General features: G+C 41.3%; 2 protein-coding genes across 2 annotated transcripts; one reads left to right on the forward strand and one right to left on the reverse strand.

The window, feature by feature from the left end:
* The first annotated feature begins 12,991 nt into the window (after window positions 1-12,991).
* Window positions 12,992-15,665, forward strand: LOC146622725 (uncharacterized). Its single transcript, XM_085364906.1, has 4 exons — window positions 12,992-13,206; window positions 14,011-14,205; window positions 14,294-14,370; window positions 14,627-15,665. Exons 1-4 carry the CDS (start codon window positions 13,177-13,179, stop codon window positions 15,663-15,665), a joined length of 1,341 nt encoding a protein of 446 aa, XP_085221032.1. The 5' UTR covers window positions 12,992-13,176.
* Window positions 15,666-16,142: 477 nt separating this feature from the next.
* LOC146622726 (uncharacterized) lies at window positions 16,143-18,390 on the reverse strand. Its single transcript, XM_085365362.1, has 3 exons — window positions 17,705-18,390; window positions 17,252-17,387; window positions 16,143-16,969 (listed from the first exon to the last, which is right to left on the reverse strand). Exons 1-3 carry the CDS (start codon window positions 18,298-18,300, stop codon window positions 16,217-16,219), a joined length of 1,485 nt encoding a protein of 494 aa, XP_085221488.1. The 5' UTR covers window positions 18,301-18,390; the 3' UTR covers window positions 16,143-16,216.
* Between the last annotated feature and the right edge of the window lie 53,699 nt (window positions 18,391-72,089).

A 72,089-nucleotide genomic window follows, 5' to 3' on the forward strand; every position in this document is an offset into this window, starting at 1 on the left:
TTAAAAGCTTAAACTAACTCAATAAAACTCACGTAGTTGAATGTGGGACCACTGAACAGCAGTCATAAAAAGAAGGTCTTTAAATAAACCAATAAAATGTATATTCAGATCTTAGGGAGAAGTACAGAAAAAAATCAAGAGTAATGATGCAGAAAACTCCCCCTTTGTCTGGCATATTATTACATATCGCATTATTGATTTTTACTGAAGCATCAAGTAGTGTTTTCGTCTCACAACCGTGTCTAACTGCTTTATATACTGTTAATATAGTCAAGCAATCCCAAAACTACAAGTTAGGTCATGAGTTAAATCGGAGACAGCCTGCGATGATTAATGTGGAGCAAAAAGGGCTTCCTGCTCTAATCTGTATTCATTTTTCTAAGACCTGCAAATTAAACAGCAAGAATTCAACACATTAAACGATTTCCCTTTGGGTGCATGAGTTTTCTGTGCATCCCAAAAGAGTTGCAAATTGTTCTTGAAGTTTTACACCGTGACAATGCTGCTTTTACTATATGTTATTAATGATAGGGTGGGGCACAAAATAGGACTGTGTTAGAGTTTCAGGATATTAATAAGAAAAGAAAGTTGAATGAAACCAGCACTTGGGTCCAAATAGAAAAACCTAATAAATGCAGTGAAGGAAAAAAACTATATTGGAGAAGAAGCATAAAGTCATTGAAAATGCCTTTTTCAGAGTTTCAAGGAACTTTGGTGCAGAAAGTTATGCGACTTATAAGAAAGGCAATGGGCATGGATACTAAAATAAAAATAGTGCTTCCATTTATGAATAGATGGACTTTGGAGGTGGCAGATGATCAAAGCAGCCAGATGATCAGACTGTAGATGGCTGAGAGAGCAGGGGTCGCAGGGTTATGTTTGTCTTTGGACACTGTGCACACTCTTGACTGGGTGCTCACTTGTTTCCCTCCCAGAAAACTTTGGAAACTTGGGAGTAGTTTCTGACTTTCGTCCCTCCTTCCTTCTTCCCTTCCCTGTTTCCTTTCCCTCTACCACTCAATCTGGGAGTCATGCTAATGACCCCGCTGTCTGCCCTGGCAGTTTCTCATAACACAACTTATCAGCACAGAGCAGGAGTATGGGTATTTTTAAACTCTCTTGCACACACACACACGCACTTACATGCATATACTTTCTTACTATTCAGTAGACTCGTTGGGAACCTGCGCTGAGGTCCAGATTGAAAATGTGATGTGTGCTAATGCATTCAGAACAGAGGTGAGGTTGGTCCTTTCCTTTTCTGTAAGCCAGCAGTGGGAACACCAGCCCCAATATGGTAAGCTAGAAAGGCGAGCACATTACAGTGGCTGAGTAATGAGAACCATGGAGCTCCAGTCATTCCCACATTCACACACACACACACACACACACACACACACACACAGAGGCTGGTCTGTGGGAGTGTGTGAAGCAGTATAAGACTCCAGCAGAGTAGTACCAGTGCTATCCTCTCCTGATGGTGATGCTGTGTGAAGTGCAGAGCTGTTCGACACAGACTCCAGCTGCTGCTGCCCTGTATTCAAATGGCACCACAAGACATCGGCACGCTGTCTCTTGGTTCTTATTAGACTCAGCCTCTCACTCTTTTTGTCTCTTGTCTTTTTTTTTTGTTTTTTCTTCTCCCAAACCTCTCAACTTATGTACACCCGCGGCATCCCACTTTTGCTTTGCTTCCCCCCCTCTCTCTCCGCCTCCCCTTTTCTTTACTTCTTTCCTCTTCTTGTCATGTGTTCTGTGCTCTTGTGACTGTTAGGCATCAATTTGTGGCACATCAAAAGATGTGGAGGGGGAAAAGAGGATGCATGGGGAGAGAAGTTTATAAGTATTCTTAATTTATTTGCTGAGTGCCTTCAAAGGAACAGCGCTTTATTTATGTCAATTGCTGTTTTGTTTTGTTTTTTGTTGCTTTTTTTATTCCACAGTCATGCAACTTTTACTTGTAAAAATCGAAGTGGGATCAGTCAGGGTGTGTACATGTGCTAAAAATACACATTGTGCATGCAGTACATGTCAGTGTGTGCATTTGTATTTGTGAGGGGGTGTTCTGTGACAGCAAACATTTTCACGAAGTGTAATAGAGAGGTGAGACACTGGAGTTTGCAGCATGCTGGTTTTCCACTTTATCACGTGCACTCAGGTCCACACAAAGTACAAACAATGAGTCAGCCTTATATAAAGTATATGAGGGATGTATGTGTGCAGGATTATGGTGCACTGTTGGTTATCTAAAGTTTGGAAATAATGTTTAAACAACACATTTACACATTTCGAAACCTTGAAAATGTATTCACAAGTTATATATAGTCACACCGACATATTCTTGCTTACTGTAACATGTTGAAAACTACTTTTAGGGAATTTTATCTTTAAAAAATGACAATATTGCTATGTAAGATGCCTACTGAAGGGGAATTGTTTTATATATATATTTCACACATGGTGTCAATAGGATCTATATGCTTAAAGGATGAACAAATTTATATAACTGAAAGAAGCAAGATGAAGGAAATTCAAACATGAAAAGTAACAACAAAAAATAATTCATAATTCAAGTTTCCAAGAGGTAATTATTATTATAATTAAATAATCAATTTCATCACTTAAAGCATTAGAAATAATGAAAAAAATACAGGCCCATCAGACTAATGCCTGGTAAGTATAAATACTTAATTTTTTGCTTAAAAAATAAATAAATAAAATGCTCTATAGCGCAATAAAAAAGGTAACTTACACATAATGTATCGCTCAATATTGGAATACGATTATTAATGTCACATTTGAATGCCAAACCACTCTGCATTTAATTATTTGTTATTATTCATTTCCGTCTCTTTTCTACAGGTCACCCCCAACTGGTCTGGCAGATGACCGCCTGTCCCTGAGCCTGGTTCTGCCAGGGTTTTCTTCCTGCTAAAATGGAGTTTTTCCTTCCTGCGGTTTTCTCTGTTTTCTTTATATTATTGTAGGGTCTTTACCTTACAATATAAAGTGCCTTGAGGCTATATGAATTAAATTCAATTGAAACTGGACAACAACAAACATGAAGGGCACATAGAAAAAAGGAGTGTAGAGAGTGGAGTGACGGCATACTGGATGCAGGTGGTCTTATGTAGCAATAGTGAGTTTAAAGACTTACCTGTTCTTCACCTGTTTCTCACTTGAACCGGAAAACAGACGTGATGAATTCGAAGTTACCGGTAGCTGAAAAATGAAGTTGACCTCTGGTGAGTGCGCATGCTCGACGGCTGCCTGAGCTAACTTTACTAAAATGTTAGCACAATAAGCTAGTTTAAAAAGTCCTCGGCAGAAAGCCTGAACTTCTTGTATTAAAAATGGAACTTGCACAATATATAAGGACAATCTCCTCATCAAAAAACACTAAGGCTCTCAAGACTGTTAACATCTGTAACCGATTGAAACTGCTAACAAGGGGCCTGTTCTTCGTACCTCGCTAAGTGAGTTAGCTGGATGAGATTGTTGACGATTTCGCGTGATCCTGGATCGTTCGGTTCCCCGAAGCCCATCCGGGACTTGCTGTCATAGCAACAGAGCCGTAAGCGTAAACCTGCTGGGGAGCAGGTTTACTTTATGTAAACAGGATTAGATCGCGGCCACGCAGGTATGTCCGCGTCATTCATACGAAAGCAACAGCGATATTCCACCACTGTTTCACCATAAATAAATAACATCAATGTAACTAAAGATAATGCAGCACTTGATCCTTTTATTGATTTCATACAGATACATACAGGTCATTCCCTAAAAAAGGGAAATGTACTATTAACATTCTATTACATGTATGTGATTATTACAGATGTAATTCATATTTCAGAGTAGTAATTGTAAATTACTTCGTGTAATCAAGATGGGAGACCACGGCTATAAAAGCGAAGGTGGATTTGGGAAGTCTGTCGCAGTCATATCCTGTCCGTTTACGCGAGCAACCCATTGCGGAAGGTGCAAGATTGATAAGGAGAGTCCTCAGAATTCAGCGTATATTGCGGGACAGACAGGATCCTTTAGCTCAGCGCGACAGTGTGCTCATAGAGAGATATCGATTTTCCCGTGAGGGTATTATTTACCTAACCAACTTGTTGACGAGGGGGTGCAGGACCACCACCTGTCTTTTTTTTTGCTCTGCCCTTTTCTTGGTTGCTGTTATGAACAAACAAACAGAGTATTCCAGGGTCTCTTTCCAAGAGACGACAAGCAATATAAGTGATAAATATTACCATTCTGTAGAATATTCTTATATTTCACTTTTACTTGTTCCCATGTTCTAGTGGGTCCTGTTGTGGCTCTAATGTGAAAGGGGATATAATATAACATATTATAATATAATATAATGTAATATAATATTGGATAATATGGTGTGATATGATAAATCTACCCTACCGCCTACTGGTGTTGGCCAGAGGGGCCGATGGCGCAATATGGCAGCCTGGCTTCTGTCAGTCTGCCCCAGGGCAGCTGTGGCTACAACCGTAGCTGCCTCCACCAGTGTGTGAATGTGAGAGTGAATGAATAGTGGCATTGTAAAGCGCTTTGGGTGCCTTGAAAAGCGCTATATAAATCCACTCCATTATTATTGTTATTATTGAATTACTTACGAGTTTGATTTGTCAGCAACTTTCTGCCAGCCCTCTCTCCTTGCTTTTGCAGCCTTTGCAGTGTTCCCTTGCGTTTTAATTAAACTCTGAAACCCCTGAAATCCCTCACTCAAGAGTTCTTGCTCTGCTGCCGAAAAATACCGAGCGCGCTCCTTCGACATTTTCGCCGACCAATCAAAGGGTTGCCGATCAATGTTTCTACTATCGATGCGTAGCCCCTGTTGGGCCACCCAGTGATCTCACATTACTTCATCCAGCTATACTAATCGTCAACAACAGGTGTGTTCGGGGAACCGGAATAGCGAGCTCAGAGTTAGCGCGATGATTTGGTCTTGGATGTTTCATTTGATCTTGGATGTAGTAAGCGACGTACGAAGCACAGGGCCTTGATTTTGGCTCTTGCAAACTTTTGTTTATTTATGTTCCCCTTAATTTATTTTATTTTTTGTACTCACTTTTGTCTCACTGTCCTTGTCACTCTTTCTGTTCCTCATTGTACTACCACAATGTTATCTTTTATGTGATCCCTGTTTTACTTGACTGTATGTCTATAATGTGATAAATAAAGTTTAAAAAAAAAAAAAAGCTAGTTTAATATCAGTGTGTGTAAGCTAGCAAACCAACAGTCAGACTACGATGTAAATAAATGAGAACCACAGACCGGAGTAAAGTTTAGCTCTGAGGGTGGAGAGTGGACTCTGGCTCCAACCAGCAATACTGACGGGATTACTGTGTATTTCACAGGTGGATGCTGTCATCACCAGTATTGAAAGACGAACAAGGCTAAATTCAACTTTAAATAGACTACATGGTGCGTTTTGGTAAGTACTCTGTAGTGACGTTCAACTAATTCCCGTTAGTACACTGTTTGTTGGGTTAATTGTTAGTTTTTTTGATATAATTGTAGGAAATAAACTGATAATTAATCCAACAATGATTACAGTAACTACAGGATAGTTAAATAAAACACTGATTGGGTAGTTCGGATGCTATTAATTGTATCTTTTTGTCAAAGAGATACATCTAACAGTAACTTACTAACTAATATGGCTGATTCAGGCTAGCTGCTTTGGTCTAGTTGACCAAAAGATGTCTTATTTCCTATTTTTTAATTTCCTATCACAGTAAAATGCAAAACAATTTCTGCAATCTAAAAGAGACAGAAGTTACCAAAGAAAATTTCCCCCAATCTTTTCTGAACTCACTGAAAAACCAAACTGGACTAAAACAGCAGAAAACAAGCAAAACAAAAATAAATTTTGTTTTGAATTTGATAATATCTTCTAGTAGAGCTGTGCCAGCTGTGAAATTTTAGATCAGTACCCATGTTTAAAATAATAATTTGCCCAGTAGCAGAAAGTCTTGAAGGATTTCCTCAATTCTTTCATATTTGGAAATTCGATCCACAAACCTGTTGGAACTTAACACAAAACAGCATACAGGGGAATATTGGACAGTATTGACTTACTTTGATTTTTTTAATGTGCTATCCCATTTTTTTGCGCTATCATGCAAGATCACTGCTTGAATGTTGGCATTTTCAGTGGCGTTCAAAATGTCTTTAATTTGGTTAATTTAGTATCTGCTGTCACTTGGCGTGCCTTGCATAGTGGCTGAGTGGAGTTTGCAGTGAGAGGACACCTGAACTGTTTATTATTTCTGAGGCAAAAATAAGATGGAAAACCTTCAGTCAGCACTCAGTCCATCTGAGCCAGACTCATTTTAAAAGACAAGCAGCTCTTCCACTGAAGGATCCAGGGTCACCAGTATATGCTAATAGGAAATCTCTGTGGACTTGCAGTTTCTCATCACATAACCCATCTGCACAACACAGTGGCTGTGTATTTTAGACTCTGCTGCAGCCTGCCTTCCTCTCTTCCTCCCTGTCTTTCTCTCTCCCCTCTTCTGTCTTACTGTCTTTTCTCAGACTCGCATATATGTGGTGGGTTGAGCACAAGCAAGAGCACCTAAACTCACACACACAAAGTGCGCACTCACGCACACACACATACACACGCGCACACAGCAGGAGTGGGGCCTGCAGCTCCTGGGTGTTTTGTGGGTTGGATTCACACCGATGCTTTCTCTGACTGCACTATTGTTATTTAAATGTGGGAGGGCGATCAGCAGCAAGCATTAATGGCATCCTCAGCACTGCGGATTCTGCACAAGACACACACACTTGCACGCACAAAAGCGTACGCACATAGACATGCACACGTGCACGTGCGAGACTCACACTTTCACGCAAACCTTGTGGATGCACCTTGAGGGCCATATGAATAACAAATACCTCTGCCATCTGCAATACCACAGAGTATTCCCGACCATTTCGGCACATTAGTCAGCAGTCCTTTGACTTAGGCTCTCCACGCACTACTTGGTGTATTAGCAGCAATCTCCCTCGCCACGATACGCTGCGTTTAAGAAAGTGCAGTTTGAAGAGAAGTTTGTTTTCTAAGCTTAAACTTTATGTCGCTGCCGATCTGACCTTGTCCTCTCGAGTTTGATGTAATGGGAGGTGCTTGAGTCATTTGCTGCGGCGATGTTTTGTTCTGTCAAGGCCAATTTGAGCCCGGCTCGAATACCTGTGGTGATGGTATCGTTTTAAACTGGTGAAGACCTCCCCCACCTCCCCGACACTGCCAGACCAAATGGGATTAGACAGGCACCCCTGGCCATTAACACTTGATCCTTACCTGATTTCTTTCTCCCTAGGAAACCACGGCTGAAATAGTCAGACATGTTGCCTTTCGATTCCACATGATAAAAGATGTTAGTTCAGAACTGTGGCAAGTGAGTCCAGTGGTGTTATAATGCAGCAAAATGAATTTGGAAGAAAGTTTTGTCGTCTTCCAAGTTCATAATGTAGTAGAAATTATATGCAGTGGAGTATTTTTTTTTTTAAGTTGCAACACAATATTTGAATTTGAGGCTTAGCTCAGTACTGTCATTGTTGGTGGTTGTGATTGTTTGACAGAATTTGGCAGTTGCATATATTTTCATGGGCTGAAATTCACCTAGATTTTGGTTATTTTGGTACCCTAACAATTTATTTTCAATGATGTGTAGACACAGATTACTGAGATATACATCAAACTTACCTGCAAGGTCAAAATAGACATAATTGATGCTTTTGTATAGTCCATTTTTGCAGGATATTTCTAGTTTTCGGATGAGTGCATATTATAGGTATTAGACACCAGATTCCCTAACAGACTTGTCACATCCATAGATACTCATTTGGAGATGGTCTTGGAATATTTGTGAATTTCAGTCAAAGCATATATGGCTACAGGTCTGCGAATCCTGCTAAACACCCAAGCTGTCATAATGTTATGTCTGTAGACACTAAGGTTTTGTTTAGATGGCCAACATTTAGGTACACTTAGTAAATTTCACTTATTATTTAAATTGCTCTTTTAAGTATTCTATCAGGAAATTATTGAACAGCTCTCCAAGTTTATCATGTGCAGAGTTTAAGTTGTTAGTGTCCAAACTGTGCGGTATTAAAAACTGCAGCGGCATCTCTACACTTTTGCTCAGCCGCTGCAAAGTTTGTGATATGGGGCTAATAATGTTGTAGCCTGTAGTTATTTACTAAGATAATATCTTTCCCACCTGCACTGAGCAAAATTCTCTTGTTTTGCTCTTTTTTTCCAGCTAAAATTTGAATATGATTTTAGATGCTTCAAGCCTCGCTGAAAGATGTTGATATCACTTAAATGCTGATGTGTTTAGCACTTTTCTAATATCAGTTTTAGGTCAGCTACATCAATAGATTTTTTTTTTGATAGATTACTTTTCATTTTGCCTCTCAGGAATTTGTGTAATTGTTTATGTAATCAATGTTAACGTCAAGATAATGTGAATTTGGTTTATCACAGAACAAATTTTCTCATTTCTGTGTAATTAAATAAGCAGTTATTTAATAATTATTGCTTACAGTATTGGGTTAACTAACTACTTTTGTCTAAAAGAAAGCATAAGAATTAGTAATTACATCTAGTTATTATTAAAAAAAATACTAGAAGGCATTTTTTGTGACAGGAGAGCTGATTTGGAGAGCTGGCAAGCGTTTCTGAGTTTATGAGCACAAGAATCTCCTCGGTTCCTTGGAAGTTTGCGTTTCATCGATGTTGATGTTTAAATGCAAGCGTTTTTGAGGAACATTCACGAATATGTGTTTGTGTGTGTGTGTGTGTGTGTGTGTGTGTGTGTGTGTGTGTGTGTGTGTGTGTGTGTGTGTGTGTGTGTGTGTGCGTGTAAGAGTGCATCTGTGTGAGTCCGAGTGTGTGTTGCAGAGTGTTGTCAGAAGTGATCCTATTTTCATTACTCACTGGCTCAAAGGAGGAGGTGAGGCCCTGGCTTGCAGCAGTGATAAATGCATTACCCCAATAAACCCTGTCTCCACTGAGGTGCTGAATGCTGACACGCACACACACAAAAACACAGACACGAGGGAGGTGGTTGGGGAGGAGGTGGTGACAGAGAGAGAGTAAGAAGGATGTATAGATGGAAGGAGTGAAGAGACAATCAGATAAGGAGAGAAAGACAGTGACAGCTAAGAGGAGATGAGAAAGAGAAGATGGAGGAAGAGAAAGGGAAAAAAAAACAACAGAGGTTGGGATACAGGGGAAAAGTGAAAGGGAAAAGTGACAGGTGCCCAGGAAAACGGAGTGACAGCAGAGAGAGGAGACGGAGGAAAGGATGGAGGCAGACACTAAAGAGAAAGAATGAGAGAGAGTGGAGGGGCAGGTGGAGGGAGTGGTGGGTGCAGAGAAGCAGAAGGTTAGGGGTAGAGGGGTGCTAATGGCTGTATGCAGAGCAGGACTGGAGGGCACGCGGGGGCTTGTGGGAGCAGAGGAGCAGCAGGGTTGGTGGATGGTTTCAGTAGGTATAGATAGGAAGGGAGGTGAAGGATCAGTGGTGTCCAGCTGGCCTCTTCCTCTGCCCCTCATTAGAGTAGCACAGGTCTGTTGAGAATAGTAATCCAGGAGGAGATGAGGTCCATATTCTGTGTGGAGTGTTCATTTCCCCACATGTAGCTTTAAGTTGATTAAATTACCCGTATTCCTGCCTGATCTAACCTACATTAAGAGAAGTTCTCACATATGCACACTCCCATTTTTGGATTCAAACCCAAAAAGCTGAGTTTATTTATCAACGTGCCATCAAATTGAAATATTCTAAATGTCTTCATGTAATATTGATTTCATCCACACACAGCCCGGCGCATTTGGTATCATTAAAATGTGGGCGTCTGCACTAGAAGTGTGGTATTGAACAAAGTTTGGATGCGCAGCACAACTTTGTAGTGATTGACATAAACCTTCAGTACGCCAAAATGTGTGTGTTGTTGATATCATGCATGTTTTTGCTTTTTATTTTGGTGTAGAAACACAGATGTACATGATGTTTAATGTCTTAGGCAGATACACTATATGCGTGTTTATGCATCAGTGTCTGTGGCCAAAAAATGCTTGTGTGGGCATATTATAGGATGAATGTGCGTGCAAAGGCTGTATGGTTAAAAAGTGTGTGTTTAGTAAGAATGCATCTTAGTGTATTTATTTGTAAAGGCAGTTGTTTATGTGTGTGCAGCATATGTGTGTGCATATATGGAATGAGAATATAAAGAATCTGGCCTTGTGTGTATGCAGTGTTTTCATGAATATTTGTGAATGACTGTGGGTGTGTGTGCTCAAACTCCTAATCACCAACTTCCTCCCTCTCTCTCTCTCTTCTTTGCCTCCCAGCCCACCGCCTCTGGTAATGAGGTGAGGGTAGGAGCAGATCAGAACCCTTAGCGAAGTGGACTGGCCCCGTCCTCAGTCGCAGCTACATGCGGGTCAGGCCTCCCTCATTAGCCGCCATCACTGTGACATCACAGGTGAAAGCGGCGGTGTGCAAATTGAAAACACCAAGTTCACCAAATCAAATCAGAACCTGAACAAAGACCTGCCGAGTCTGAGCTTTAAAAAAAGGGGGGGGGGAAAGAGAAAATAGAAGAAAGTGTTAAGCAGGTCTTTTAAAAAAAAAAATTTATTTTATTTTTAATGAATTAGAGGAGGAGCTGGATATTGTGTGTTGAAGTAGTGGGAGGGTGTCTGAGAGGGGTGAGAGGGGAGAATACAATTAAAAGAGAGCAGAGAGTCAGGGGGACTGACCTGGTGATGGGAGAGGAGAAGGGGCAGTTCTGAGTGCACGTGAACCACATAATGAAAGGTTGAACTTTTTGTGGCCAGGCTGGCATACCAAATCAACTCACCCTGGGAGTGTTGAGGGGGACAAGAGGGGAAAGAGTCCGTAGTGCGGCGTGAGAGAGGGAGGAAGGAGAAATGGAAAGATCAAGTGACCTAAATGAAAGAAGCAAAGGCGAAGGAGAGGCACAGACTTTAACGAGGGACAAGGGAGGTAGAGAGGGACTGAGCATGGGAGGGACAGAGGGATGCAGATCAACTAGCTGAATGAGTAGCGAGGAGGAGGCTGGAGAAGGAAAGGAGGGAGAGACGGAGAGAGTGAGAGGCCCCCGCTATGTGGCTGCCATGGGGGCCTGAGTGACAGAAATTAATAATTAGTGACAATGATTGACAGCACTCCCTCCATCTGCGGCTCTCTGCCGCCTCGCAACGCCTGCCTCCGCCAGCGACCGCGGGCACAATGAGCTCCAGAGGGATTGTGGGAGACGCACTTGATTGACAACTGCCTCCTGGAGAGACGAGGGAAGTGGAGTGGTGGGCTGAGGCAGAGGAGAGAGAAAGGAAGGCGTGAAAGAGAGGAGGGTCGGTGTAGGAGAGGGAGCGATGGAGGGAGAGGTGGGTGAAAGGGGCAAAGAGGGGACAGAACAAGAGAGGGGGGTTGGGAATTTAGGAAGATGGTCAGAGATTGAGGGAAGAAATGCTGCCATCAGCTCCTCTTCTATTATCATCCCCACTTTCTCCATCACACCTAGGGTTGCTCATATTGCCATTCCCTCCTCCACCCTGACACTAGCAGCCTTATGCAAAAGTGACAAATTTACCACAGAAGGGAGGAAATGGATAAATAAAGAGGAGAAAATGAGAAAGCGGGGTTGAGGCCTCGGGTTTCCGTGGTGAGAGGGAATAGCCTGTAAATAGTCATCAGCGGGGAATTTGTCACTCTCTCTGCTTCTGTCCTGTCTCTCTTTTCCTCGCGCCATCCTTCTCCACCCTTCCATCACTCCTGCTAGCCATCCCTACTTTCTTTCTCTTTGCTGTCAGCTGTGACACCACGAAGTGTCTCGGGTTTGCTATGCGCCTTTTCTTTCTCTGGAGGTGGAAATGCATCCGTGTAGGCATGAAACCTTGTATGACGATGTGCAAACCTCATGACATGAAGTCAAACAAATGTCATTTCTCCAACACATTTTTTCCTCTCCTTTTTCTTTTATCTTTGTTCCTTATCCGCCCCCGTCACATTTTTCTTCTCTCCCTGCCCTGTTTTTTTCCTCATTCATTTCATTCCCTTTTGATACCCTTTTTCATCTACTTCCCTCTGGTGTACCCTTCTCTTCATCCTTTTTCCTTCCATGCCAGACCCATTTCAGCCTGCCATGACATGGCCTGAGCTAATGTGCTCCAGTACGGCTTAATCGCTGCACAGGTCTCCAAGGCTTACTGCTACACACTGTAACAAAGTACACTACTTACCTCAGGGCCACACAGAGAATAGGCTTGTACAGAACACAGCGAGATCCAGTGGGAATCAGTTTCACATCACAACACATTATTGATTTTTTTTCTTCTCTCCCCCCAAAACAGACACGTTTTTCATTGTTGCTGTAACCTAGCTTCCTATCTCTCTGTCCCTTGCAGAGATGGGGAGGGAGCTTAGGATTAAGGTCATGCCCTAGAGGTAAATGCTGTAATGGGTCTTTTTTCCCAGTTTTACTGGTTAACACTTTTTCTACTGAGAATGAACCCATCACTGGTTAGTTTGCACTTTTTTTTTTTTTTGCTATGTCATGTTGTAACAGCTTATACAGCTTTCTCCCAAGACTTCTGCAGCACTGCAAAGAACTAAGTTGGAAAATAATATTTAAAAAATGATTTTAGTTTTCTTTTTTTGTGCAGCTAGAGAGACAGAAGAGAACTTAGAAAGAACTCAGAAATCATTAGTTGTGAGGTTGATAAAAACTTTATTATTTTTTGTTGTTGACATTTTACTGTTCAGGTTGACCTGACTGTGAAGAAGGAGATAGGTGTCTGCTCTTTGGGGAGCTTTCTTAGTACATAACTGTCTCAGTTTTTGGCTTTAATGTGTGTTTGTGGGTTAAGAAATGTTTCCTCCTATCCCTCGTTATAGAAAAAGCAGCCAAGTGCTCTCATTTAATGGACTACTTGCACTAACACTTCCGCGTTCTATGTAGTCCTGCTCCAGTGCTTCCGGTGCGGTTAAACCATGGCGACGTTCTACACTCGATGCCTACAAGAGCTCCCAAAATTGAACATCACCGATGTTCATCGGATTTGCAGAGTGACGACTACCCCCGCCAGCAAATTAGATAAAGGATTTAAGTTATATGCTGCATCTTATATACACAACTACGAAGGTAAGAAAACGTAAATTAACCGACAAAGAAACGCTAGCTAACGTCAAATGCAAACACTACGTTACTCCGCTATGTCCTTCATTTGATGTCAGTTCTCTACATTACATGTTTTCTTAAACGGTGTTTTATGTCGTCCTAAACTATAGTTGAGGTTTTCTTAACTAATGTCACTTTTGTTGTTAGACACTGTTATATTAGCGTTAGGTAGTTGGCTAACTATGGAGGTAGTTAACTACCTAATGCTACTCTTGCTAAGTGTAAAATATATATGTTTAAGACATGCTGAAATGAGTAATACAGAAATAATGCTAATGGTACTTGTATCTTTATTCAGTGTCCAATAAAGACAGGTTGTCAGGGGAGGTCGGTGTGAGAGCCCTGTGCTACAGGTCGATGAGGAAGAGTGAGGCACCACACAGACTAAGTGTAGGCAGGAAGCTGTGTAAAGTTGTTAATCTCCGTTCTGTGGGGTTCAGTTCATTTAAGCATTAGTTAAGTTCATTCCTAAAGGCCCATCAACTTGAATGTTTTCCTTGTCTCCCTGCTTTATCACTCCTAATTTGACTAGTCAGATAGTTAAATCAACGTGTGTTTGGGTGATCAGAAACATTTGACAACAAGTTAATACTGCAAATATACACAATCTAAGTTATTACAGTTATCAAGCGTGGTTAAGTTGTTTTAATAGGGAGAGAAGGAAACACTAAGCATTCAGGAGGGTACGTAACCATAACACTGAACTATGTTCCTGTTCAGCTCTTCCATGAAGATGTTACATTTTTAATTTTCGTTCTTTCTTCTTAGATTAAGCTTCTGGATTCATCGCCGGTGATACTGACACATAGCCAGTGCTCCTGTGTGGCAGGCGCTGTTATGTGCAATCACACAGTGGCACTGCTCTTCCAAACAGCACACTACTCACAACTCAGAGTGCCGGTTGTCCCCCCTGTGCATAGCTGCACGGAATCTGAACAGCAATGGCACAAGCCACGGACAGTGGTAATTTAAATGAGGTTAAAGTTTTTGAATTAGTCCATGTTTACATATGAACAGCAACACCATCCATAGTAAATGTGTCTTCTGTTAGGGTGTGAGGCCAGGACCCATCAACTCCATGATCTTCACTAAGCCAGTACCAAATAGGATGGCCCAGACTGGAGTACGGTAATTACATTTGTAAAATTTGGTTTCATGTGTTACAAATGTATGTTGCTATTTTTTTCATACATACATGTGTCAGAATAGGTATTAATTTACATACAACATTACACTTTCTGAAGACGGCTAACTCAGTCATGTACATATACATCCCAGTCTCTAACTTATGCACCACTGTTTTACACCTTTTAGTTTTTAGTTTAGTTGTTGTTCAGTATAATAACCTTCTCCCTTACATTATTGTCATTGATGTTTTCTTTAGGAGTGGCTTCTACAGAGGCATGGTGGGTCCGTTACCAGATCCCTGCTTGTTCAGAATAACGGAGGCATATGCAAAATTTAATACTGAGGACAGGCCACTTGTGACCACAATGAACATGAGACCTGACAAGCCCCTTGTGGAAAGTGCCTTTGGGCTGGTGCAGGAGGGCAGTGTTCTGTCATATCAGCAGCCGGTTTTGACAACCCGGTACATCACACTACACCGCGATGCACCACCAACACCGCACTTGCCTCTGGAGGGGTATGACATCTTGCCATCAGATTGTGTGTTTGTGTGCTCAGAAGAAGAGCTTCTGCATCTGAAAAGCTTGTCTGTAACTCTGGAAATGGCTCACAAAATAGAGGAAGCTACACGTGAGCAAAGCTCTTCGTCTGAGTGGCATCAGCTCCGCAGGCCCAGAGTGACTGCCTCTAGGTTTCGGGAGGTGTGTCACGTCAGAGGCCAGAGCTCGGCCGAGTCACTAGCAGAGCGTATATTGAAGGGAACAAGGCAGACAGCAGACATGAGGAGAGGAACTGAGATGGAGCCTGCAATAGCAGCAGAGTATAGTAGGCTAATGAATGTTAACTACTCACCCTGTGGTCTGGTCATTCACCCCATTGCCCCCTGGCTTGCTGCATCTCCTGATGGTGTTGTTTTTGACCCCAATGAATACCCCCAGTTTGGCTTCGTCGAATTCAAATGTCCCAATGTACAAAACTTTATTGACTGCAAATATGTGCAGATGGAATGTGGTACCCCTAAACTAAAAAAGAGCCACGCATATTACTGGCAAGTGCAAGGACAACTGCTCATCAGTGGGATGCAGTGGTGTGACTTTGTTGTGTGGGCACAAGAGGACTACCTAGTGCAAAGAATATACATGGATATAGATGTGCACAATGCAATCAGAGAAAAGGCAGACTATTTCTTTTTTTTACATATATATGCCAAGATACCTGTGTTTGAAAAAATGAACAGTGAAAACATAGCAAAAAGAAAAACAGATCCTTCAGGCTGGCTGGAACAAAATAACTGATGTTTTATTTTCAATATATTTCATGAATTCTTTTGTTGTTACATGTTACTTTTATGTGACATCAATAAACTGTTATTTAAGCAATGGCATCAATTTAATTTTTAAAAACACACATTAAAACGTTGAATTTGTGCAGAACTTATTTACATGGTAAGTATTTAAAACTCCATGCCTAGCATACTGATATACATTTAGACAATAACTGAACTGTAGAAAATGACAAATGGTATTTTTGATGTTACAAAAGTTCAATGTCACTTATGGTTTTAAAACGATTTAGTGATTTACTTTATAATTTTGATAAATAGTTTTGTTGAATCTGAATAGTAATAATAGTAGTATAATTAAACAGTATTATTAACATTAAACATTTGCAATGAATTTGAATTATCAATAACTGAAACTCAACTATCGGCACTCAAGTACCAGTTCTGTAATCAAGTATTGTCAGCCGAGAAGGAAGAAATTCAACTGTAGTGGCCTCAGCTGCAGGTCATTTTCCATAAGTTACTTGTACTGGCACTGGTGTCTTGGGAAAAATCCATCTTGTCTCACTTAACCCATTTTTTAACTAATGCTGTGTTCTGGTAATTTGACAGCATACATGCCACTGCAAACAGTTGGTTGATATTATAAACATGTGACATGGTAATGATGCTATCAAAAAGTTTGTTCTGTTTGATCCTCCTAATGACTCGCTCCACATGTACCCTGAGTCTGGCTATGGCCTGCGTCTCCTTAACCTGGTATGCTGGCATCTGCTTCTGCTTAGATAGAAAAGGTGGGCAGTACACTTTGCATTTACAACAATCAGTGATTAGGAAGCCCTTATCTACCATCACTGCCATGTCTTCAGTCAACTTCTCAGCAATGCCTGATTGTTTGAATAGTTCCTTGTCACTAACCGAACCAGCATACAGATTAGAGATGAATGTCACTGGACCATGTGGAGCTATGCCAACCAGGGCTTTCATCGTACAGTGGGATTTGTACGAAGAGTACATTTCACTTTGGAGAAGTGGTGAGGATGGTGTCTGACACCTCAGCTCTGTACAGTCAAGGATCATCTGGGTGTCTGAGAAATCTTTGAATTCCTCAGGGAGGTAAGCTTGCACTTCTTCACGTGTAAGCCAGATGCACTGAGACCCCAGTGCAGTGGCAAGAAAATTTGTCCATGTTGCAATAATGCGGCTCACTGTGGACTGGTGTATGTTAAATCGGTGTGCCAGGTCCCTCTCCTTCAAACCAACTGACAGGAAAACCAGGAAAAGAAAAAACTCATCAATTGGCTGTAGCAGCTGCCTCTGGAAGGTGAAAACAAAAGGGAAAATGTTACTCCTTAAGCTATGAACTAGTAAAATTATTCTTTTCTTGGCTAAATGTTTTGTAATGGTTAGGCATACCATACTGTACCATGGGGTAAACAATGAGGTGCTGTAGTGCACAGGTGTATGTATGTAAAGGATACTGAGTCTAGCATACATACACCTGTGTATGTATGCTACTGTACATAAAGTAATGTTATTGTACATAAATACAATAACATTACACCTCTAGTTCTAACTACCAACAAACCCATAACCTACTGTTGATGTGCGTGCAGGTGTCAACACTTCTTCGTTCCGATTGGCAGCTGACTTGGCTCTTGAAACCCGGATCATTTTATAGATGCAAGGCTCAATCAAAACCCAGAATGCCATCAAATGATCATAGCTTGGAAATCTATTCACGAGAGAGACATACATCGTGTCAATCATTAATTAACATTACACACTGACATAAAAATAATGTGATCTGTGACAAATATGCTAATGGCATTGCTGTATAAAATAGTCTGATTAAGAGTATTTGGTGTTGTATTTTACCTGTAGCATTAGGATATTGTTTAAATACTAAAGCATCTACATAAAACATACAATCAGCAGAGAAAAAGTAAATTTCTATTTTGTTTTCATTAAGACTGGAAAAACTTTCTAAATTTAACTGATGGTGACCTTGGTATATTTTAAACAGTTAGCTTGAATAGAACTTAGATGTACCTGGTATAGAATCGGATGTCAGTGTCGGAGCCAGCAAAACGCTGTAACCCAAATTCTCGCTGGACACGTAACTCCTGTATTTCCTTCCTCAGAGTCTCCACGTCTTCGGACAGGTCTTCTACAGCTGATGCAGATATGTCCAATGCAGATGGCTCAGGGACTGAGCAGTAGTCATGATCTCTTGTAAGACTGTGCTCTTCTTGATCGTCAGGAGGAACTAGTTCAGGGCGTCGCTCCGTTCTCTCCCAAACACTACGCCGCGGTGGTTCAACTTTATAGCCATTCCACTCAAAAAGTGTTGGTACAGCACCTTTAATAAGCCGCCTTCGACCATCGAGGGTTGTTGGCTCTATGAGTTGATCACTGGCAAAGTGTCTGCAGCAGACCCTGGTGTGAGAGGTAATCGTGAAATGATCCCGGCGTATATTTACCAGCCATTGTCTTCTCAAGTCGGAATGGGTCGGAAAGGCATGAAAACTTAGTATGCCGTTAAATTTGGCTGAAGCTGAACAAAGTGGGACACAGCAATGCTCGGAGTATTTCTTCTCCTGTTTTTGAAAATGTTCTGTTTTAAATACTTTCCTTTTTATACTCATTCTGAAGCGACATTAGCATAGCTACCGATAGATAAGCAAACGTACCGGAAACGCACAAGCGGTACTATTTGGAAACGGAAATACGTCACATGCCCTAGTGCAAGTAGTCTATTGGTTTTTGTTGAAACATTTGTTGAAAGCAAGTAAATGTCCTTGAACGGCCCGCATCATTTCTTCTTCTCTGTCCATGGCCCAACTGATGCTTGTAACTTTGCAGCAACCCTGTACTCTTTGTACACACACACACACACACACACACTAAACAGACGGCAAAGAGCACGTGGAGTTGACAGCTGGTAACTGCAGGGCCCAGCAGGTGCAGAGTGTGTGTATGTGTGTGAGTGTGTGGTTGGCCCCAGAGGGCCCCTGACTCATGGCCAGAGAGGCAGGCAGAGGTGTGTGTGTGTGTGTATATAATGTGTGTATACATGGTTATAAGGGGGGCCTGGCTGACTGACTAGCCTGGAGTTGACTTCACTTCAGCTCCAGTGATTGATTGCAATAGGCCTGGACATGAGGCGATGTATTGCCCGTGGATACTACCTTTGACTACCTTCATTACATCAATAGCCCTCTCTCGCTCCTATTTCCTGTTTTGTTGTTGTTATTTGTGTGTTCTTATGGCCTTTTACTGAACTTTGAAGAGCTCACTTTATTATGATAATCGGCACCGGACTGCGAACTTTGTGGAGAGACTCACTTGATGAAATGGATCATCACTTGGATGCAGGAAAAGTTTGACTTGAATGCAGTGAACGTCGAAACTTTCCGTGCACACACCGGAAACTCTTTATCTGTATATCTTCTTTCCTTTACCAGAACCAGCTTGGTCTTGGTCAGTATGCCATTTGATGGAGTGCTCTTTGCCAGCCCGCCCGCCTCTGGCTATGGTGCCATCTTGAAAAGCGCCGCGGCACACACACCTGGCCTGCCGGCTGCGTCTTTGGTCTGCCTCACCTTTTGTCAGCACCATGTTAATGAAGGCCCTGTCAGTGTCCACTGCTCGCACACCGGGGTGCCTTTTAATGAGTTCGCTATTTGATCACTATAGACACCCGGCATGAACCATGTTCCCTTTTTTTTTTTTTCCTTTTCTTTTTTTTTTTCAGATCCCTCATGGTTGCTTCTGCTTCAGTCTTGTATGCATGTTCACAAATTTTGTGTTTGTGTGTGTGTGTGTGTGTGTGTGTGTGTGGGGGGGGGGGGTTAAAGGGAAAGGAGACAAGGAGGTCAGCTGATTGGGACTAGTTTATAATAAAAGGGGAGGGTGGTTGTCTTTTAAAAGAAGGGGGGAAAAGAAAAGAAAATTATTATTTTTATTCCCCCCTCTCTCTATACCCAAGTGAGTCGTGGCTCTCTCTTTTCAGGGGTAGATGAAAGCAGCTGGGCGCAGGGCTTCCAACAAAAAGTGCCAAGCGATCACAAACAAACCTTCAGATGAATCACATCAAAGGCGCTGCCCCAATTGTTAGCCCTCTCATATCTGCGGAAAATTGGCTCATTAAGGGCAAAAAATGACATTGTTTACATTAGCCGGGGCCCTGATTAGTGCTAGCCATGTTTGTTGTGTTGCTCTGCTGTCCGCTTACCAACAGACCACTTCAGCCGCTCTGCACAATCGCTCCTTTGAAGGCTTTCTTTCTGTGGAAAAAAAAAAGGAGATAGAAAGAGTGAGGACAACAACAACAACAACAACAACAAAAAGAAATGGAAAAACAGAGTGGAAAAATACACCAACATACACACACAAACACATACAACTGCGTTTGTGAACCCACACAAATGGACATGATAGCTTTTTCTCTCTCTCTGCCTCTCTGCTCTCCTCTGCTTATTGGCTTTTCTCTCTTTAGGACTAATTAGGTTGCTTGTGGAAATAAAGGTGATAGGAGAGGACAGTTGGGCCAATGATGAGTCTGTTTGTGCTGTAATTGCACTGATAAAGAGGCTAGTGTTGTTGGCGGCAAAGAAAAGAAAAGAAAGAGCTTGACAATGAAACGCCCGGGGCTCTTCTTTGTGGCGACGGCTGCGTATCTGTGAAAAGAACACCTTTTGTGGAGCAAAGCTTTTGTAAACTGGGATGATTTCTAATCTGTGGAAAGTGCTATGTGTTTTAGACAGGCATGTGTGTGTTTGATCTCATAGATCTAAGGTGTAAGGGTCCTTATACCTTCTCATCTACTACTTGAACTTGTTTTTTCGCTCATCTGCCCTTTTAAAAAAAACAAAACAAAACAAAGCTAAACAAACAAAAAGCATCTAGACACTGTGGAATCATTCAGCGCTACAAAAGAGATGAAATTAGACTGTTTTAATTTCTAATCACCTCTGCACAGACCCTGTCTTGTTGCATGCTATGCCATGTTATATATGCACAGAGAAAGCTGGACTGTGTTTGTATATTCTTTTTTATGGCGTGCTTGAACAGATGCCAAGATTCATAAAAAAAACCACGGCTAAGACTTTGTATAAAGGTCATGGCCTATAATGCATTATGAACACACTCATAAGATATTATAATGGAATTATGGGGCTGGATATAAACTGAACTAGCATGCCCAGAAAGCTTAAATATGAAATGAGCGTTTCAACTGCTCCAATCCACTGCTGGCATGTTTTACAGAACCACAGTGTGGTTGTTAGGCTGTTATAAATTGTTAATAACAAGCTGAAATGAAGGCTGTCTGTATGTATGTTTAATATGCCAGGTATCTTAATACACAGGCTGACAGCAGCAGTGGCCTTGCTCAGCATTTATTGCAGCTATTACAAATCATAAGAAATGCAAAGAAACAGTAAGACTGGGAATGAAGACAAGATAAATACAGAATAATATTTATAGCCGCAGAGTTGAGAGTACCACAGCCACCTGACCGCTGCTATCTCAGTATCTAACAGGTAGGTTTGCTTGCTATTGTCATCCTTGAACGTGGCACCTGTTTGGTGTCTTTAGTCAGGCGCAGGATAGTTTGTTGGGCAAACAAAAACGAGTGACAAGCTCACTGCTGTGTATTTTCCACGGGTTTCTGTGATCTCTACAAACACTTTTCTCTTTCCATGAGAAGGTTTGCACACAAATTGTGAACTATGCTCCTCTTTTTTCTTTTTCTTTTTTTGGTTGAGTGTAACTAATCAAAGCAAGTGTCAGTGATCGTTACCATGGTAACATCAGTCTTAAGCTTTACGTAGCCTGGGGGTAAGTTGTCAATATTTATTTGGTGCTAAATTAAGACAGGTCTAGCCCTACAGGCCTGTCTAAAGTATCCTTGTGAAACCATCAAACCGTCCATTCTCTTCCACTTATCCAATTCAGGGTCACCAGGGGGATGGACTCTGGTATTTGACACTAGGTATTTGACACATGGAGGTAAAAAGCATTGGGAATGCTGAACGTATAAAACCTTGTGCCTATTATATTAGCTATTATGAGACCTTTCATCTCATTTTACTTGAGTAAATACAGATGCTGGAGTTTTAGTTTTTTTTTTACGAAGCCCTCACATATTTGGCCCTTACACCCAAGGAGGAAGAGAACAACCAATAGTTGGAATGAGGTTCAAAGCTTTTTGTATTCCTGCTAAAAAAGCAACTTAATTGACACCTCAGTTCGAAGGTACGGACAGACAGTTCTCCAAGATGCTTGGAAGACACGGGTGATAAAGAAAAGAAAGACCTGCATGTGGTCTTTCTAGACCTAGCCAGTGCATTTGGGTCAGTGCTACATGAAGTACTGTGACTGCATATGATTTCTCAAGCGTTCCAGAGAGCATAGCTGCCTAAGCCTTGAGAGGATGTCACTGAGGAGGCAGATGAAAGGCAGAAACTGTGATACGTAACCATAGCCTTTATATTGTGCTATGCTCTCATGGATTTTAACATCTGGTCTTATTAATCAGTCGAATTCAGAACTTATGAAGAAAAAGGTAGAACAGGTCATCCAGTAATCAAAGGGTTGGCGTTTCAATCCCTGTATGGCTAAGCCTCCAGTCTGCATGCCTAAGAAGCTTTGGGATGCTGAACCCCAAGTTGGTCTTCTATGCATTTATATGAATGTGCGTGAATTTTAGATAGAAAGCAGTTAGGCGTCGAAAAAGTGCTTGTATAGGTGAATGTTGTAGAAAAGTACTATTTATCAATCAGGCTGTTTACTACTTTTGCCAATTTCTCCAAGCTTTTCCTCCTGTCTCTGTATCAGTTGCCCTCAAACAGTGATGAGGGACAAGTTTGTCCTATTTTTGATTGTCAGGAACATCAGGAGAATGCAAAATTTGTGGGAGAATAGTCACAATGTGTCTGAAGCATTTTTTTCCCAGCTGAAGTCGTACATGTGGATTTACTTCTTTGTATGTTGCCAGGTTCAAATTCATTCAGTCTTTCTTTTAACACAGACCATGAAACGTCTGCGTATTGTTTCCTATTAAAGTACTTATAATGTATTATACACAAAACATTCATAAAAAAACTGTTATCATGGATGCACTCCCCCCACCCACAAAACAAAACATGATTTTCATGCGCAAGAATTCTGTGATCATCTCTATCGTTTGAGTCCGAGACTTTTTTGGCAAACTACTTCCAACAAGTTCCCGCAGTGACACATTTGACCTATTAAAATTCAGGGGAGGACATTTCATTTATCTTAGCTTGGTCTGGCAGCAGTGAGAGAACAAGACCGTGCATGACTAGGGTTGCCAACCGTCCCTTAAAAAACGGAATCGTCCCGTATTTAGAAACAAAAGTACACGTCCCGTATTGAGCTAATAAGGGACGCACTTTGTCCCGTAATACAGTGAGAATCAAAAGTAGTCTATAAATGTTTATGGAATTAACACTTTGTTTGAAAACATAATTCCCAGCCCCTCTCCTGCTTTGTGACCAATGAGCTGACACCACACTTATGACAATTCGAGTATAACAATTCAGATTACCGCTCATCTCATTGGTCGAGGAAAGGTCGCTTACAGAGAAAATACCGGAAGACAACAGATGACCACAACAAGAAGCATGGCCAACAGGGGAACAAACGCCGACTCTGCGGTGCAAGTCTCGGATGACAGTACACCTAAAGCTGGGCAGACACTGTGCGATTTTTTCAGTCGCGTTATTCAGCTCCTGCTCAAACTGCACGATTGACTCGCAGGGGTTAGAAGTTGGTAGGTCACGATGCAGGTCTCACACTATACCGCCCGATGCTCTGATGCGACCTGAGTGCGCACACTGTGCCTCCATAAAATGAAGGTTATAACAGAAAATCTGTCGCTCTCCCTCTCTGTCTTTCACTCACACAGACACGCACACCACCACCATCAACTTTGCTAAATTGCTAATGAAAAACATTGATCAGGCAGCTGTGACTGAGCAGCAGTGTCGATCCAACTATTTTCACGGTTGTTGTGGTCGTGATCATTTTGTGATGCCACATCGAAAAGGCTCGGATGAGCTTTCCAAAGTTCTCCAAGTTGTGCCTCCGTCGCTTGTGTCCAGATCACACGCTGCACTGCCGTGCTGCTCCATCTTTTACACCAACGTTTACGTGTTTGCGCGTGAGCAGTGAGCCCCTGTGGTGACACCCTCACGAGCGATTGATGATCGGGAGCTGGTCGTGAGGTGTTAATCACTTCTGGTTACCCCACGTATACTACACGACGCACGATGAAGGCCAAAATCGGTCCGATCACTCAAAAATCGTCTCAAAATGGGCCTAAAACCGCACAGTGTGAGCCCAGCGTTAGAGCAGCAATGTTTGTTCCCCTCAGAGAAAGGGAAGAATGGGAAAAGGAAAACACCTGGCTGGAAAAAGTTAATATGGGCATGTGCAATGAATATCAGCGCTATGTGGCCAGAAGTGTGATAATATAACTTATTTTGTGTAATAAACAACTGCAAGGATAGATGATTACAACAAATTGATGACTAATACATAAAAGTAATACATAGATGAATAATGATGATGAGTTAAGATGCGTAATCATGGGAACAAGCGGGTTTACAAACAGGAGCAGCTGATTAGCATTAGAAAAGCTGAAATAATACCTCAACTGAAGCCAATTGTACTAAATGCACTAAATGTGCACTGTTACAAGAATATTTTTCTTTCTATTGTTTTCTATTATTTTAAGTTAAGCAGGACAGAGTTCTTTTAAAGAAAGATTTACTTATATTCTCAAAAGTTAAGCATGACAGGCTTCTGTTTAAGAAAGAGACCTGTTTTACTGTGTTAATGTTGTCATTTTGAGCTAAAAATAAATGGCTAAATGATCATTTGTTTCACATGTGTTTATATCACAAAGAATACACATCTACTTAAATCAAATTCAAGTCAAATGGTTAAAAAAATAATTTCACACACAAAAAAAGAGCTAGAAAATTCACCACACTGGGAAGGGTGAAGACAACTGGGTCGCCCGGCCCTGGCCACGAGGTGTCCCTTATTTATTTTTCAGGGAGTTGGCAACCCTATGCATGACAAAAAAAAGATGGAAAAAACTTTGGGAGTAAAACTTCAAGTTATGGGTGAGCAGGTCAAGCTGCACTGCTAACGACAGCCACCGACCCCGAGCTCGCCCTGCGTTACCCTTCACCTTCCTCTGCTCCCCAGCCCAACTCACCTTTGCCCTGGGAGAGAAATGGAGTCTGAGATAGAAGAGGAGGGAGGATTGAGGGAAGGATGGAGAAGAGATCCCCCTCAACATAATGATAACCGCAGAGATCTGGCCACCGTCCCCCACCAGCCCCTGGACACTCAGCCCCGCGGCCCCCAGGTCAGCTCAGCACATTATACTCGCTCTCTCCTCCTGAACTCTCTGACTCTACATTTACATACCCACCACTTTTTTTCCCTCTTACTTTTTCTCTTTTTTTTCTAGTTTGCTATATTTCACCTCCTTTTTTTTCACTACACCTCATTTTCTTTTCAGTTTCTCCCTGAACTCCTCCCTTTCTCCTCTTTGTCTTTTGCATTTCATCTGTGCAGACCATGCGCTGTGCGTGTATGTGTGTGAGTGTGTAATAATTACCATTTAGAATACTAGTAGATCTCTGAGGGAGGGAGCACAAGTTTGCCAACGCTCAGGCATGGTGGGAGCTGTTTGGTTTGTGTTTAGGTGCCCTTGGTGTGCTCTGCAGAGGAATCAGAATTTCCTTGACTTTTGACCGTTGTTCTCCCCAGGGGGGCGGCGGGTGGGATAAAAGGGCACAGACTGACTTCCATTTGCCGTTTAAAGACCCATATGGAAAATATAAATTGGTAGCAGCAGGAAAGACTGAAACCATTGGCATTCCGGGCATCCAGCATTTGAATTCATGAGGTTGTGTTATGTCTCTGCCCACTTCTCGATTGGAATATTTAAGAACGCGTCACACGGGGAATGATGGATAGAGATGTCGGCAGTGCTTGCTTCTGTCATTGTTTTTTGTCCGAACCTCTTTCTGAATATTTACTCTGTTTCTTGGTAATATCTGATGCATAAACAGAATAAATGTTGACAGCTACGATGAGTTGATTTAGGATCAACAGAGTGCTTTCTATATTTACAAATTGCTGAAGCCTGGGGAAAAGCTTGTACATCCAAAATCTTGTTTGTTTTTATACATTTATTGGTGACATCCGGGAGATGTGCTCATCAAGACAAACTTACATAATGTTCATCATTAAGGAAACATAACTAGTGGAAATAAGTCGGCAGCAAACTATTTCCACAACAAGACATCTTGATCTTTTCTACAGTGTTTACTTGTTTTCAAAAAAGTGTAATCCTTCTAGTTTTTAACCCTTAACAACCTATGAATGACCTGCTCTCTGTTCATTTTTTACGAGCTGACGGTCTGGCGGCAGTGAGTGTTGACGTCAGCCTTTTTTTTGTTTTTTGTTTTTGTTTTCTAATCTGCATTGTTTTCATTTAAACTGATGTCAGCATTGTTAATTTGGAAAATCTAATGTAGTATATTAAACTGTTTGTGTCATTGTGCAGTCGTATAATGTTGTATTGGAAAACATAATGCTTTAAAGGGCTCAAAAAAGACCCAGTAACTAGTATGTTGTTTTCAAGCTTGGAGATGATCCAATGGAAACGAATGCTTTTTACTAATTCGTGTAACCCTGACCTTGTACCTTGAAACATTGCGTATATATATATGTATGTATGTATTTTTTTTATCTTTACCCATATGACTTGAGCTGAATTTGCCGAAGCTGCTATAAGTTTCAAAAATACCGGCAGCCACCAATGCTGCATATATCCTGTCTGTGCAGTTTGCAAAGTGCTGATGTTGTGTTCGTAGGATCTTGTATTTTTGTGCAATAAAAACAAAAGTAATGTCCATATCGCCGCTTAAAGACAAACAACAAGCTTAATGATAAAGAAAGAAAAAAGCATTGATATATTTTTTCTCTGTTCTATCTGCCTGTTTTGTAAATAATTCTTGAACTGTTATAATATAAGTAAAAAAATATAATTGTAATTTGATTACTGAATGTAGTATTTAGTTATTTAGGATTTAGTATAGCTAGTGTAGTTCAATTATTGTGTTACTAAAAATAGTAATGTGATCACAGTAACTCATTTTACCCAACACTTACAGTGGACAGTAAATTAAAAAAAAAACCAGAATAATAATTGTAATAATTTGTCTGTCTAAAAAAAAATTGATGTATTATTTCATTTATAGGTTTTTCAGCTATTTCTTTTGCGAAAGAACTCAAGATTTTTAAATATTTTTTTCCACTTAGATGGCCACACTATGTCGAAATAACCCGTAACTAGTTGATTAAAAAAAGCAACACTTCCATGCAACACATTTACGGATGCCATGAGGCAGTGTCATGTTGACACTGTAATAGATTTCGTGTCTTACATTGCTCCTCCTGCTTCACAGAACCACGCTTGACTAGCACAAGGTGGTGGCTGAATGGAGTAAGGATTGGTAGATGGATGAGCAGAGTGTAGTATATACTGTGTGTGTGTTTGTGCTAAGCAGGGGTCGTAGACTGACTGTTTGGCTTACTGGAGGAAGAAGTTCTGTGTGGTTCGTGGGACCACAGACCAACTGACCTTGTGGATCATAACTGCCACCAGGGGTCACAGCCAGCCAGCTAGAGAGAGAGAGCGAACAAAGCTTGATGATGCCCCATTTTCTCCATCTCACCCTCCTTATGTCACTATCAGTTTAAATGGAGCATTATGCAAAATGAAGATGATTTTGGCTTCAGGGGGTGTGATGGGGAGAATTGCGGGTTAATGTAGGGGAGAAAAGAAAAAAAGATGGGGATTTTGTAAGGTGGGGAAAAAAGGGTGGAAGCAATAGTATGAGGTTCTGGGGTTTGGTGGGAGGTGCTGGTGGGGGATAAGGGGTATAAGAGGGTTAATATAAGTGACAAGTGAGTGTTTCATTCTATCTAAACCACCCTCCTAGACAGGTAACTCACTTAGAGAATTTGCTGAATGAGGCAGTCAGGCTATTGGGAAAGATCGTCACTCCAGTGTCTGTCTCAATATCTGCCAGAGGCGACACAGGACCCCGGGGTCCAGCCTTCCCATATAAAAGCCCACCTGAGAGCCAGCACAATAAAGGCCACTCAGCCAGATGCAATATACCACAAAGAGAATTTCCTGAAAAACTTGATTTAAGCTGGAAAGAAATTGAAAGTTATTTGCAAATAGTGATTTCCTAAAATCATATACCCCAGGTTGACTTAGGAGAGTCATTCATATAAGATTGACTGTTATCTACAAACTAAATGGATTTAGTTTCACCTGACTCAAAAGAAAAAGTTATTGGAAAACATTTAGCTGGGTCTCTCGTCTCTTCCTGTGCACTGTTGAGGGAGACTGCAGCGCAGCATATACCCTCAGAGGACTTTCCATTTCCATTGCATACACTGTTTTGAAAGGGACCAAATCTCAGACTTCCCTTTAAGTTTATTCTACCTGCCATGAGTCCAAAATGCGATTACCTGAAATTGTTGTAATTGTATCTCGGTCATGTGTTCAGCAACAGTGAATTCCCGACTTCTTTAATATTGACCGTGTGTCTCTGTTGATTGTGTGAAATGTATGCAGCTGAGCTATTTTGTCAAATGCAGCAGTAAAGTAATTAGTCTGACTCGTTGTAAACAATACATTTTTTATATGGAGCTTATATTAATACTTCAAAGACATGTATTTTATATTGCATTTGTTTTTGCTTTAAATATGGAGGAGATGTAAAAATGAATTACAGGTGAAAAACAGTTTACAAGAAAGTTTTTTTGTTGAAAGTTTTTTAGTTGATTATTGATTTCTTTCTTTCTTTTTTTTCTTTTCTTTTTTTTTTTTTTTAAATTCACTTGTAAACTTCTCCCAAGCTCTTTATAACACAACAATATAATATCTTGCAGTATCTACATAAGATATTTGACTGCCCTTGTCATGTAAAGACACAGGAAAAGTGCAGTCCTCTGTTTAAAAGTAATTTGAACTTCCTGTCGATGTGCTGATGAGGCTGCACCCCTGGGGTGTGTTAAATAGTTTCTGTGTATCACTATTACAGAGGTTAACAATTATTTTCTCCCTTGAAATGAGGGGCATTGACCCTAATATGAGGCCACTTAACATCCATAATAAGATGATAATTGGCCAATGATGATGGCCTTGCCCCTCCCCCACCACCATTGCCGTCAGTTAATTGTAATAGATTACCTGTGTATTAGTTACATTCATCATTTCCAAAATAAAGCACGGGGAGACGTGTGTGCTTTGTACACTGGGATCTGTATTTGACTGATTATCAGTGGGGGCAGGGTGACTGAGACTTGAGATAATAATACTTCAAATCATTTCCTCCTTCTCCATCCTGATATTTTCTTTTTACGCTCAATGCCCCACTTCCTCACATGCGCGGTTCACTGATGACTGTCGTAATTGCGTGTTCACGGGCTCGATTTCCCCCGAGGGGTTCCCCAAATTAAAAGAAGTCATCCCACTCTTCCCTCATCTCCCTTTTCTCTAGCACCCTGTTTTACGCACACATAAACACGTACACAGACGTACACACACAATCACGCACACACTTTATCTCTCCCCCTTCTTGTTCTCTCTTACAATCCTGCTCCAGGGATGCCATGCTTATTTGAATGGAACTTTCTTGTCTTTTTTCTTCTTCCTTTTCAAGCCACGTGTCACTAATGAATAAATAAAACACACACAAGCAGTGGATTGACTTTCATGCATGGGTGCACTGGCTTTGATGAGACACCCCCCCCCCCCCCCCCCCCCTTCTCCAATCCTTAGACAAGCTGCTGAGGACAGTCACTCTCTGCTCTGTTAGGCTGCTGTTAAACATTTGTTCTGTACTCAGATGATTCACATTTTCAAGTTTGCACGTCCTCTCCACCTAAGATCAAATAACTGTAAAGACAAAGAAATTCAAATTTTCATTTCGTGTTTAACGGGGCACTTAGGATAATCCCATCTATTAATCTGGTGCTCTAGACTGGTACTCTAGATGCTCTGGATTTGCAGCAATCCAGAGCATGCAGAATTCTGTGCTGCACGCGTGGTGATTATTGCAAAGACTATAAAAACTGCAGCAGCAGATGCTGTGGTTTGCTTTAGGATAAAGTGAGAGTGAGCACTGGCAGTGATAGCTACCAGAGATCAAAGCCTGCAGAAACCAAAAGCAAATTCAAGGACAAGGTCAATCTTGTGCCACGGTTTAGTTGTGAAGTGATGACAGGGAGTCGCACGCACCAAAACAGATTCAAAGAGCTTAAGAACAGATTTCTGCTTTACACCTGGATAATGATTGAAAATAACTTTGATGCTTTTTATGCATGACGTAGAATGTCATTTTGTAAAGGAGCTGCTTGTTTATTCTTAGTTTTTGTTGTGAAAGTGTTTTGCATTGAACAAAAAGTAACTGTCTATGGAGAGTAGCCTTTGCTAGTATTTGGAAACCAATGCCAGGGGTTTGTGCCCTCTTAACTGCCAAGGGCCTGGCGTGCTGAGCAGGGCAGAGGGATCCTGGCACTAATTAGCTTGTAATGGCATCATAAATTATGGACAAATCAAGGCGGTGCATCAGACAGACGCTTTAATGAAAAGTTGTAATGGGTCACCCATGGAGGCCTGAGGGCTGAGGTCCTCTCGCCTGCCAGGGTTATCCATCACATCACAGCTAGCAACAGGATTGGATCCACAGACCGATTCAGAGACTGCATGTGTTGTCTGGAGGCTAAAGTTTTCATTCTCTGTTTTTCTTTCTTTTCTCCAGCGTTACCTGTTTGATTGCTGTGTCACATTTAAGTTTGTCACCCGTGCTGAGCTGATATTGGATATCCAAGCGAAGCAATCTTCTCCCCATTCAGCATTGTGACATCACCTTGCGTCATATTTAAATCCATGTATGCACATAGAGCTTCTCACACATGTCCACACACCACACATGCATGACTTGTGATGATTGTTCCTACACAGAGGGGACCTATCTTTCAGAATGAAATCTTTGAGGAATTGAACATCAATTTCTGAAACGAGTGGTCAAATAAAACAGTTTTGGGACTTATTGATGTTTCTTTTGTCCCTCTGTGCAAAATGCAATAGGGTTCTGGCCATGGCTGCCAGATGAGCGTCTGAGAATCATTAGCAAAGCTGATTTGATTTACGTCCTGTGTAGATGGGGCCATCCAAATGATCTGCTTCACCATTGCCATCATCAATCACCGCCAACCAGAGGGCAAAGCCAACACGCATGGGAAAGAGAGCGGGTTGGCACACCAAAGCACCCACAGGGCTGTGAGCATGTGTGGGCACATGTGTACAGACTATACAAATGTACATTTTGTAAATGTTTGTGTGTGATTGTTCCCATGTGTATTTGAGTAGATTTGTGTGTGTGTGTGTGTGTTTGCTCGTGTGTTTGCTCGTGTGTTTGTATAGGGAGGCGGTGGAGGGTTTGTGTGTGTGTGCATGCATGTATGATTGAGACTGAATATGTGAATATTACTAACATTTAATGGTAAATTTATGTTACTTTGTAATAGCAGCTTTTTTCCAAGAAAGTAAAATCTTGTTGGTTGGTCTGTGATACTTTCATCTCAGACCTTTTGGACTTGAATAAGATGTGGCCTACTTCATATAGTGAATCATATAAGGCTTATGTGATTTACTCATGAAAGTGGCCACTTTCTCATTGCTTTCATATATTGTTTCAGTAAGTATCCAAAACATACAAGTTTCATTTATATAATTTTTCAAGGGATCTTATATCTGTTTTCACTCTTGTATGCTTTTCATACAAGTCTCACACAAGACAGATACAAACTTTATAAGATTTATATATATCTTTTCCATATGGGTAACTAACTCTCTGATAGAGAATGAATATTGGTGCGATTATGACGATGTCTATGCAATAACATACAATAGCTGTTGCTGATTGTGGCTTATGATTTTAAAAATAATAAGGGAATAATAAACATAAACCTGACTACATATAAGGATTTTGTGTATCTGCAATAAATAAGCAGGACTGTACTGAACATAAGCCCTATTGGTGGGTCATTTATTACAACCCCCCCAAGACTGCCAAGAGTTGGTACTGCTTCACGTACTGACATTTCTGCATAACAAATCATCTATCCAACCCTAACAAAGTAAATACAACTAGCCAATCAGATAAGGGATAGGTTTGTCTTTTTAAAGGAGCAAGCCATAAAGCCATCATTAGGGCTGGGCGATACGGCCTAAAATCCATATCACAGTATAATTTGAAGCATGTGCGATAACGATATATATATATATATAGCGATATATTATTTTCTTCTGTATAACGTATTTTACACACCATAAGGTGTGTAAAATCTTATGGTTAAAACTTAAAATCCTTTAATTTTCTCAAAAATCGACAGTGCTTTATGTATGAATTCTGGTTGTGCTTACTGACCTCAAACCGATTTTATGTAGTACACAGCTCGCAGAAATCTGTCAAAAATGTTTTGAAACGACTTTGGTAAGCTATGAAGGCGCACTGCTTGATGGATTGTCGGAGCATTACGGCTGCCGTAGTCAGGAGCCTTGCAGAGTAATCTGGGTCCAAAACTCCGTCTTCTTCAGGTCCCAACGTCAAACGAACACTGCGGCATCACTGAGAGTTAAAAACTGTCTAAATTCTTTCATCTTTAATAAAATGATAAGCGTTGCTGCTTTACCAGGTGTAACAATTAAGTTTAACATCCAGACATCCATGAAAACAGAATTTAATAAAACAGAATTTATTAAATTGAACAGAGTTAGAAGTTAGCAGGAAGTTAGCTCGCTAGTTTCCACCTAAACATGATATGCCATGTTCTGACTGAGAGATTTCTGAAAAAATGAAAACGTACAGCTCTGCTACCACTTCCAACATAAATGAAGACAGAAAACGCAACAGCAGTGACTTTTGTAGGGTTACTGAAGTCGGAGTAGCTGGTATATAATGATGTCCTACGTGATCGCTAGCAAAACATCTACGTTAGCATAACATTAGCACAGTGAAGCTGAAGGATGAATGCTAATTTTTTTCCACTCGATAAAAGTTAGCATGAGGGTTCCTGGTGGTTAGGGACAAATGCAATTGCATGGCACAATGCTATAAACGGACCAAACTTCAGTTAGGAGAACAACTGAGATAATCCATCCACAATATGAGGTTAGTCATTAATATACTGCAACAAGATGGGAATAGAGCAGCTGCAAGAGAATTCAGCATTAATGAATCAATGGTAGTGAAGTGGAGGAAGCACAGTTTTTGGCTTTCCCCATATTCCAAAAGTGCTTCGTCTCTTTGCTATTACTGTCGCCCGGCATAATTTGCAGATGATGTTGTTTGCAGCCACTGCAATGCTTTCGACCAAAACAGGCGCAACTCGATGACACCATCAACATGTGCTATCGTGGTAGAGCGGTATAGTCACAATCTCTACCGTTGGCCATATTTATCGTTTAATTTATCGTTTCTACCATATACCGTTTATACCCCCCACCCCTAGCCATCATCTTCAGTGTCCTGTCATGTCATCTTTTCGTAGTATTGACAGAATACTTGACAGAGTACACCAGCACAGTAGCTGTTCGTTGTGTAGGAATGCCAAAAATCTGGCTATTTCAAGCGAAATAACATCTCATTGTACTCAACCAAAATAAAAAAGCCCTCAAAGGGTTTTGTAGACACTGAATACTAGTTCGTCACTCTCCACTTTTAAAATAAGAAACTGAATATTAACATAACCAGAGAGGAAATTTGTATAAGTGGGACAAGGGCATCTCAGCTCAGTGTAAAGATAAAGTCCACTTTTAATTCTGAATATAATTGTAATTAATATAAAACTACTGGGACTTACTAAAGGAGGGTTGGGGGTTGGTACTTGTATAGCACGTCTAGCATTTACCAAATCTATTTAGAATTCTGTCCAGTGAGTAAAATTATTTTCTAACCTGAGCACTTCTTACCTAAGGCAACTGAGCTGGTAAAATTCCCATGCTGCTCATGATATCCTGAAATCTCAGTTAAATTTTGTGCAGCTGCTAGATTAATCAAGACATTCTTATCAAACTTTCCCCTCAAAGTGCTCACCTCCCCCCCTTTGCTCTCAGTGTCTCTGTATATGTGTGTTTGTTTGTTTGCATGTGTATGAATTTATGTCTGTCTGACAAACTGAGTGAAGTAGTGGGTTAGTGAGAATAGGGTGCATTTCCATTTGAGGGCTCATGATTGACGGCCAACTCCAGCTTCCCTGGGAGTATGTTGTTGCTGGCAAGAATCCATGGTGCCTTGTTCACTTACAGAGAGCTGGCACAGGTTCCACTGCACAGTGGTGCACAATTCACATGCCATCGCACTGTTGCATCAGCAATAATCTCTCAAAGCCAACGGAGACAGGGAAATGGATCAACATTTAGTTAATCGAAGTGCTTTTATCCAAGCCTCCTCCCATCGTAACCACCTCCACGCTTAAACAGCATGGCGCTTGTATTATTGGAACATGCATGCTGAAATATCTCTCTGTGATATGCAAATGAAACACTAATCCTTTAGATTGTAGGTCTATTTGCACTTTTATAGCATTCAGAATCCAGCGATTCCATTGGATTCAGGTTAAAGAAATATCAAATTAGATATGCAGTATCAAGTCCTGGATTTATTACTCAAATGTAGGACTATTTGTTTTGTTGTTTCTAATTCACTGGAGCAATAGTAATGAGCTTCACTCAATACTTTAAAATTAGTATAGCACATGCACATACCATGGATATTAGAGACATGAATATTACACATTAGGGAGAGAAGGGTTGTCTGTGCATGTGTGCGTGTCTGTGCATGCACAGGGTGAAGGCCAAATTAGCCAGGTTGTATAAGCAATTATTGGGGCACACTCTGTACCTAAGCGCCCTAATAGGTATGTAAAGAAGGCATTATTCAATTAGAGTGGTGGTTTGCTGTAGTGAGGAGCAGAGCAGTGGTGACAGCGCCGGTGTCTTCTCCTTATGAAACAACCTATTTAAGCTAAATCAACTCCCACTTAAGAGCTACGGTAATAAGCGTGTGGCGACGCTCGCCGGCCCGCGGGGGCCCATCCGTCATGCTGTAATACGGAATCAGAATGAGTGATAACACCTAGTGCCGCTACAGCGCCTTAGCTGCTGCCGCAGGAACGGCTCTCAAACACACATAAAATAACATACACACCTGCACTGACACACTCATACACACATTGCTAGAAGCAGCAATACTGCTGGATGGCTTTGCTCATTTCCTTCTCCCACCCACCTCCTGTTCCTCCAACTTGCATATGTGGAAAGAAATTGTGTTTCTATGGATTTGCAAGTATGAGTTTCTTTTTTTTTTCTTTTTTTTTTTGGTGGTGGGGGGAGTTTTTGGTGTTGTCCAATGTGAGCACACTTTATCTACACGTGTGTCAGTTGCTCCCTTAAAATTAATTAATTAATTATGTATTAAAATATTCTAATAATATGCTAACTGTTTAATATGTTTGCGTTATCAGGTGGTTTTTAAAGGCGTCACACTGCTTTTACGTACTTCACAGTCCTCAGAATTTCAATTTACAATAATAGATTAGAGTCAAAAAGCAACAAAAACAAAATTTTAAATTTTGACCTCAAACATTTAATGAACTCCTAACTGCTTTTAAAAGATTGTTTATTTTTTTTTTTGTTATTTGTTTGTTTGTTTGTTTTGGTTATTATTTGCTGTTTCCAAAAAGCTGAGGTACTTATTATAGAATAAGATGATTTCAAAATAATTTAAAGGCAGTACTTTCTTGAAAGGAGCACGGAGATGGATCTTTTTTTTTATTTGTTTCTTGAAAAACACATATGTATTATCCCAGCAACTTCCCAGTGTGTTGCATCACCATGTTTGGAAAGTGAGGGTTTAGTTTACTCTAATTTTCAAAGCCAATTTTTTTTCCATTCTTGCTTGATGCTAAACAGTGTCCTCCTTTGTGTGTACTCTCTTTTAGTATGCTTCAGATGTTTTCAATAGCTGACAGGAGTGCAGGCAGATCAGTTTGGTGCCCAGGCTCTTTAACTACAAAACCTTGCTTTTAAAAAACATGAAAAATGTGGTCTGTCATTGTCTCGCTGAAACAAGCAAATATTTCCCTGATAACGACACTCTCTGCATTTCAGCATATGATTCTTCAAATCTAGTAGATATCATTCAAAATTATTGGGGTCTCCACAGATGTACAAATTACCCATGACATGTCCCTCATCACGTACAGGTATGTGAAAGTTTTCACAAGACTTTTTGCATTCCTGTGAAAAACTAAGTACTGTACACTCTTATTGCTTTCATAAGAATTAAGAGGTTAAGTAGTAGCCAAATGCACTTGATGACTGATCATCATCATCAAATGTGCCCTCCTCTATAAAAGCAGATGTTTTGGTAGCTTGCTACTCCCTAGCATTTAGGTAGTAGTTAACACCATACTACAATCTTCCCAGGAATGGTTATCCAAGCAAATTCACTCCAAGGACAGACCATAATGTTCAGAGAAATTGCAAAATACCCACAAGCTACATGTCAGACTCTACAGACTTTAGTTTGCATGGTAAATGTTAAAGCTCCTGAGAAAATGTGGTTTGTTTAGAAGGTTTGCCAGGAGAAAGCTTCTTGTCTCTAAAGAGGATTTGTTTGGAAAGTTGCATCAGAAGAAACCACAAGAACTCTGGAAAAATGTCCTTTGGGCAGCTGACAGCACATCGCCACCTTGGCAAAAACCAAATGGCAAATCAGCACAAATGCCTCATACTAAGCATGTCAAGCACAGTGATGTTGGTGGGGTTGGGTCATGCAATAGGACAGTGATTCCAACCAGACCAGGAAATCTACAACAAAATGACTGAAAAAGAAAAGTTTCAAGGTGTTGCAATGGCACAGTCAAGGTTCAGACATCAACCGAATGAAATGCTGTGGTGCAAATATCAATGAAGTGAAGTAACGTTGGAAAGAGGAGAGTTTGTATTTTTTATCCAGCACTGACTCAAGACCCAATATTAGTTTCCATTCAATATTAGTTTTCAGCCAAAAAATCTTTGTAATTTTATGTTGATGAATTTATTTCTGAAATATTTAAACGACAGACATTCTTTCACAGAGCCAAGAAACCTTGGCTCTCTTTACTTTTGAAAGACTCTGCTTCTCTGGGATGTTTTTTGTGTTCATAATCATGTTACTAATAAAATTAACTAGTTTTGAGATCTTCTGTCACGTCTTTCTTTTACCATTATCAAACTTTGGCAGTCTTTTGTTAAACCAGCGCCAACCTTCTTGAAATGTATTTGTTTCATAAAACTTTTATTTATTTATTTTTATATATACAGCGAATTACATACCAAATGAATTAGTTTTAAAGCTTTAAGTGTAGTAGTTTTGTTTTGATTGTTATTTGCAAATCATTACATTGTATTTTTATTAACTTTTGGCATAGAGTCCCAAATAGGGCTGTTCGACAGGTTGATGATATCAGGGATTGATGATGTTTGGAGTAATTCGAATTTCCAATCAAGGTGATATTTAGCTTGTTTTACCATTAATGCATCATAATTATTGATAAATTCATAGTAAAATCAATCTGTGTTGCAGGTTACATGACAAAGCACTCCGGCATATTTAAAAAGCAAGGCACTCATCCAACACAAGAGGCACTTGGATCAGGAAACAGAGTTGCTACGTCATCACTTTGCCCTTTATCTACTATATTTAAGCACGCAGGTTATTTTGCACAAGTTAGTTTGCACTAATTAGTGGGTATGCACTCCACACAATGGTATACAAGATGCCAGCAGCACAGGAGAATAAAGGCCAGGGATGGAGATAGTTGGCTCCATTCACCAGTAGGAATGGATAGTTCAGTTTCTTGGAATTTTTTAATCTGCTTGCCTATCGATCTTGCTTATTGATTCCACTTTCACTTGTGCTACAATCAGCTTATTTCAGTTTGTGTCCTAAACGAGGAAAAGAGTGGCACAGTCATAGATGTGGACCTTACTTTTATTTTTATTGCACAAAAGATTGAAGATGGGATGGTAAAGTGAAAGCTGCATCCAGAACAAAAACAACCACATTATGCTGCTAACACAATTTTGACTCTTTGCAAGCACCTGCACAGACAGCATGCTAGCACTAAGCTAGCCAAGAACCCAAAGTGATGTTACAGCTGAGTGAATGCTGACCAAAGCCCAGCAGCCTGACCCTGGACTTCAAGAGGTTACAAACAGATGAGCAGCCATATGTGTGTCCCCATTAGAATAGGGATTATTCTTGTGTGTGGGACTGTAGCCTATGTTTTATATTGCTAAATGGGTTTTAGGTAATTTTATAGAGAAACACAAAAGTAATGTTGGGAGAATTGTAATAAATGACTTTCTCCTGATAGCAATTGAGTAATGTACTGCATTACTTTTAAGAAAAGTGTTCTGTGTAATACATAAACATCTTTTTGAGTAACAACCCAAACACTGATCACAACAAAGAGTGCAAATAATAACATTTGACTACAGAGCATGCATTTTATTTACGTGAATGTAAGGTCTTTGATGTGATGCTTAGAGATTGACTGACTGAGAGTGACTTTCAAAGCGGAGCCGAAGGGAACCCAATGAGAATCGTTGAGTACTCAACTAATATCGATAATTGAATAAGAAAATTCTTATTCCCCCCCCCCCCATTCACCAGTAAGATTCTGGTCAATCCTATGAAATGTTTGTAAAAGTTAGTGTAAAATAGTCACTCTAGGGCCAATGGGGATGGTGATCTTCAGCTGTCCAACAACTTTAAAAAAGAGAACCGAGGTTGTATTTGCTGAACTATCTGGAAAACTGAAACTCCATTACCCTGTAGGTGTATTAACTGTAGTAACATACTCACATTTGCATATTGTTCTAATGTAATAGGAGAGTTTATGCTGTGGGCACTATCCCTTCACTGAGCTTTGATCCTGACCCCCCCCCCCCCAAAAAAAAACAACAAAAAAAAAACAGTTTAAACTCTATAAAACAGTACAACTGAGTTTACTATGTTGAATGTGCTTAGAGACAAAACTCTGAATTTCCTTTAGAGAGTCTTGAAGCAGTAGTTATTAAGTCAGTTACACAATGTAAAATGTTGTTGTACTATTTGGCTCATTAGATTTGCAGGGAACAGTAAAGTAAGAAGCAACTCTGGAGCTGGCAGAAACGGGAAGGAAAAGCCACCCATTGGTGTAAACAAAGTCAACCTTAAAAGTCCATAAAGTTGGGAAGATGATCAACTTTGACAGCACTGCCTTAAGAAAAGCCACATATGCACTGCCCACATCACAGACCCACTGGTGTTACACATGAAGCTGTTTATTTTTTTTCAATAAACACTTGCATGGCTGTAAATGATGCCCTGGGGGTAAAACATTGTGCCATATGTGACCCATTGCTGGTTAATGTTATGTTCTTTATAAAAGAATGTATCAAATTCTTAAAGCGTTCTAATCAATCATAAATCAACCCTATGTAGTGGATGCTCTGCCTTAGACTTTCATCCTATCAGTGGGACTGCATTATTTAAGGTTTCTACTATACATGTTCTTCTACTCACCACCAGCCTGTGTGCAGATAAAACTTATTACCAAGAAACACCAAAACAAATGCAAACAAACAGAAAAACGGGTACTTTCTAGAGTTTAATTATGGATAGTTGAATGTACAGATGAAAACAACAACAGATCATCTACAGTGATGAAAACAGAGGAGGGGAAAACACAGTCAATAAGCGGCATGCTTGAAACATTTGAGAAGCCTGATTTCATGGGCATCCTTCGTTCTTTTTTTTTTTTTATCTCTTGTTTGTTTTTCTGCTGCATTCATCCCCCATCTCTCTCTCTCTTTCTCTAGCTGACTCTTTCCTAGCTCTCTCTATCTCCATGGCTCATCAGTGTGGTTGTTCATCGGTAATGACTCCCACTGTGGCAGGGCCCCTTTAAGGTTGAGGTCCCCCTTCCCACCCCTCCATCCTTCCCCCTCCTTCAGTCCCATCTGCCATGCATTATTCATGGCTTCACAATCAAATGAGGGAACAACGGTTGGTAGCAGGAGACATGGTGCATGGCTCTTCCTCCCCAAAAGTCCCCCGAGGTGCCCCAGTCTGGTACCCACCATCACCCACTCCCCTTAACCCCCACCCCAGCTCAGCCCAGCACTTCATACTCACCCCTCCCGACACAGTGAGTGACTTTTGTTATTTTTTTTTTCCTCTTTTTTTTTCCTCTTTTTTTTTTTTTTGCAATGGTGTGGGGGTCCAGACACATTGACTCCATCCTACTCTTCCCTGGGGTTGTTGGCAGTCACGCTGGTCACTGGTGACCTCCGTTGCCCTTTGGGGTACTCATCACTTCCTCTTCCTCTCCACAGGGATGCACACAAAGTGTCTGGCACCTTTTTAGTAAAGGGTGCATGGATGGTTGGGTTGTTGGGTTGTCATAGGTCTTTCTTCATTTCTTCTTCTTTCTTCTACAGTAAAAACTATACAACTGACAAGCTGTTAAACTAAAGATGTTAGATTGTACGAACTGCTGTTGCTGTCATTGCCCATCCCCCCCTCCACTGTGCTCTTTCTCTCTCAGAGCTTTGTGACAACAGGCATCCACTCATCTCATTTACTAAGATATCATCGTCTAGATAACTCTTCTAACTTCAATTCATCATAATATGCAATTATGTTATCTTTCCGAAACCTGACGGCCTATTTTAAAAATCGAAACAATGAGCATGCGAGGCAAACTTACAGGAGAATGGGGTATACAATTATTGACTTACTGCTTTCACAGGAATTAAGAGAGTGAGTAGCAGTCAGGTGCTGCTAATCAAATACTCTTGATTAACTGATCATCAACAGATGTGACAAACCTCTGTAAAAGCAGATGTTTTGGGAGTTTGCTGGTTTGGAGCATTCAGGTGTATGTTAAGAAAATCCCACAATGTGCCCAGGAGTGGAAGATCCCAATAAACTCACCCCAAGCTCAGATAATCCAATGCTGAGAGGAAGGAAGAAAAAAACAAAAAACGAATAAAAACCACAAAACTTCAGGAACAGCGTGCTATCAGATTAAAAGTGGGAATGTTTGGCCATATTGTGCAGTGCTATGTTTCCAAGCATATCAAGCCCAGCTGTGGAGGGTTGATGAGTTGGGCTTGTTTTACAGCAGTCACCAAGTGGACCGTGAACTCATCTGAACTTTTAAGTATTCTGGAGTCAAATATGGGGCAGTTTTAAGGTCCAGCCACAGTGTTTCAGAGAGCTGTGAAGAGCAAACGTCAGTGAACGAAAACAAAGTTGTTGCCATTTCTCTGGAATGATGTGAGAGACTCATAGAATTATAGATAAAATAATTAATTCAAGTTACTGCTGCTAAAGGTGGCTTTCCAGGCTGTTGAATTACAGGGTGTACTTAGTTTTTCACAGGAAACACAAAATGTAGGAAAACATTTATTTTTCACAAGACTTTAAATCTCTTCTGATCCTCTTAGATTAATAAATGATAAATAAAATTCATGTGTAGCACACACTCATAATGTACCCAATCATTGTGTGGACAGGATAAGGTACAGGACAACAACCAAAGTATCTCTGCCTGGTGGTGGTGGGGTGATGGTGATGATAATGATCACATCTGTACCCAAACATGTGGCTGCTGACTACTGATAAACAAGAGCTGGATCTGGAGGTGAAATTTGTTAATTAATTAATTACATTAATGCTCCAAATATTAATTTGGAAAGTAGAAACGTCCTCTTTTGTTCGAATGTATCAATGCACTCATAGAATAAAAGGATGGGAATTATGAACGAGAATCAGACAGAAGTTTAATTGGTTATTTAATTGTATCGTGTTTCCCATAAATACAAATGGACACACGTATAAATTGTCACTCTTTTTGAAACATAACTCATCTCTCTCTTTTAAATGCTTGCACGGTGCACTTTTTACATTTGAGGACTGTCTTTGAAGTTGATCAGTATATTAAATGATTAGCTGGTGCAGAACTTGCATCAGCGTTTCCCACCATTCATTCTTGTACCCAGTGTGTGGGGGTCAGTGAGAACCGCTACGATTAGAGTTCTAGCAAGACAGACAAAAAAGGAGAAAATTCCTTCAGTGTGATGCCTGTAGAACAGTTGAATGAAGAGGAAGATTACAGATTAACATATTAAATGCCAAGATAGGCCCACCTGGTGTGTGACAGATCTTTCGCACAGCGCAGCCAGTGGAAATGGAAATGTATCATAACTAGGTCTCTTGTGAGTAATTTTATTCTGATCACTCCTGGTCTTCTCCTTTGCTGCTTTTTTTTTTTCATTAGAGGCTTTATGTGTGAAGGATTAAGTCCTGTAATCATGTTGCTAATTGAAATCGGGGGCTGTGATATTGTAAATTTCTTAAAGCCGCACAGTCTCTCGCCTGACTCTGGGTCTGAGTTCTCCCGCTTCTTTCGCTCCAATTCAGAATAAACTAAAACATAGCAGCCAGTCCTCTGCTTCTCCTAGCCAACCCATAAATATGCCATTATGGTACTCTTATTATCCTCATTATTGGCATGGCTGGAGTGGCGCCTGCGTCTATCACGGCCCTTTAATGTGGGTCTAATAGTTCTGACCTGTGCGGGACACAGGTGGTCTCCAGAACAGCCTTGATTGGGTCCATTTATTAAGCCGCTCTGGCGCCAGAAACGGTCCAGTTAGTCATTTGCGTGCGGGGCAGGTTCCATTCTCAAAACTGCTGATCGGTTAGAGGCGACCTCCCCCCCTCCACAACATCTCGCCCTATAGCCTCAGCTTTGTTCTTTCCTAATGGCTCAATTAAATTGGTTAATTTGGAATGGAGACCCTCTTCAAATCTGTGATTATCACCTAGCCCCCTTCCATGCAACATAACCAAAGCGTGTGCACGCACACACACACACACATTCTGCTGTTGCTTCAGTGCCCCCCCACCCCGCCCCAACTGCAAGCCCACACATTTATTATTCATTGCAATCAAATAAGTGAGGTGGTTGAAGAAAGTTGCTTTTCTCTCTCTCTCTCTCTCTCTCTCTCTCTCTCTCTCTCTCTCTCTCACTTTCTTTCTTACCTCTCTCTCATTCTCTCTACCTCCATCCCCTCCCTGCACCTCCTCTCCACTCGTCACCTCTCCTCTCCCAGGAAAGAATTGCTTTTATTGCGACAAACACTCTGTGGAGCCCTCGGCTTTCGGCAGTCCCAGCCAGTCATTGATGCAGGCAGTCAGGAAAGCAGGCAGCCAAGCAGCCAGGCAGCCCTCCCCGTCAGGAAAATGAGCAATTCTCTCATTGTAATAATGCGCCTCTGTCATCTTCCCATTATCGGCATGATAAAAGATGAAATATTCAGGGAGGCTGGCCTCCTAACCTGATCTGGGCGCGATATTGGGCCTGTGGAAAATGAGTTTTATCAGCTTTAATATACTCCTTGGCAGACTGACCCTTGAAATTAAACATTATTACAGAGCGGATATTTAAAAAACCGGGGCCACAAATTACATCAAAATGAAAATATTAAGGAACATTACGAATATATCAAGTGGCGCTTCTCTCCCTCTCTTCTCACACTTGCACACCGGCTCTCCTTATACTGACACCCCCTTTCTCATCCAGCCTCACCCGCCCCACCATTTCACCACCACCACTGCCACCCCCATCCTCGATGAGCGTGGTTGGGGATACGGCAGACGACGTTGTAAGTGTCACTGTTGTTGTGCGTGTGTGTGTCTGCAGTGGGCTGGCAGAGAAATAATAACAATGCTGCCTGTCCCACCAGCTTCATACGTCTGCATAAACTAATTAGACCTAGACGCTCTCATCACCTGCTTTATTGAGAATGGAGGCAGAACACTGGCACGAAGTGTGGGACTTGAGTTGCAGAGTGTGTTCCTATACTTGTGTGTTTGCATGTTCTAGAGGGAGTGTGCAATGAAATTAGTGTTCAATGTGCATTTAAGATGGGGAATTGAAAGTGTGTGAGCCTCTTTTACAGTCGCGGTGGGACTTTATGTGGCAGTTACAAATTTGCCAAGTAAATAATTCTTCCTCCTCAAAACACTCCAGGTTTTTCGACTGCTCAGGTATTAGCTTTCTTTGGACTGACTCCTGTACAGCGATGCTCATGGAAAATAATGGAAATACCAGCAGGAAGTGAGTTTCTCTAATCAGTTTAAAAGTAAAAATCCCCCAAATCTATCTGTCCCCCAAAATGGAGAGAAAGTGATGTTGGTTCTGTGAAGTGTGTGGTGATTTGTCACTTTGTGATGGGGGGATATGAGAAATGCAATAAAAGGCGGAGGAGAGATGTGATTTGAATAGATTTCAGAGGAAGTCGGTCCTTGGGGGAGTTGGATGAGTAAGCAGTGTCCCCGAGGACCGAATTAAAACTTTACTTTTGGTCACGGCGCCCCCCTCCTCAAAGTGCTCCCTTTCTTATCGCCCGCATGTGCGAATGTGTGTACGCATGGTTTATAATGTGTGTGTGTGTGTTGGTGTACAAGCATGTATTCGTCTGACTTCTCTGTTTGTGTCCCCGTGTGTGCCAATGTGTTTTCAGATGTGTGTTTTTACTTGTGTATGTGTATCCCACGCAAATTGAGTGCCCTCCCCTGCCCCTCGCCCCGAGGTTATGGGGGGATACACACAGCTCCCTCTGCCAGGCTCAGATGAGTATTCACAGCAGCACGCCCCTCTCCCTTAACCCAGCACAGGGGAACTTTGCATATTGAGGCCGTGTATGTATCTAAGTGTGTGTTTGTGTGCGAGTGTGTGCACTAGCCTCCCCTCCACAGAAATGAACAGGGGGTCCAGATGATTCCATGCACATGCATTATTATTATTCCATTGGTGATTCAGCTGGCTTGGTTAGTGCCAAACTCACATAGCTGCATGCATACTTGCACAGTAGCTTAACATGAATTGATGCATGCTACCAGCATATATTTTACTGTATGCTGTTAATGCTCAAAACTCTGATTCTCATTGGCCGGGCTGATGTCGTATGTCCAGAGTAGAGACAGAGGGGGAGTGAAATAAGCTCCTGTGTGCTCTGTCCAGCCAAACTCCCAGTGCCTGAAAGATTGCTTTTAATGTTCTGCTAAAAGAGGGAGAAGCAATCTGATCAATCCAAGAAAAGGGGAAAAAAAAGAAATAAGGGAAAAAAATAGAAAATAGGGTTGAAAAAAGGGAATAAGGCGAATAGAGAGAATAGACACCACAGGGGTTGGTTGCCGGGAGGGTAGAAAACAGAAGAGGGAAAATGGCTTTCTCCATCCACCCTCCCTCTCTCTCCCTCTCTGTTTCTCTCTCCTCTCTCTCTCTCTCTCTGCCACTTGATTCATTATGCTGATATACACAGTATTTGCTTCCTGAGTGAGCCCCCCTGCACTCCCGCCCTCCTGGAATGCACACACTGGCGAATGTACACTCGCACACAAACACACAGCAAGGTGGCGGTGGTGCCATAAATATAGCAAACGACACAGCCTAGCAGCGGCGCAAGGTCAGCCGCGGCCCAGGATGACAGTGCCGTGGGCGCTGCACCGAGCTCTTGTTAGAAATGCACACAGATAGCTCATTAGGACAGGCCCCTGAGGCCCCTCAACACACACATGCACACACAAACATATACAAACATTGATCCATTTACTATTTAATTGCAAAGTTACAGAGTACGCCGAAGTGTAGAACACGCACGGCTCTTTGGCGAGTTTTAATCTGCTCACCCCATCAAATGCTGCTTCATTCCGAGGGTGTGTGCTCATAATGCAGACTTGCAAGCATGTACATGGAAAACTCTTTAATTTTTTTTTCATATCTTCAACGTGTTAGACTCATGTATTTACACATTATATTTATTTTCCTTTTAAAAAGGGTTTGCTGCCCATTTTTACTCATATCAAGACAACTTTCACCCAGGAGATTCTGGATTCAAGATCCATCTTTTTTTTGCTTTCATTTGGTTTTGACTCACTGTTTACTTCCATGTTCACTATCTGTTTAGTTTTGTTTGATTGTTTTTAAGCAGCAAAATAGTTTTGGTGCCTACATAAATAAATGGCTCAGGTACCTAAAGATCAGATGTAAAAAGATGGATGTTGTTTTTCATGTCTGAAAAGCGACCACAGTGCAGAAGTGCCTTAAACGCGCTTTTTTTCTAATTGCCTGCAAAGAAGTCCAAGTTTATAAGTTTATAGTCTTACTGATGTTCATTTTGTAGAATATGAAGGAAAAACAAATGGAAAAAGCCGGTGGTGCTTCAGGGGAAGCTTACATCGTGAATATAAAGTCGCCAACCTATGAGCGTGCAGTGTACCTCAGTTTCTCAACCAGTTCCCCACTTTGCTCTTTACATTCATTTTCAAATGACTATGATGGCTGCTTCCATCCTCCACATACAGTTTGTAGTTTAGGTTAAATGCAGACTTTCACAGTGTTATCTGCAAGTTGCTCCCATTCTGATACCAGATTGACAATTCCACCAAGTATGTGACATGCCTTTATTTATTTTACCTCAAGATAGTTATCTTCTGTGTACATTGATTCTCCCTCTGGGCTGGGTAGGTACAGGTGGTTGTCTATTAGGAATGTGTATGGGAGTCATTACAAATTTTAACAGTCGATCAACTGGCTGATAAAATGGGAATCATGTGATGTTTCTGTGATGTTTAAATGATCTCAGTATTTCTTTAGAAACCAGAACAGAGATCTAACCACGGAGCGGTCTCTTGAGTTTTCTTGCCTGTGTGAAAGATATCATGTTAAACAATAAAGGGTGAGCTGTGAAGTGTGGAAAATGTGTATGAGAAAAAAATTGGCAGGCGGGCCTCCATGAGAAAAGGGATGTGAGGACGACTAAAGCTGGGAATCACTCATGTAGGAACAACTGGAGAAAACGGATGAGTTGATTACGAGTCTACATTAACCTTATAATTGCAGGGGAAAAGTTTGAGTGTGTGTCAGGGAAGTGTTTACATTGTGTGTTTGTGTATAAGTGTTGAGGTTAGGGAGGGAGAGAGCAGGTGTGTGTGTGTTTGTGTGTGGACTCGAACATAGTAGAGGTACTTGGCTCATGCTCTGGACACGCCTGAGAGACTCTCTGAGTGTTGCCCTCCTCCCTCCTCCATGCGAGCCTCAGACACATGCTGGGACATACACAACTAGTTTTCCACTCTCCTTTTTTTTCTCCGCTATCTAGTTTTTCGTTTCTGTCACAGATAATAATTTTTTATCAAACAGATTTTTTTCTACAAAGGCATTGTTGCTTCATATTGCATGTATTGCTATCCATCTATTATATGCTGAGTAATTGCTGTCTTGTGCTCCAACCCTCTCCACCCTTCATATACTCCAGTTGTAGGCGCTCTATTGACCCTCTCTTCTCTGAGTGTCATCTCCAACAGTACCCTACTATGTGAAATAGATAAATGCATTGGATACTGATTGTCCCTTATGCCAACCTCCACCTCCATGCACCCCTTCTCTGGCCCCCTCCTCTGCCCCCTCTCTGCCTCCTGCCTGGCCGGCGGTGGTGTCAGTCTGGCAGGCCTTGGGGCCCCGTCAGGTGACCACTGGGCTGTGACGGGCAGCAGCTCTGCGTCCCTCTCCCTGCAGTCTGGCGCCCGCTGGGGTCTCGTCCGGGAGCCCAGCCTGCCAAAGTGACCTCCGTCCAACTGAGAGAAAAAAAACCTCATACAGGTCACGGTTCACTTCATTTTTACTCGGCGAACTGGACAATGCTGCAAACAAATTAACTAATATCAGTTACTTTGTGATAGAAATTCCACATGTTCTTACATAATAAATGCCTTAAATGCAGTTAATATTCCAAAAGAATTTTACTAATATTATTACATATTGCTCATTCAGTCTTCACAGATATGCAATCAGTGGTTTATGTTTTAGACCCAAACAATAATTTGTGTCTTTTGCGCTTTCACAAGATTGTTTCTCATCGTGATGAACATGTCATTATCACAGTTCCACCAAAATGCTCCAGTAATGGTTTGGAAGTATAAAAAGCCCACAAAAATACATTTTCATTTTGCCAGCGGTATAAATGATTGTAATTCTTCACTGTTCAACATCTGTATGAACATTTGTGGTTATGATCTTTAGTATTTTTCCATCACATTATAGTGTTTGTGTTTCTATGTAAAATTCTAATCACTCGAGAATATTTGCTCTTGTTTGTTCGCAGAGGCAAGTGTTAAAATGTTTGAACTTAAATTTAAATTTTCAGTAAAATTGAGCGCATCTCACGTCTATTCATAGAAGATACATGTTAGTTAAGCAGCACTATAATAACTGGATATCAAGGAGATTTCTTCTTTCCTGCCTACCAGTCGAAATCTTAATTCACGTGTGCGTTATTTAATCTTACGTTTGAAATGCGACTCGCTCATTTTTAACCGTCGTCAAATGCAGATGCTTCAGGATTTGTTCTTGCGTTGAGGACTTTCGAGGCAACATTAAGCTGCTCTTGAGAGGTCTAATTATTAGTGCGCCAGAAAGATCCAGGTGTGTTACACAAACAATTTTCTCTGCCACCATCTCTGGTGGCAAGAACACAACATCGCAGGCTCTCCTGCGACCGAGCATTGAGCTGTGCCTGCTGAGGCGAACCTCCCCCAGCATCCCTGAGAGGGTGATGCAGCGAGGTGACACTGTTAGGGAGGAGAGCTCTCTGTTGTGTGTCTGTTTGTGTATGTGGCTGTTTACCTGCATTAAATGGTAAGAAAGCGTGTGCCTTTTTCGGCACGTGCGCGTTTTATTATTATTTATTTTTTCTGACTTTACATCCAGTTCAAAGAACTATTTCTGATGTGTGTTTCGGTGCAGGCAGTGTGTACTTTATTATCTCGCTGTATGTTTGCAGTGCAATGTACTGTGCTTTACTTCCAACCCCTACCTCCCCGTCCTCTCCCTGTGCCCCGCCCTACCTCAGCCCCATGGAGATGCGTCGGGGTCAGGGAATATGGGGAGAGGAACACAGGGAGGCCGCACTCCACAACTTGAAAGGAATTCTAATGAACCAGCACAGTCGCACTCGCTATTCCCACGACAACAGGCCCCAAACAAATAGCTGCATTTGAAGTCCCCTCGCTTTATGACTTTGAAAATGCTGTGTGTATGTGAGAGAGAGAGAGCTTGTGGTTGTTTTTGTTTTTGGGGTACAGTAAGTGTCTGTTGTGCGAGTGTGCCCATGTGTGCGCACAAATGTCTACCTCCACATTTTTATTTTTTTCCAGAAGAAATTGGCCTGGGAACTGATCGGCTTTAAAGTCTGCACCAGACGATGTAATTATTGTCTGCTATGACCAGAGATAGACTTTTCTGGTTGTAATCACCAGATTTTTATTGGTGTAGTTCCTCCCCCAATAAACACTTCACATGTGCTGTGAGGAGACATCTGCTGTGCATGTATGAACAGATAATTGGAGGCTAATTTGTCTTTTATATTTAACATCCAGATACTTCTTTTAATCCAAGATAAGGTAATCATCGAAACACATTTACTTAGTACCGTATATTTCACTGTCATCACTCTTGGTGTTATTTAATTATTAGATTTGATCAAAATGAGCTAATTTGCAAATTTTTCTCATAATTGATCGGACTTTGAAATTTTCCTACTGAATATACAAACACCACAGAATTGAAAGAAACTTTAAAAGCTTGCAAAAACATTATTAACCTGGCTTTTGTGGAATTAAAACATCTCTGTTCATTTTTTGAACTTTGAATTTCGGGTTCGGTCTTGCTTTAAGGTTTGAACCTATGTGGCATGAGAAAAAAATTAAGTATTTGTCACTCATTTCCCTCAAGTCATTGAGATTTAAGGGATTTCCTTTGAGTTTTAATTACATTTTGAAGAGAAAATGTAGTTTTATGCCAAACTTGCTATACTCTTGAGCTAAAAAAACACTTAATCCTGGTATGATATCATATAGTCTTATAGTATACCTTTCGCTCACTCTTTGTGCGTGTTTGTGTAGTTTGTAAATGGTTAAATAACTCTTCCATATCTTGTTCACCAGGTAAGGTTCTCACCCTCCATTTCCATTCTTTTAATTCATACACAAAGATTGCTAAAAGAAGATATAAAATTAACAAAAAACATGAGTAAGGCAGATGAGGGAGGTGTTGGCCAGTTTGGTGTCTGCATAAATATTAATATCAGTACCCCTTCAGTGCCCTCAGAACCTCCTCCCCCAACCCTTTTCAAACCCCCACTGTGTATGTGTGTGTTTCTCTTTGACAACCTCAGGATGCATGTACAACGGCTCCTATGAACCGGGATGTCTTTTATTTCTCAGTCCAGTGCCTTTGCATCAACTGAGCGTGGCGTGGAGCGGGTGGCTGCCAGGTTTGGTTGGCTGCCTGCTTCGGCTGGCGGGACCAGCTTGTCTGTCTGCGCTGCTTGTTGTTTCGCCTGCTCTGCGCAGACGGTGCGGGTGAGAATGTCAATCCACAAAAGCAGCATGACTAGAGCTGTGTAAACAGTAAATAATAAACAAGTACTCTAATACATTATTGAGAGAATCACTTTAGGCAACTGGGACAGCATGAAACGCATACCCCCCCTACCCAACACCCCCTCCCTGTCTCTTTTCAAACTCGCACTCTTTATGTTTTGGGTCGGTGATGCTGCAGATAGGCTCTAGCACTGTACTGTAGCTTCATGTTTATCCGTTGACATGTGTTCTGCTCTCTTTATTTTAAGATGGTAATTCATTTAATATTACTGCACTGATAAATGGGGTTTTTGGCCTGCAGATTATTGTTGTTTTTGATGATTAAGTCTGTTAAGTTTGTTACATACAAGAGTCAAAAACTCAGGAAAAATCAGCAAATCTTTACATTTGAGAAGGTTGTTTTTTAACCTTTCTGCTTCACGAATTAGTTTTGATTTTAAATTAAATTAACCAATTGGCGAATTGCTTCATCAGTACTGGCCACGTAAAATGTTCAAATGTTAGAATTTAATGATTTTTTTTCCACTTTGTCATTTTCCAGCAACAGTAAAATGGATAAACAGTTATAATCATGAACTAAAAGCAAAGCGTTTTTCTTTTTTCTTTTGGCAGATGTTTGTGTAATATTTCTAGTAGCGAGTTGGATGATATTGTGTGAACATAAAACAGCACCTGAATCTACCTGCTTGTAGCTAATGGAATATCCTCCTCCAGTGGCTTAGTGAGCAGAATAATTACATTGCCCATATTGAATTCCACTAATGCTCCAAATGTAGGTCTTATTTAATACCACAACTCCCCGAGGGTTCAGAGAATGATTTGGAGCACACTTCCTTTCACTGTATCTAATGTTCCAGATAGATTTGTATATAAAAAAAACACATCCAGAGTCACTGCAGTGGTAAACCTGGCTGAATTGGCCTGAAAGCTACCTGGGAATGTACTTATTATTTCTCTGAAAATCTCTGCGATAGATTTAACCACGGTGATTATTTTGCTTTCAGCCTGCCGTATATTCATATGGTGACTGCTCTGCTGTTCATTTCTCAGACTTTAACTGTTCACGCTTTTGAGGAAAATCATTAAGGTGCATATAAATCTACAAGAATCTGAGCTGTTGATGTACGTTTATGTAAACACATGCCACACGTAATGATTATGTGTAACGTAAGTCTTAGGGTTACGGTGTCTACAAATCCTTGAATGAAATTAAAAGCGATTAGGGGTGGGGATGTCTAATTTTCATGAAGGAACAATCACCATGTTTAGCTGTAGGGCTTTTAAATCATATCTGTGGCTTGTGGGGAGTAATACTCACAACAGCCTGAAGATGGCAGCCAAAACCTAGTTAGCTGTCATGTGAATTTGCCGGAGCGTTTTCAAAATATTACTTCATAGGTCAAATGTATCTTCTGTGGTAGAATCATGTCTTACCTTCATGTGTTCATATCACGTGAAATACGGCAGTCAGCGTAGCGGCAAGACAAATTTAAGCTTTGTTCGTTTTAAGTGAGATGCATTTTCAACGCGCTGCAATAAAGGGGAAGTTAAACATGATGGATGGCATTCAGAAAATACAGTAAAGTAGTTGCTGCAATGAAAACAGGAGAAAAAAATTGTATGATTGGATGGAAAACAAATTGAGGATGTCTGCTGTTTTATCAACACTTTCAGGGCTGAAAATGTAAAACTTGGGAGAGCGCTTCGGCTTAAAACATGAAAATTACTCGAGGTCTTTGTGCATTAAATAAAAAGGCAAAAGAGTTATGCTAATTTCTAATTAAATAAAGTGTGAATCTGTTTTCAATTAAACAGAAAAAATGAATAGTGGTGATGCAGGTAATTTGCTCCCAAATGGATTTTATCCACTGTTGCGGTCTCACCTTCCTAAGTTGAGTGTTGGCAAAAAACACATCAGCAAACCTCTTCTTTTTTTTTTTTTTTCTTTTTTTTTCCACAGCATGAAGAACTTTCCAGCAGACACTTCTCTGCATCAGCATCCCTCTTTCACCGGCTGTTCATCTCTCCATTCTCAGCTGAGACAATGGAGGGGAGGAGAGGAAACAATGGGAGGTTTGGGTGGACGAGTGAGAAGAAGGGAGACAGAGGGGGTTCACACACACACAGACACACACACGGGCGAGCACCCAGACAGAAGGAGGGTGGTGAAGAGGGAAAGGTCATGTGGGTCAGCGATCAGGCTCTCTTAATCTGTGTGTGCGTGTCTTTTGGGTGCGCTTGCATGACTGTATGGAACCCAACACACACACGCAGACATAACAGCATGGGCAGTCTGGGTCATGCCTGTCCCTTCACAGTCCACTGCGCCATTATTGACGGCTTGAACTGATACCCCAACAATGAGGGTGTGCACGGTCATATGTTGTGTGTGAATTTATGTGCACACGCTGGTGGATGTGGTGTAAGGGGATTGGTCGTTACTCTTAAAGATGTCAGAGAGATTCAGAGTCCAGATTCCTCTCTTTATTTCAACCTTCTTTTTTTTTTTTTTTTGTTCCATCTTGCATTACACACACAAAGTCTCTGCTGACACACCAACTGCTGGTATTTTGCACACATGCACACGCAGGCACAATAGGAGCCGAGTAGGGAGCCGAGGAATGGGGCCCCTGTGGGAGGGGCCTCCTCCTGGTCCGAATCAATATATGAGAAGCCATGCAAGTATAACAGAATCATTACTCTCACAGGGCTTAGGAGGGTACAATACACAGTATGGTTTGTGTGTGTGAGATAGTGTTTACATGTATGCTTTGACGCCTGTTGTCTCCATCCTGCTGGTGTCGGGTTTTTTTCTTTCTTTTTTAATAAAGCCAACTTTCTTTGATATCATTAGTATTAAGTCAGAGGATTGTCATTGTGCAAATTCATCGCTGGCTCTTCAGCTTATTCAGTAGTCTTTCCTCCTACACAGAACAGTATAACAATGTAACCGCACACACCTAAGTACCCACTGTCAAACATGTGCAGTGCTGTGGGTTCAGCGCAAAGAACAACAATCTACCGCTGCCTGAACCTGTGTCTAACAAGACTTTGTATTCTTCTCACTAATCATGATTACTGCCACAATCTTCCCCTCCAGCCCACCTCTTTCTACCCCCTCACACATCAGTGACAACCTCCTTTCATCTGCCGACGTTCAGCCCCACATCTACAATGTATTTACAAGGTCTGAAATGAACAGAGCAATTATTATCAGTCATGCTAATTCTGCAGATAATGATCAAAAGCCGAGTCCTGCTCCTCTTTCTTCTTCCTATCTCCCTCTCCGCCTGCTCTGGGAAGCGAACAGCGGTGACAAACCTCCCCTTTTATTATTTCATGGCCTGTTTAAAGATTTAGTGAGGCCCACAAACCACTACTTTTAATGACCAATTAACAGGAGCAAAGCTCTCTTCGGAGCACCGCGGCCTCGTTCAGGATTTGCTAGAGTAAACAGTGGCGCGGCGTTGGTTGTGCTGGTAGTGGTGGTAGACAGGGTGTATGTCTCGTTACCGGCTCACTGTTCAAACTCGCGCACGTACAACCAGCCATGCACTCACACACACACATACACGCACACACAAGCCCTCTGCTCCACTGCTTATTAAAACCTGGAGGAGCAGCAGTGCTTACCAAAACCTTGAGAGAGAGAGTCAGTCAGCAAGAGACAGAGTGAAGAGTTTCGCTCCCACTGGGTATGTGTTTTTTTTTTTTTGTTTTTTTTTTCCACTGCCCCTTTTTTTTTCTTTTTAAGAAGAAGGGGCGAAATCTAAAATGATAAACCTTGCTACATCATGAGCTTAGCTAAAACTGGTCCGAGAGCCAGTGAAACGGCGTTGAAAAGAGAGTAAATGAGTAGAGCCTGGATCATTAGCATTGCTCAATAATGTAGCTGGGGGGTAGGACAGCACCACTCAAGGCCACAGGCTTTCTGAGCGGCTAATTTGGACCCGTCTTGTTTATGGGTATGGCAAGCAGGCCCCTCAAGATGACTGTCAAGCTGAGGCTCGCTCCCCAAACTAAACAAACACAAATGAATACACACCAGTAGAAATCCAAAACATGCATGGCTGATCAAGCATATTCCGAAGCACATCCATGGATGGTTCACTACTGTAACTTCTTAGCAGCTGGGTTTTGAAGTTTGCACAAAGTTATTTAAACTCGTCCGTGTTGCAGTTTTACTAGGAATACCTTTTAAAAACAGTTTTAGCTCAAAGACAAAGCAGAAATTAAAACGTGCATTTTTGTTATGTGTGGAATTTAATATAACGGCTACTTGTAAAGCCTTTTAAAGTATCTTGCAAAAACACAAGAGATGTAGCTTCTCAGTGATTTAAACTTTGGAGTCTTTTTTTTCTAATTTCTCTCTTATAGGTACACATATGATAACATTTTTTGGATCGCATGCATTTCAATTGTTGTTTTTCTTCTTTCTTCCGTTTATGTCCGCCCTCCTTCTATTTTGATTTTGGATGTTCTTTACTTTGCTGATTAACCTAACAGTCCTTTGCAATGCCATCCCTATGCCTCCTTACCTTTTCCCCATTACAAATCAGTGTTGTACTGTGTGCATATGCAAACCTGTATTTACATTTACTGCGCAGTGTCTCCATCAGCACATTGTAGTGTACAGAACACACAAGGAGACGAGGTATTGTCTAGCAGAAGAGGTGTTGTGGAGGATCAGACAACCTGGTTAATAAGACAGTGTCTTGATTGTATTTGTTTTCCATTTGTCTCTCATGGTTTGCATTAAAGACGCTCAGCGGTAATTAAGCCACTAAGTGAAACTGAAACAGGCGAGTCATGGGGTGAGCTCCAAAGCAGCATTATGAGATGAGAACAACAGGCGCAGAATGACAAGAGCTTGGTAGAACAATGCACGGAAATGGAAATCCCCCCATCAGGAATATCCTATTGTACCAGAAAGACAAAACTAGAATAGACAAAGGGAAAAGACGGAAATAAAACCACAATGTTGAATTGATGCCAAGTGTTTAGCATAATATAATAAAAGCGTGGTGTTTATCGGTGCATATGTGTACCAATATTGTAAGAGGTATAAAAGCAAGGCAGTCAGGTAAATACGGTGTGTGGGAGGTTGCAAGTTGAAAGAGGGCACATAAAAAGCTACATGTTAAATCAATACATATGTAGCAATGCACTGATACTCCAGAGAGGCTGGGATTATGGCCTCTCTGGAGTATAAAGTGTGTGTTTTCAAAGCAAACAACCCTCCCAAAGTCTTGGTCTCTTAGCTTTAAAAATAAAAATCATGTAAACTTTTAACTTTACTCTTCTCCAGTGTACGTTTTACTTGCAGCCAAGTGAAGCAAGTGCATTTCATCCTAAGAAATCTGGAAAAAAATGCCCATCAAATATAGACAAATATTAACAGTATACAGGAAAGAGGAAAACAAATCCTCATTTATGACAATATGATCAACACACCTCAGGGGCTTTTACTTGATAAATTGCTTAAATGAATTATGTTATGTTCTGTGGGTCTAAATGATCTATATTTTTCATTTCAGCACTGATGTATACCTAAAAATGATGAGATAAAACATAGTTTCATTCAGCAACTCCGTCCCAACACCTCCCTCAGAAGGTCCAAGAGCAGGGTGAAGACCCTTCGTCAGCCTTTCTTGGATTCCCCTATTTACTCTACCTTACTTCCCCCTTCTCTCCCCACTTACCCAATGAACCCCAGCAGCAAATCAATGGCCAGGGATAAACACAAATCCCCCACAGAGGTGACTTATAGAAAACAATTTGAACCTGCGGACCCCTCTTAGGCAGTCCTACCCAGCCTTTTTACAGTATGGTTTTAACCTCAAACCTTCTCTGTCTGGCAGTCAATTGAAATTAGATTCCCAGGTAGAAGCGAAGGAGGTGCAGAGATTCGGGAAGAGTGTCAGGAGTGACGTTTCTACTAGTAACACATCTAAATAAACAGTTTGCTAATGGTAACAAATGGTGCTGCATTCAAAGGAAAAGGGGCTCTTTTACTTTAAAGTGTCATACAGATAGATAGATAGATAGATAGATAGATAGATAGATAGATAGAAGGGGTGCAACAATACTCGTATCGATATTAAACCGTTCGATATAGTGCTGTCGGTTCGGTACGCATATTTATCGAACGATACAAAATTTTTTATTTATTTTATCAACTTTTCTTCTGACGATGCTGTCTGTGTTGAGCGCTCAGTGGATCTGCGTTCGACTACTCCGCCTAGGCTGCACTGTCGAGTGCAGATCCACTGAGCGCAGCGCAAGCTAGCGAGACAGCTAAGCTCGTTGCAACATGGCAAATTGAACCTCCCCCACCCTCATTCAGATGTGACGTTTGGAACTATCTTGGTTTTCATGTGAAGTATGACCCTGATGGTAAGCGCGTCATGGACAAAAGTAAAACAGTATGTCAGATGTGCCACGTAATGCTCAATTGGTGGGAACTAGTGCGTTAGCGCAGTTAGCTTGTTAACGTGTTGACGCCGCCCAGCCCCACGCACGGGGCGATCCACGGTAACTTGTTAACGAAGATTTGCCGCGTTATGGCGTTAACGTCATTTTAACGAGATTAACGCTGACAGCACTAGTGGGAACACAAAGAATATGACTGCACATTTACACCGACATCATCCTAGTGCAAAGACAAGTGGAAGCAGACAAAAACAACAAGCACGCATGCTACAAACTTTACCCGAGTCCTTTAGACAGCCGTTAGTACATGATTCTATTTATGGGGACCTGATATGTTTAATATGCTGCTGAGAATATAGCCCAGAAGAAGCATATGGTATAGCTTTTATTTTGGAAAGACCCATTTCTCTGTAATAAACTCTCTTTTCCAAAGATGAGCGATTTCTCGATCAGATAGATTTATTTATTTTTGTTATTTTGTTGTTTCAGCAACACAACATTTTAAAACTGTACTTTTGAGTTAAAATATATATTTATAATTTTAATAAATGAAAAATAAAAAAATGCATGAACATTTTTTTGTATCAAAAAAATATTGAACCGAACCGTGAATTTTGTGTATCGTTGCACCCCTAATTAGTAGATAGATAGATAGATAGATATAGATATATATTAGTAAATATTGTAGATATTGATATTATTGAAGAAACAGATTTTTTTAAATTACTAGAAAATAAATAAAAATGTCTGTTCAGCAAAGTGTCAGTATTAGTCTCATTCTTTTGCACACACACACAACAATTGTATTGGACCCAGTGATATGCAAAAATAAACATGATGTGCAAGATCTAATGAGATCAAGTTTGAGGAAGATGCAGAGATGAGGCCTTGGTTTCCTCAAGGGAAGACCTGGGCCCAGGGGTTGCACCGGGTAACTCTGGTAGGCAGCAAGAGAGTTAGAGGAGCTCAGGTGAAGAGGCTGTGAGGAGGAGGTGGGTAAGAACAGGACCTTGTGCTGAGTGGACCCTCAGAGGGCTCCATCCCCTACTTCCAGATTTAGTGAGGTGGTGGGAGGGTGGGGAGGAGGGTGGGTTTGCATTACCTATTTCTTTATTCTACTCATCCCCCCCCCCCCCCCCCCCCCCCCCTTACTCTCTCTCCCTAAGTCTCCGGCTCTGTCTCTCACTCTCTCTGGTCATGCTAATTGCTCCCAAGGTCAGAGCTTCGGCTGCTCTTCACCGAATGCCCACCCCCAGCCCTGGCTTTGAATGGCATGTTTTGATCAGGCCTAATTTGATTGGTCGACGCTGTCTGGGGTGGATAGGGACAGCACTTTACAGCCCACTGCTTTTGATGTGTGTGGATGTGTGCATGTGTGTGCGTGTCAGGGTGATGCATGTCAGGTTATGAAGTGTCTGTGGATGAGTGCATGAGAGTGTTACACGTCAGTAGGGAAGTGTTTTTTGAGGGGTGTCAGAGTGTGTAAAGGGGAGTGTGTGTAAAGGGTGGTTTATGTCACGGGCGAGGGTGATTTTGTGTACTTGAGTGTCAAGGAGAGTTTGATGTGTTTTGATACAGCATATGGCAAGGATATTGGGAAATGTGGGCTGACATGTGTTGAAATGCTGCTGTTCAAATAGCAACCTTCATGTTGTCGATACCTGACAAAACTCGAAGCGTGCAGTGTGTACCACAGTGTAAGTTGTATTAATAAACTGCTCTTCTGATAAGGATTGAATGCTGGGTGAATGGTTAACGTTCACCACTTCATTTCTCAACAAAAAATAAAACTGTGATTATGAAACAGTAATTTACTTGAATAGTAACATCATTGCTGAAATAATCCCTTTATTTTACTCTGGTTGGCATTTTTTTTTTAAAGAAGTGATTGTTTATTGGACAGAAAACTGACCCACAGTAAGTTCCACATGCTTAATTAGAATTCAAATTAATGTCATGTTAATAGAATCATCAGATTATTGATATTGTGTTTGATGTGATTGTTTAGGTTACCCTTGACTCTAGTATAACAACTTTTAATACCCAAAAGACAAACTGTAAAGGAACTCCAGTGATACAATGTCAACCATTTATAACTGCAAAGATTGCTGAATTTGTTCATCTGAAAGTCCAAGTTGCCAAAATATTAATCAAATCAGCAAATTCAAAATTTAGCATATGGATCTAAAATACTCAAAGTAACTTGAATGGTAACAGGACACAGAAGAAGGAATAATAATATCCCGTCTTCCACTAATGGCAGAAAAATTGTTTGAAAACGCAGACCAACTTTTTAAAAGTGTATCTGAACTCTGCACATCACTTCCACATAAAGCCAGTGGAAAAGAAAGGAGTTTTGTTTTAACTCATTTCACCTCTGTCCTGCCAGTTACGTCTGGATGCCTTAAGTGTTTCCCTCCCTGGGGTTCAGAAACAGCAACATCCCTTCTGTGGGTCTCCCTGTCTTAGCTACACTCAGTTCCCCTGTGAGTGCTAGTGCACTAGGTACAGTAGGAAGTCCTAGCATTTCAAACAGGCCATGTGTGTCTGCTATCTGACAGCAGCGCTGATCCGGCCCCTATGAGTGAGATTGATAGGGCCTGTGATCAGGGACGCCGCGCTCCCTCCATCGCCGGCGAGATGGATCACATCACACTGCCGTCTCCTCTGCTTCCAGGATAAATGAATGAACTGAGGGGGAATCTATCACTCCCCACGAAAGAGAGGGAGAGAGATCGGGGGACAGAATACCTTACAGAGATACTGAGGAGGATGCAGAAGTAGGAAGTGTAGGAAAAAAGGTGGGAAGTACAAAAAAGCCCAAAACTGAGACAGAGGGAATAGTGCAAGGAATAAAAAGTGATTTGGGCCGAGGCAGAAAAGGGAAGTGGAGGAAAAAAAGGTTGTATGATGGCGACTGCCCCAGCGGCCTGCTGCTAGGTCAGCCCCCTTCCTTGCCCCCAGTCCCCTCACAGGTTAGGTGTTAGGGTGTGGGCTTTTTTTGTGCTCGGCTGTCAGCCAGCTATTTGTCACGGTGAGCGATCTGATGCTCTGCTGAATCAATCACACAGGAGCGCTGTGGGTTGCGCGTGCTATATACATGTGTCTGAACATGAAATCGTGTTTGTGCGTATAAATACATGAATATATGTGCATGGAGGCACAAAGCCGCGAAAAGAAGCACATTGCTCTCAACAGGAGGCCATAGCGGACATGCTCTGCTCTTACTTGCACCGGGAAAAGAAATGCATTAGGTCTAGAACAGGTGTTCTCGAACTTCTTCTTCTTTTTTTATTATACTTTCCAGTGGTCACAATCATTACTCAGCCCCTAGACTCCCCTCTTGCTCATTTGGCCTGGCATAAATTAGTCTTTGTCATGGCTGATTGGGAATAGGCACCTTATTGCATTAGGCCATGGCTTATTAAGCAAATGCTCTTAAGACAGGCCTTGCTTAACTGGGTGACAGCTTCTCAATTAGGTCGTCTGTGAAAAATACCCAAGCTAATTGCCCACAAACGTGAGGCTGAGAATCGGATTAGAACTTATTTTGTTTGACTTGTGTGGACATATTTTCCTTTGAGTTGACAGGTGTCATGGAGCTCAAAGTGGCTGTGCATGCATCAGTGAGTGCTGAAGCATTTGTAGTTATTTAGACGCCCCCCCCCCCTTCCCCCCTTTTTCTATTTTTTGTGTGTGCGCTCGCGTAAGACAGTGCACTTCAGAGTGTGTTTATGCATGTGTGTGAAGAGATAACTGACACTTTCTGCCTTTGCCGGATATAGTGCTCATGAGATCCCCTTCTTCTCCTCTCCGGTTGAAATGACAGCTTCAAAAACCTTTCCTCAATGATAATAAGTGACTGATTGGTGAGTCCTTAACTTCCTCTGCCTCCTCCAATAATCCCAACATGGCTCTCAAGTGGCTCTAGGCTGTCTTTATGAGTGCCTGCTTGCGTACTTTATGATTGCCTGATGTGAAAATGGCAACGGTGGTATGAGGGGGTAATTTGTCGGAACCCAACAAAGAAATGTTGTAACAATTAATCACGGGGTGAATACAGAAGAACGTGGTACAGTAATTATGTTCATTAAGTGGCGAGCACAAGAGCAATTATCTGGCATCAGCTTGGGTTGTTACAGTCATGTCAGGCCGAGATGTTGTAATAACTCACTGCTTTCAAAGGGTTATCCCCTCTCATTTAATACCGTGCGATCAGCAAGAAAACGTATGTGTATCCAGTTTGGAGCAGGATGGCCACAGTTTTGTCACGTGGTTGAGAAGATATGCTGCTATATGCCCTTGAGTTTGTATACAAATCCAGTGAACTGTGCATCATTACTAATAAATAGACTCTGAATGTGACTAATTGCTTCTCCTTCATCTCCATAAGAGAAATGCATTGTTGTTATACAATAGATGTAGTGTAACGGCAATTTGAACCACTTTCACTCCAAGTACGTGCAGTTGAGTTGTGTTTATTGCAAAGAGTGCCCCTTTGTTAAAAAAAAAAAAAAAAAGTAAAAATACTTGAAAAATTAAATATTCCAGCTGGTGGAATGTTTTATTCCTTGCTGTGGGAATTTTTCCTTGCTGTTGCTGTTTAAATCCAGTTTGAATCAACACCTGTTTAGATTCCTTCATCAGCTGATACAGTGTGCACTACTTATTGAGATACAGCTGAACACTTTGTCTAACATGTGCCTCAACTCCGCTATCTAATACCACCACATTCTTTTTAAGGTCCTTACTGTATAATTTTTATATGTTTTATTTATTTGAATCGTTTTTTTCAGGCTTCAGGCTGCTGTAACACGGTAATTTCCCAACTTTGAGGTTTAATAAAGTATTTTTTGTGCTAGTTTATTTTAATCTTTGTCTTCTTATCTCCTTCTCCCTTTCTTTTTCTTCTTTTTTTCACCTTATTCACCTTCTTGATGGGACAATGAAAGGACTATCACCTTGAGGTTAGATTTTGGTGTCCCCCAAAACTAATTCAGGTCAAACTACTGTGCCAAACAGCATGACTCCATTAGACAGATGATTTTTAAAATACCATGCAGGAACTTGTATACGCATTTGTTCATAAATGGCATCTAAAATCTAAATAAATTTTTATTAGATAAATAATCAGTGCATTACAAATTGCGATTTGGTGAATACTTTTTTCTCCTGTCACTTTTACATGAATGGTTGCTCTGTTAGGGAAATGATGTCAACAGGCGTGATGTGAGGGAATAGAAAATGATATCATGCAAGAGTTGAGACCTGATTAGTTAAAAATGGATACTGGTGAATAGAAATTCCAGTTTTTCATGAAAGACATTCATGATGTAGACACAAAAACCCATTAAAAGAAATAAGTCTGCTTAAAGGAAAAGTTGAATACTACACGTTCTCTGCCCTGTAGTGTGCGAAGTGGGCATGACTGGTTGTGATGTAGGGAAAGGAGCTATTCAGCAAACTGACAAGCATATTCCTTTAGTATCATACTGTATTAAATAGTTCCGAGTGTGGCACAGAGATAAGAGTTGTTGTCGACAGAAAACAGAGTTATGACTCATTTCTGTTCTCTCCTAAACAAATAGAAAAAAAGATGAGTTACCACCACACCTGCAGGAAAAAAACAACAAAAAAACCCACCTCACTACACCTGTATGAAACTCCTAGCGATGCTTGACTGATGTATACCTACTCCCCATCTGACTTACAGTGAAAGAGACCTGCAAGCCCCAGTGAATCTTTAAACAACGGGCTAAAACTTAAATCCTTACTCACAAATCCCAGCCTTGTAGATACAAAACCTGGAAATAGCATCGGACTAATTAAGCTGATTGGCTCTGTCTGTCCTGAAAGAAGGGCGGCCTGCCAATCAAACATGGATGTTTCTGCTGTAACAAACTCTGGCAACATTTTTTCTTCTCCACTTGAAGCCGGGGGAAGAATCAACCTGACAGTGGAGCGTGTGATTGGACAGAACAGTGCAGGCTGTAGCTGTCAATCAGTCAGTGAGGAGTTGAGTATTTCTGACCCTTCTCACCACGCTGCACACCTCTGAAGCTTCCAGGCATGAAAATAATAGATGCTTAGAATAAGGACTCCCAGTGTAATTATACAAACCTGCAGAAGAAGCGCAGTTCTCCACATTGTGAACACATTGTGCGCTCAGTTCTTTTCTGACATACTCTCTCCTCTTTCTGTGGTTGAGAAAACATCTGCAGGTATCTGTGCTCTCGAGGAGGGCAAGGCAAGAGAAAGATAAATAGCGTGGGCTTTTTATCACCAAAGCCCTCTTGCAAACAGACAATAGCCACACAGGTCTTATTTTAGTCACTGTCTTCTTTGGCTGCCAACAGTCTCAAGCTCCCTCTCTCCCATTTCCCTTTTATTTTCTTGTGTTTTTCCTTGGGCACAGTTTTCTCTCCCTCTCTTCCCTTTTCTTCCCTTCTCTCTCAATTGCAAGCCTATTTGGAACATGTTTGTTTTCACGCTTTCTCCTCTCGTTCTCAATCTCTCCCTCCCGCTCATTTCCTCTTGCCTTCCCCACCTCCCTCTTCTCCTTCATGTGTGTTTGTGTGTGTGTGTGTGTGTGCGCTGTACATCCATCGATGGATGCGAGGCGTGTATAACCTCAGGTAAGCTCAATGAAGCAGCCTGACTAGCCAGTGTGTCTGTGGGAGGCTCTGGCTCATCTCTGCCTGCATCCCTGTAGCCTTAATCTGTGACAGACCATTTCATAATCACAGCCAAGGGGGCTTCTCTCTCTCTCTCTCTGTGGCTCTCGCTCCTCCTCCTCCTCCACCTCCTCCTCTTCTTCTTCTTCTCCTTCTTATTCCTGTGCTCCTCATCTCCCTCTCTGCCTCTTCCTTCTTCTCTTTCTTCCTCTCCCAAAGTGCAATAATTCACAGGCATGCACCCTCCCACAGGCGGATTAGCAGGCGGCGTGCTCGTCCTACATAATCGCAGCACAATGAGCCCATACGTGCTGCCGCCACAGCCACGCCATAGGGCACAATGCATCTGTGCCGTCCCCCCCGCACCAAATGACATGGGACAAAATGGACCCCATCTAGCTTCCACCACCTTCGGTGCAGGCAGGCCAGCAAGGAATCAGCGTTCCTATTTGGTCCCCTGTGGACTAAATTGGAACTGGATGCATTAATGAAGAAAGACGTACTTTTACAAACTCTTTGTGTTTCACTTGAAGTCACTTCTTACTAGAGTCACGTGTCAATAGTTAGATTCTTAGACCTTGCCAGTCAGACTCTGAATTAGTTTGTGTCTCCATGTGTTGATAAGTTTGTTACAAGTAAAAAAAAAAAAGGCAAGGAAACAATTTTGGTGGGCATTGTTTTGGATTTCACATATGACAATTCAGCGAACACACTTGACTGCACTGAGCTTGCCTCTAAATTCTTCCGTGAGCCCAGCTGACTACACTGTGTAACATTAACATATTGTAAAAAAGGAACAAGCGTCTTATGATTCATTTTCATTGTCAGAATAATAGCTGAGCCGATTAGCAGCATTGTTGCCATTGGAGAGGCAAAACATCATTACGCTCCTCAATCTGTTTGAGTAATTAAACCATTTGGGAGAATAATTTCATGTGTTTGCTGATTCAGTCAGAGGAGGGAAAAAAACTGCTGTGGAGCACTGCAGCTATATGTAATGTTACATTTATGTATTAGCTTTAAAGGGCTTAAGTGTGAAGCTGTGCACAACTGCTCTGGTAACGGAATGTCAAATAGGATCCATCGCTCCATTCCGATGCGTTTCATATAATACTATAATGAAAGGCAAGGATTTATACCGCATTAGTATCAAGCTCCATCAGATTTAAAGCCATAAATCCATTCTATATCCTCCAAGTTTTCCTCTAACATTTTCCGGGCGCTTAATTTAATTTTCTCTGAAAGTGCCAGGCAACCGCTGTTCTTTGGTGTCAGGTGAATGAAATAATTTGCACATACTTTGTGCCTAAACTGTGGAAATCCAGAAGGCAATTGCTTGCTTTGCTATATCACACAAACACACCAGATCTCCTTTTTCCTGATGCTCTGTTGTTGAAAATGTGCTATTAGGCTTACTTTCAAAGTGTGCAGCTGGAATAACTGTGACTATCCTATTTGATTTATCCAGCTTCATCTAAACCACATCTGCTGTGGTACTTCTGTAAAAGCCATTCTCTGTCTTTCACGTTCATTCTATAGCATGAGACATACATTAATCTCTCTTTCAGCAGGGTCCAAATCAGACCGGTACAGGTTTCTTGAAGACTTGGCCTGTATGTAAAACACAGACACATTCAGCGTGGTATAGCTTCCTCTCCTCCTCTTATCCCTTTCTATTTTGCCAGCTCAGCACAAGCCCACACTGCGGTAATCCCTCACAAGTCAGGACAAAATGAGGGACACAGGGTGGGTTGCAGCTGGAACATGCACGGCCATGCATAAGAGATCTCTTAGATTCTGCCCCTACCTTAGCTTACCGACTGACGGAGAATGAATTAGCAATTAGGCAAACCATGTGGCCCAGTGTGTAAGCGCTTTCTACGGTGTGGGACTTTTCATGCATGCAGGTTTAAACACAAAGGACTTCATTAAAAGTATCACAGCCCGATGATGCTCGCTATATGTAATCCACATGCATGTTCACCCCTTTCTGCTTTGCAGCTCCAAACAGGGTTGCTAATGCTTATTTGTGTAGAGGTAGACGCTGAAATGCACAGCCATTAAGGACGCATGTATGGTTTGAAGATGTGCACATTAACATTTAAACACATAAGCACTGTTTCGCATGGATATTGATGAAATATTTCTAAGAACCCTAACAAATCTTCTCTTTTTTTAATAATAATTATAGTTCTAGTGTCAAATCTGTAAATTAGTAAAGGCAACGTTGACAGGGTCAGTGTGGCCACTTATAGGATAGTGCTGTACATGCATATTAGCTAGGTTAGCTAGCCTTTGTACTAACAAAATAAAAGAACATCCAGTTTAGAAGTACAGTATATGCAAGTCATAAGAGTTAATCTTGTAGGTTGGTGCGGCTAAACATCGGTAATGTTATGCTGCTGTTGTCTCACTTTTTGGTTTTGCTCGTCTCTCTCGCTTTCTCTCTCCCTCCCTCGCTCATGTCAGTCTGCTGATTTATGGCTCTGTTTAAGTGAAGGCCACACGTATCTCCAGACGCTGCTATTTGTTTCAGCTCGGCTTCATTTTTCCACTCTACCCCCTTTGAAGGCAGCGAGGAACTAACAAAAATTAACCCTTGGCTCTTACGCACGCAGCAAAGTAGGTTTTGTGGCTCTTCCCAGGGTTGTAGCTGCATCAGGGAGCTTGACAGGGCTGCACGGCAACTCCTTGGTTGCTCTGACAAAGCGCCTAGTAGGCCCGGTCCTCTGCTTTTATTGTCAGGAGTGCGTCGGAGATGTAGAAAAATGACATGCCACAAGGATGCCATTAATAATGCTCACACACACGTTTTTCTTGACGTGGGGAAAAATGACCGACGTCACAAGGCCCTTTTATCAGCCTAATTTCATAAGAGGATTTCATGTCTGAGCAGGGAAAAGTGGCTATTTTTCCTCTTCTTTTATCTTGTAAACAGCCATTACTTGGAGAGGTATACAGGCCTGCTCTGGCAGTAAGTGGATATGAATTTCAAGAGCAAACCATCCTTTTATATCAGCCACTCTCACAAACACTTTGACATAATCGTGACATCAGATAGGCCTTACTTGTTTTTTTTTTTTAAACTGCACTTGAATTCTAGCCGTGCCATAATTCAATGCATTTTCTTGATGAGACTTTTTTCCCTTCCTTTTGGTGATACTGAAAATTAGTTCTTATTGATTTTTCCAGCAAACTAAAGCAATTGTTTGACTAAATCAAAGAGGCAGCTGGAGCCACAATTACATATTGTGAGTGTGATTGTGTTGCCATTGATTCTAAATGTCTAAAGCACTGAGAGGGATGTGTCTGAGTTGGCTTTAGGTAGTATTGTGGCTGTTAGTTTCTTCTGCTATGCAGTATTATACTATATTTGCACTTCTTCTTGTGCTTTTCTCATCTGTACCTTTTTGTAGGATGGTATGGAGGAAGCTGTTGTTTACCAAGATAAGCTGCCCATTGTCTCTGGTGGGAATTCCCTGTGGGAAAGAGTGCCACGGGAACACGACTTCAGCATGGCATGAGAAACTAACCGCAGAGCTGCTAGACTCACGTGGTGGGGCTTCTGTCTATCCACTGGGATCTGGTGCCAGGGGTAAGATGTCATCCCCTGGGACAGCGAGAGATGGTAAGATAGAGACAACAAAAGGGAGAACGGGAAAGACTGGCACAAAAAGAAGAGAAAAGGGGACGGATAACACATGACAGTAAAAGGAAAATCAGTATAACTGGCAGGTAGGAGCGGACAACTATAACAAATGTAGATTAAAAAAAAAAGGGAGATAGAAATAGATGATTAACTGAAGAAGAAAATCAATGACAGGACTGGAATTAATCTTTATTTACTTGGCATGTTTAACTAATATAGGACAACAACAGTAGAGAGAGGAAAAGAGATGGACAGGGATACATCAGAATGGAATAAGAACCAAAACGCCAGTCTAAAATATTCCACTCCCCCTCCCATCATTTCTAAAACAAGGCTTCCTGTTGTATGACCTAACCCTCTTGCACAATAGAGTTAGCTAGAGCCTGGCTATGCCTGGGGCTGGAGTAGAAGGTGTACCCCAGCTCAGGTGTGTTGGTAGTAGACGCAGGGCACTGACATTGTGGGTTAGTCTCCTGTCTGGATGCAACTTGACAGCAGCAATGCTTGCAGGGCCCAGTTGGCAGGTTTGGTGCTAAGGGCCTTATAGTGAACCCGAAGTGCACAGGACTCAAAGGGGATAAAAGCGCACGAAACATAACTGAGTCACATCTCAAGTCAAACAGGATGAACTGTTGGTCAATCACTGTCAGTCCCCGTTGCTCTGCCGATTCATAATGACAGCAACAGACAGCCTAGTAGACTGCGTGTGCTCAGTTTTGAAATTAAATTCAGGTAGCGTTATTAGAGCGAAATTGTCTACTTACTTTTGTATGACATACACCAGTGGCAGTCATAGAATCACATTACCATACCCTTGTTTGTTACTGCGCTTTTTTCCTTTCCCAGTTCACAAATGAAAATCACACTTGTTTTTTGAAGATGGAGATTTAATGGCTTTGCGTAGTTTAGCAGCATTGCACTACTTTGGAAGAGGTTGAAATGCCATTGGTTAAGATAATGGAAGAGAGAGATGTAAAGTTCAGTGGAAGAGAGCCTAATGCCTTCTTAAGGTGAGCCATTTTAGCACGCAACCACATTTGTATACGTCTGTGTATTTACCCGCAAAGGGAGGGAGGTGACCTTTCCATGTGGAGATGGCGTCTGCATGGAAACGCTGCTTGCTGCATCCTAATGGCCACCTAGGGCCAACTCGCCTCCACGTCTGTCCTGATATTTGCCTAAACGTGGGGTGGGTGAAAGTTTTTTTTTTCTTACCCCTCCCAGAAATATTTACTGAGAATTACTAGTCAACAGAAGTGAGGAGAGAGGAGTGAGTAGATGGGAATGAGTGTTATAAGGTAAATGTGGTATTAGGCATTCTGTGAATCTGTTAAAGTTAACAATGTTTACAGTGTATTAATTGGAGCTATAGTAGCAAGTGCTACTTGTTTAGTTTAGTGGAAAGATACAACAATGTATGCACAACTGTGTTTATGCACAGCTGAGTGAACTCATTTCCAAGGTTATATAACCACTATTGCTGTATTGGCAAGTTTACATACATTAGTAAACTATAACTGAGCACACAGTCAAATATTAGGCTGATGAATTGGTTTGTACCTCCTACCTGAACATCGTGCCACTAGTTTCATGTCCCTCTCACCCTGAATGTGTGCTCTCTCGCTCTCTCACATATTCTCAGGTGTTGAAGAATAACATGTAAAACGTGGTAATTTAATATAGATAATTTTATGTCCTATATTTCTAAAAAGGAAAACAAAAGAAAGTTTTCTAATCATGTTGCTGCAGATCTGCTAACAAAGGAAGGGTTTTGTCCAGTTAATATGTTAGAGTGCTTTAAATTTAGTAAGATAAAGGAAGTGCTGAGATTTTGCTGACATTATAATGCATAAACTTTAACAGGGCAGGAGCGTAGCAGATACTAAAATATTGTTCAATATCTTTTTTGCCTTTTAAACACTATGAAAAGCTGGGCATGCGGATGCATGTCATTTCCTGTTTGAGGAAATGCAGTATTCATATAAATGAATGATGTATAAAATTCTGTTATATAACTGCCATCAGTGCACTATTTCACCATTTTAACAATTCTGAAAAATGATGATACTGTTTTATCTTTAATAATTAGTGTAGATTAGAGAAACTGACTGAATTTATTGGACTTCTTATGGAATATTTTCTCGCATGTTGCTCATTGCATGAGTTTGTCATGAAACAACAAACAACGGGTGAACATACCTGAAATATGACTGTTGCTTGTGTTTTATTGGCTGTCTTGCATAACACATGCTTTATTGATGATTCGATCTTTTAACGCATGTGAGCAAGATGTAACTTAATTATGTGGGATTGTGGGAAATTTGGATCATTCTGTTTTTCTCACGTGGACAGTTGAAGTGCGATGCCTGTAACTCGTGTGCATCGTATATTAGTTCACGTGTATTTCTTTTTTTTTTTTTCATTTCTTAAACTAAAAAGTTAAATCACAAAAGTTAAATTATGGTGTGTGACTAGTTGTTGTTTCAAATGACAGAAGAGAAGTTTACAAACTGACCAACATGCTCAGCAGAGTAAGACTGACACGCTATCATTAGTAATGCTGCCCTGAGTGAGGGTTAAGGCAGAGGTCTCCCAGTCAACATGGCTCCCTGCCTCTAGCTGCTCTGCAGATCATTAGGAAAATGAACGACTGGAGAACTGTGTGTGTGTGTGTGTGTGTGTGTGTGTGTGTGTGTGTGTGTGTGTGTGTGTGTGAGAGAGAGAGAGAGATTTCTGTGCCACTGGGCTATGGACAGCCTGATTACTCTGCCCCGTCTCCTACTTACCTGCCTGCCCACTGACTTACCCTCAGCATACTAACTCCCTCAAGTTCCTTCCTCGCTCACGACACACATAGACACACACAGACACACACGGTAAGGAATCACAAATGCATTAATTTGTCAAGATTATTTTCTGCAAAACTTCTGAATGTATCACATCTTGACAGATGAGCCTAGGCCAGTAAATCTGTTCCTCGGGGTATCTATGTGCCTTTGGAAAAAAAGAAAAATCATTTGGCGCACGAAACCCTTACCTCCAGTCTTTCACCTGTGTTCATATCTGTTGTATATTTGGAAGAAAATGGCACAGATGTATTTAAAGTAAATAAATGACTGGAGCAACAATCCTGAAAGGTGAAAAAAAAGTTATTGATGTCAGAGGGACAACTTGGAGTAGGGGGCTAGACATTTTTCACTGCTGTATGGGGGACCGGTGTAAGATATCCCCACTGGCAAACTGAGGATGAAGGCAATGTAATGCATTAAGCTACCAGCTCTAACTTTATTTCAAAAGTAAAAATATTGTTTGGAAAAATGTAGATAAATGCTGCATGCATTTAAATCTCCAAACAGAGCAGGAAAAATACATGTCCTTTTTGCTACCTTTGTAGAAATTGCAGAAGTATCTTTGTATCTATTCTGTAATTTAAGGCGCCGGATTACAAACCCTCATCTTCTTCCTCTATGTTTATTTTTCTAAAGAGTACAAAGCAATCGAGTTGTCTTCTTTTTATAAATTCCCATCATTCCTTATTTTGGAACGCAAACAAATTCACACATTGCTGTTCACACATTAATTATGCAGTTAGAGAAAAAGCTGTAATGGTGGAAGGGAAGGAAGGTGAAAATGAGGAATTCAGTTTCTTGTCTTCCCTTATTGAATATTCATATAAGATCAATTTTTTTGATGCTTTCGGGCATTGTTTGTTCCAGGGCGGAGCATTCACTTCCTATTTGCGAAGCTGTTAGGTCCCAGGAAATGGGTGAATCTGATTTGGTGAGAGGGGAAAGGTGTCTGTACTCTTAGGTTGACACATGTGAGGTGTCTGTGGCAGATTGTGTTAGATTTTTAAAGGGCGGTTTGATCCCCAGTGCTTCTCCTCTCCTACCCGAATTGTACCCACAAAATACCTGCCTAAATTTCATTTGATTTTTAATATAAAACCTATTGTCGGTGCTAGGGGGATGTTGATTTTCTCTGACACTCAATTCGGTGCATGTCTCACGACCACTTTTGTTGCTCTTCCTAGTTACCTGTCATAATTTTTCTCTTGGAGATTTGCACAGTTTGTTTCACCTCCGAGATATTTGAGAGCACTTAAAGATAATTATTGCCAAATGATGCTCTAATGAGGGGAACAACTGTCCTCGAGTCTTTGCTTGAGAGCTCGGCCTGCTTGCAGTTACGCTGCTTTTTTAGGCTTCATTTTATTTCCCTGTTTGACAGCGTCAGACTTTCTATAGATGTTGCCTCAATCTGACGCATGCCATAATAATTGGCCGAGCGCAGGAGATGCAAATTGCCAAGGAGTTATTAAAATGCACCTTAAAGGGGTTAGAAATGTCTGTTCGCGAGTCAAATTACCATTTTGCCTCTCTTTGAGTCTTCCTTTTTTTTGTAAACCTCTCTTAAACTTCTTGCGCTCTTGGAAGAGGTCAGACACAGCCCTTCATTTGTGGAGGAGGATTTTCGTCTCCTGTGGAAAATTGCAAGGCATTTAGAGCTATCGGAGAGGGTCAGGGACCTTTCCTTTAATTTCCCTTTATCTTCTCTACCATGCTGCACGACCCCAAGCACATCACAGTACTGATGTCTGGCCTGTCTCTATGCGTGATGTTTATTTGTGTACCTGTTTTTTCCTCTCAATCAAACAGGATGGAATTTTATTGGCCTGTTCCTTTAAGATATTTGGATCATTTTTGTCTTTTCCGAGTGTTTTAATATAATACAAGATTATTGTTTAATTCAAATCACAAATGTTACCTTTTATTGTTAATTCTTGTGAATTCAATTTTAGATTTGGTGACGGGATCAATGTTAAGTGGGCTGAGGTGATGCATTTGCCTGGAGAGGCTTCCTGCAGGTGAAGCTTGTATATCTGCCTGAACCTCCACGAGAATATTAATGACTTCGGTCGATTGTTTCTTTCTACAAGCTGCCGTCTTGTGCTGCTGTGTGTCTGTTTGGTGTCTTGAAAAGCCACGGTTTCT

The sequence above is a fragment of the Diplotaxodon limnothrissa genome, linkage group LG11 (genome assembly GCF_057381915.1).
Source record: "Diplotaxodon limnothrissa isolate DT_005_m linkage group LG11, D_limnothrissa_male_GT1.1, whole genome shotgun sequence".
NCBI classification, from domain to species: Eukaryota; Metazoa; Chordata; class Actinopteri; order Cichliformes; family Cichlidae; genus Diplotaxodon; species Diplotaxodon limnothrissa.

Excerpts from the sequence above, each read along its gene's own strand:
- LOC146622725 (XM_085364906.1), top strand. The coding sequence starts at position 13,177 with ATGCTGCATCTTATATACACAACTACGAAG. Across the intron at positions 14,206-14,293 it reads GGCACAAGCCACGGACAGTG|GGTGTGAGGCCAGGACCCAT; the intron begins GTAATTTAAATG and ends GTCTTCTGTTAG. Across the intron at positions 14,371-14,626 it reads ATGGCCCAGACTGGAGTACG|GAGTGGCTTCTACAGAGGCA; the intron begins GTAATTACATTT and ends TGTTTTCTTTAG.
- LOC146622726 (XM_085365362.1), bottom strand. The coding sequence starts at position 18,300 with ATGAGTATAAAAAGGAAAGTATTTAAAACAGAACATTTTCAAAAACAG. Across the intron at positions 17,388-17,704 it reads GACATCCGATTCTATACCAG|ATTTCCAAGCTATGATCATT; the intron begins GTACATCTAAGT and ends TCTCGTGAATAG. Across the intron at positions 16,970-17,251 it reads CACCTGCACGCACATCAACA|AGGCAGCTGCTACAGCCAAT; the intron begins GTAGGTTATGGG and ends TTCACCTTCCAG.